This window comes from Notolabrus celidotus, chromosome 8 (genome assembly GCF_009762535.1).
Source record: "Notolabrus celidotus isolate fNotCel1 chromosome 8, fNotCel1.pri, whole genome shotgun sequence".
NCBI classification, from domain to species: domain Eukaryota; kingdom Metazoa; phylum Chordata; class Actinopteri; order Labriformes; family Labridae; genus Notolabrus; species Notolabrus celidotus.
Genome location: NC_048279.1, coordinates 5174282 through 5246370, shown reverse-complemented (window position 1 = coordinate 5246370; position 72089 = coordinate 5174282). Strand labels below are relative to the sequence as shown.

At 41.4% G+C, this 72089-nt stretch overlaps 2 long non-coding RNA genes across 2 annotated transcripts; both read right to left on the bottom strand.

Annotated features, from left to right (window-relative positions):
- Positions 1 to 41180: 41180 nt before the first annotated feature.
- Positions 41181 to 43005, bottom strand: LOC117817811. The gene is made up of 2 exons (XR_004632222.1): positions 42811 to 43005; positions 41181 to 41463 (listed from the first exon to the last, which is right to left on the bottom strand). It is a non-coding gene; the product is annotated as an uncharacterized LOC117817811 (long non-coding RNA).
- Positions 43006 to 43309: 304 nt separating this feature from the next.
- Positions 43310 to 45168, bottom strand: LOC117817826. The gene is made up of 4 exons (XR_004632226.1): positions 44802 to 45168; positions 44338 to 44438; positions 43451 to 43559; positions 43310 to 43348 (listed from the first exon to the last, which is right to left on the bottom strand). It is a non-coding gene; the product is annotated as an uncharacterized LOC117817826 (long non-coding RNA).
- Positions 45169 to 72089: the final 26921 nt, after the last annotated feature.

The following is a 72089-nucleotide window of genomic DNA, read 5'->3' as shown; positions in this document are numbered from 1 at the left end:
TTCCTCAGTTTTCAAAAACACTTAAAGTTAAAGAAGCTATGGGATGTTTTCTTTGTTTTGCACTTTATTGAAATGCATTGCAGGTTTTGTTCATGCACTCCTGAATATTTCTCTATGTTTCCGGTGTGATCCATCTGCACATTAGAACAACAGTGGTGCAGCATTAATCTAAAAGTCAACATCATAAAGTACATCTCATTGGATGTATTTGATACCCAAATAATACTTGTTAAAATTATTAATGTATGGACTTAAAAATTGTTTTGAAATGAAAAATAATGCGTGAAAAAGGTGATAAATCATCATTTGAAAGCTCTGGTGCACGCCGACAAGTTTTGAATGTTTACATTAAATAATCATCAAATTCATACAAAACAGGCTTCAACAATCAACAACAGCCTCTCACATTTATCTCTTTATTTTATGTGGTGCTGTTGCAGATTTAATAATGGTCACATTTGTTAATAACAAGTTATGTTTGACATTTAACAGACCCATTCCAGGGGTCTGAAGGTTTTGCTAATTTATTGATCTTTCTATTCACCTTTATAAAATGTAGACTCATTTGTAAATTATTTACGACTGTCCTCAGACCTTGAACTCAAAAAGAGTGGAGCGCTCACTTTAAGATACAGCCAGCCTCATAAAATATCATGTTGTTTTCAGTAAGCAGAAGATGTCTGCAGAAATATGACTTTATGACTAATGCTATATGATACAGTACATCCAGACAGCTGAGCGAGTGTGTGAGTATAGAGGTGTCTTGCATGTGTGCATGCATGCATAATGTGCCCATATGTTAACCCAGATTTAACCATCTTGTAAATTATTCTTGCACATCTGCTTTCACATAAAGGTGTCAACATGTACGTCGTGATGTGTGTTTTCCAGAGGATTGCGTGTTGTTTTGTGTGTATGTGTGTGTGTGTGTGTGTGTGTGTGTGTGTGTGTGTGTGTGCGTGCATGTGTGCAGACAAGGTGATGGAAGAGAGAGCAGACAGGCAGCAATGTGAATAACCTCCCTGTGTCACTTCAACTCAACAGTCAGAACCCTCTGTGCAGACTTCCAAAGTTAGCTCGGACAGGAGGTGAAGGGAGAAGGAGAGGAGGAGAGGGAACGACTAGAGGAAAACGCAGAAGAGGGGGAGGTCAAAGTAAAACATATCTGCTGAGGAAACTAAAGAAGTTAGGGAAACAGAAGAAAACAGGTATGGACTGAGAAGAAGACAGGAAGGAGGGGTCAGGAGGAGTACAGGGAAGGGAGGGAAGGAGGAAGAAGGAAGTGAGCGAGGCAGACAACAATAAAAGGACAGGGTAGGAGGTGTCACATGCAGCGTTTTGGTTTGTGTCAGGCCAAGTCTGAGCACCGAGTGTGTGTGTGTGTGTGTGTGTGTGTGTGTGTGTGTGTGTGTGTGTGTGTGTGTGTGTGTGTGTGTGTGTGTGTGTGATGAGGGGAAAGGTTGGCAGGCTTATGATGTCATCAGCTGACATTTAGTTGACAGGGGCCATGCAACAGATGGGGATGGGGGTTGAGAAATGAAGGTGTGTGTTTGTGTGTCTGCACCTTTACCTGTGTGTGTTAACGTCCCTCTTCATCAGTGTGTGTGTGTGTGTGTGTGTTGTCCACAGGGACACCTTTGGTTTCAGAAGTGATGTGACGCTAATTGGTGCAAAAGGTTACCCCGGTTCAAGTTCCATGTTCATCATGCGGGCGTCCCGTCTGCATGCAACTGTAGTCAAAGTTTTCAGGCTCCTCTCAGAGCTGTGAACTCTTCGTCTTGTTTCAGGAGTCGGGTCTTCAGATCGTCTTCTTCTGAAGAGTGGCGTACGGAGGGTTCAGAGGACACAGCTGGAAAGACGAGGAGGGCGAGCACCATAAGTAAGAACTCATAGATTCTGTTTCAGGGGTGGAGCCAGGGATGAAACTCCCTCATCTTAATCAAATACATAAAGCTCATGCACTCCTTGTTTTATCTGCTTTCATGTACAATACGTAACAAATCTTTGCATCACTGGTCAAAACAGTTCCTTCATATCTGGGTGTGATATCTTCAACATCTTTGTCATGAGTGGCTTTTGTGTAACTTTGTATTCAGCTTCAATAAAACATCCTGTTTTATTCTGTAATTCTGACCTTGTGTTCCTTGTTGTCTTTTAGAGTCTTTGTGCTCTTCAGGTGTAGTTTCTTGCATTCTTTTGTGAGCTAGCACCCTTGATTCTTTTAGTCCTTAGGTGGATCACAAAGCTCTTAATGCTGATCGAAGGGGCGATGAGAGAGGAAACAGGAGAACAGCCTTCGGTAGGAAGTCTTTTTGCTCACAGACACAACACCGTATCAAATATCACTCACTGATTGGACACTGCATCGGCTCGTTAAGGCTGATCATTAATGAGCAGGGGATTTGAAAAGAGTTGCATGATCTCTATTTCCCATTAACTTAATATATAATTTAATAATGAAGCATTTTACTGGTAAATTGATCTGTAAGGCTTGAGGACAGAATATACAGCAGATTGTCTTCATGTGCAGGTTTGTGAAACAGGTATCATCACGAACTGACATTCATGCGACACTCTCATATCTCCTTGTTCCCTATCTCCTTCTCTTCATTTCCTCACATCTCTCCTTAAATCTCTGGTGGGAGGGACTAAGACGAAAGTGGAGGACGCCAGGATGGAACTTAAGAGCTTTGGGATCCTCCTCTTGTGTCATGTTTCCTGTTCTATTTTGTAGTATTCTCCTTGTGTGTCCCTTCTAGCTTTAAATCCTGTGTTTTTCCCTCTAGTTTGACAGTTTCCATTTGTTACACCTGTGTCTCGTTGTCACACCTGTTTGATTGTGCTGTGTGTATTTAGTTTCTCTGTGTTCACCTCTCTGTGTTGGTTCAGTGCATCACGTCTCGTTCTCTCTGTGGTTCTTCTTCAGCTTTTGTGACCTTCCAGATATTTTGGGGGATTTATGTCATGTTCATGTCAGTAAGACTTTCATAATAAGTTTCATTAACATCCAGCTGCAGACTCTTCTTGTTGTGTGTTGGGTGGTGAGGCTACAGGACCAGGTGGTAGAGTAGGGAGTATTGGTTTTGTCACTACCTGGAGCTTGCATGTACAGAGCCTCTTCACAAAGAGCTAACTCTGATGAACAACAGTAGAACTCTCTCCATGCTGGTTCATTTGAGTTCACAAACTTCAGCACTGTGTCTGTTCCTCTCATTGTCTCATAGACTGTGAATGCAGCTTTCCTTTTCCTGTGGTTTAATGCAAACTTCCATAAGATTCGTCTAAACAATCATAAAGCACTTCCTTTTTATTGTGTTTACGTGAAGGAACTTGAGTTAAAGGAACCCCAGGTGCGCAGACATCCAGCCAGGAAATGAGTAGAGGAGATGTGGAATCGGAATAAAGCTCCATAAAAATACATTTTTAAAAAACTGCATCACAGCAGGGGAAAATCAAACGCACCTCAAGTCATTAGAAAAGTCATAATGCTTTTTTATTGATGAGTACACAGAACCTCAGAGGTTTCCTGCAGTGTAAGACGGATTCTTTAAAGTTTGCTTTAATTGTGTTGTCTCTGAGCTCAGAACCTGAAAAGACCTCAAACCAGTAAAACGATAACTTCATCCAGAGGGATGAAACAGACTCGTAAAAACATGAAGTTCAGGATAGTCTTTTAGCCATCTTCAGAGGAAACTACTGTGAGATGAAGTTTCACAGTTTCATATTCAGATGTCTTGTTCCTGACACAGTTATTTCTAGATATCAGAGGACTAGACGGTTACGTTGTGTAGATATACATCAGCTCAGATTTGTCACTGAAAGGCTTTAGGCAGGGAACACATGGACACTGGGGAAATCTGGAAGGTTGCTAGTGACAACTCTAGCGAAAAATCTGTCCAGTTAGCAGCAGAGTGAGCGAGACCAGGAGGCCTTCAGGAGAGCAGACATCCACTACATGTTGTATTATGCACCAATGTACGCTCCTCCACTGTAATCGCCTCCTTATCACTTTTTTCTGGTTTTAAATCTTGTAGGAAATATTTATTGTTGGAAGAAAATCACTCTGTGGAGTGAGAGAATATGCTACTTATTTCTAGGCTGCATAAAATTTACACAAAAGTGACAACATGGACAAAGGAGACACCAGACAGAGAGTAACATTTATATTTAAATTAAACATTAAGATTTCTATTTCTATTAACATTTAGATTATACTTAAAAATTCTATTTAACATTTCTAATATATTTAACATTTCTATCTTTATTTCACATTTAGATGCAACATTTCACATTAATATTTAAAATTTATATTTATTTTAAACATTAAGATTTATATTCAACGTTTAGATTTATACTCAGCATTTACTTTTAACATTTAAAATGTATACTTAACATTTAGATTTAACATTTAACATTTGGATTTAACAGTGATTTTATCTTAAACATATTTGTCACAACAAAATTAAATTTGAAGATCACAAATGTTCTTCTAAATGTGATAAAAAAGTGACTTTTAAAAATTCCCACTGCAGTTTTAAGACTCTTAAGAGCTAAATGTGGAAATTTGTTGCTGTTATTTTCAGTGTTCATAACTTTACAAACAGTGCCCCATAGGAACGTGTATCTGTCCAAATCACACAAAACCACACGAAGTATCAAACCCAGAAGTTGTTGGGAAATTGTGGTTATTGAGTATTTTCCTCAGACAACTGTTTACTTTAATAAATCTAAACATTTAAGTCACTCCAATAAAAGTTACACATGGTTATTTTTCCACCAGAGTTTGTTTGTCTTGTTTTAATGAAAGAAATGTGTAATCAGGCTAACAGACAGATGGGCTGATTGTTCACAAGCTCACCTTTATAATATTTTTTTGAAACATCCCAATCACACATTTTAAATCTACACACCTCCACATGTGGAACATTTATTTTCTCAAACACCAGAGTAAAGTAACTTAATATAAAAGCTTTTCAACAGAACACACTATACACGTGTAACACACTATACATGTGTAACACACTATACACGTGTAACACACTATACACGTGTAACACACTATACACGTGTAACACACTATACACGTGTAACACACTATTCATGTGTAACACACTATACACGTATAACACACTATTCATGTGTAACACACTATTCATGTGTAACACACTTTACATGTGTAACACACTATACATGTGTAACACACTATTCATGTGTAACACACTATTCATGTGTAACACACTATACATGTGTAACACACTATACATGTGTAACACACTATACATGTGTAACACACTATTCATGTGTAACACACTATACATGTGTAACACACTATTCATGTGTAACACACTATACATGTGTAACACACTATTCATGTGTAACACACTATACATGTGTAACACACTATACATGTGTAACACACTATTCATGTGCAACACTATACATGTGTAACACACTATACATGTGTAACACACTATACATGTGTAACACTATTCATGTGTAACACACTATACATGTGTAACACACTATACATGTGTAACACACTATACATGTGTAACACACTATACATGTGTAACACACTATTCATGTGTAGCACACTATTCATGTGTAACACACTATACATGTGTAACACACTATACATGTGTAACACACTATACATGTGTAAAACAAGCAGAAACAGAGCAGACGTGTCTTTTTGTGAAGGTTTATATCTATCACATTGATATGATGCTGATATTATTTTTCATCTGAGGCCAGGCTTTATGAATCCACAGCACTGTCTACACGTATAAGTGAGAGGACTTAAGACTGTGTCTGAAATCATTCAGTGGCTTTCCTAAAATAAACGTTTGTTTTCCAGCATGCAGGGGCAGGAATTGTTTGAAACATGCTTACACCTACGGCAGAAGACTGTGTGGCAGTGTGACCTCATTGTCTGTCTCCCAGATGCTACCTTCCACACTTCCGTCTTTGGGGTATTTATAAAAAAGAGTCATGTTTCTTTCCTCTGCCCCGGTGTTTCTGCTTGCTGTGAGGAGTTGACAACTCAGTGGTTTGGAAACAGGCTAAAATGATTCCCCAGGGTGATTAGAGGATAAAATACTGGAAAATACTATAATGTACTCTACTGGGGGACACATCTGAAATGCACAGGGCTGCAGTTTTATTAGAATAACTGTAATAAAAGTCTGTCTCAAAATAAATGTGTTTCACAGTTGAACACATTATAATGAAGCCCTCCTCGCTTACATTATGCTTTCTGCCTACAAATAGCACCGGCTGCAGATGCTCTCTTCATTGTGTGTTTCAGAAGATGATTGGTTGTGACAAACACTGAGTGCATCAGTCACAAATGAACCTGCGTTGAGCAAAGGAGAGCATTATTGTGCTAAAGTCGCTCACCAAAACCACATACTAAAAGAGAGGCTGATTCAACAGTGAGAAGTGTTTCCATGAAGGCCTCCATTCTTATATGGTGTGATTTATTTGTTCTGTTGAGTGAAACTATTCTGTTGACTCCAGCTGCACAAATCTACCTGACCAAACATCAGCCAATCAGAAACAACTAGTGATGGGAATTCCGGCTCTTTTTAGAGAGCTGGTTCTTTTGGATCGGCTCACTACAAAGAGCCGGCTCTTTCGGCTCCCAAGCGGCTTCTCAGATTTTTTCTTGTTTGAATGACTGTATGACCTAAAATAATGTTAAATTATATGTCAAATGAATTACTAATGTAAAAAACATACATTATATCAAATGTTTATCATTTAAAATGCTTTATTTATATACTCAACATGGAGCAGAGTTCTACAGAAATTCAATTATAAAGTACAAAAAAAAACCAAGACTCATCTCAGTTAGACAAAAAGGTTCAATCTCTGATGTCTGTATGTTATTCATAAACTTTTAAACACCTTCATTAACAGCAGGATCCCTTCACTGTCTTTATTCTTCATATTGCACTGATGGATAAACAGTTCTAATGTCCATGACCTGGATGACTGAGAACCTTCACAGACACTTCTAATGTGCCTTTGCAGGTTTTTTGTTGAGCCTGGTTGATGACATTTTCACCTTACACAGTCTACACTCCTTTGAACTATCTCTGCCATTGAAATGTGTCCAAAGTTTACTGCATTCCCTGCAGTCACTCGTCTTCTCACCTTTCCAGTGCGTTCTCTCTGTCGCACATGTTCTCCCTCTCGTCTCCCTCCTGTTGCTGCTCACTGTGATGTCTGTGTCTCTGACCCCTCCCCTCCCCGTTCTGCTCAATGTAGACACGTGATTGGTCAAGATGCCACCATGTCTTGACCAATCACGTGAGGCTTTAACAGAAAAGGACGAGAAAAAAAAAAAAAAAAAAAACGGCTCCCAATCAGGAGCCGGCTCCCGTCGTTCACTTCAAAGAAACAGCTCTTAGAGCCGGATCGTTCGCCACCGACCCATCACTAGAAACAACCATTGTCTGCTTCAAGGATGGAGTATTCATGAGGGGCTCTTCTGACTAAGCCATTCTAAACACTGAAATACACATTGAGGGCCTGATCTACTAAATCCGTAGTCTAAACCCCAAATGCAGAAGGTTGTCAGGGTCTTCAAGGATGACCTTTACCTTGTTAGCGGCTTTGACCTGATAGACACATTGAGTTAAATGCAAACAATCTTTTGTCTGACAGCCTGTTTTTTTTTTACAACACTAGTTACCCAACCAACAGATCATCGCAAAGACAACAGTGGACCCAATATAAGATGAATATAATACGTTTGAAAGTGATCGATCAACATTAAAACTCCTCAACTCTCTCAAGAAGAGAAGTCTCTGACTGGACTTCAGTTTCAGCATCAGAGGACAGTTTGACAGTTCTACTGACCTCTACCACTCTGGAGCAACAGTGGACACAATGTTTCTGCTTAGCACCGACACAGACTGTCACTTTGACTTATTTCACTTTGACTTATATCTTTGTAACCCAAATGACATTTAAGGAAGGTTGATTTTGAATGTTGTGTTAGCTTGTCGCTCGTCCTGGTCGGCCACCTTTCTCATCCAAACGTCCACCCTCCAGTGAACAAAGTGATCTGAGGCGGTTTACAGACTTTATATTAATAATGCTACCTTTAAAACTTTATTCTCCTCCTGTTTGTGGGGTCAAGCACGCCAACCACACTGTCTTCGTCGATATTCATGTCCCGCTCAGCAAGGATAGTTTGGCCTCTTCAATGCACCATGTACTAAAAACATTATCTTGTGGTACTGGAAGTGTAAAAGTAATGAAGGTCTTTGCAAAAGTAGACAAACAGGGAAAAATGAGCCACAATAAAGCATGTCCTTTCACTTTGGCTGTAAGAGTTTTTGATGGTTGGATCTGAGCAACCCAGATCACCAGTCAGCTAAATGAACAAAATGACAGAATTCAGCAGCATCTAACTCTAACTAGCATAAGCTAATTAGTAACTCCTCAAAGGTAATGATTCATTCCAGCTTGACCGGGGCCATTCTGTTTTCAAACTCAACGTCCCAAGCCCAAAAATATATGTATAAAACACTGACATGTCAAGGTTTTGGACAGTCCCTGTCCTGGTTTTAGCCAACAGAATTACCAAATCAATGCACCATGCTTGCAGCACTGATTTGTCTGTATACGTGTCAATCAAAGTCAATGCTAAGGCTGTTTGCTGTTTTAACCAACAGAAAAACATCCCCGCTGCTCTGCGAGTCAAAGTTCAGTTCTGATTTGTCTGGACATGTGTCAATCAATCACAGCGTTGCTCAGCTAGCCCAGCTAATCACAGCGACAGGGGTCAGGTAGGCTAGCTGTCACGCTGAAAAGGAAGTCAGCATTCTCCAAAGAGCTCCAGGAGAATTACAGAAAATACCAGACAATGAATATGCAACATTTGCACACTTTGTAAGGGTCCATTGAGAGTCGCTCAGCAGCTCTGAATTCTACAAACCCATCATATGTCCTTCCCCTGTTTTTATTTTCAGTCCAGATTAACATATAAACCGGTAAATCTAACGATGAAGCGACCTCTAGACCTCTAGATATAAAATATCCTGAATCAACTTAGAGGACGTCTGGTCTTCATAATGTTTCCAGCCTTCCTGTAAAACAAATAAACACAGTTTAATGAATTCCTTTAGCTACACAGTTTTTACTCCGCTTGTTTTTCTGGTTTGCTAAAGATAAAAAAGAGACACTCTGACAGTTATTCTCTTGCAGCTACTTTGACAAGAAGTTGAAAACGTCCAGAGATGATTTATTGTGAACACTCCTGAGTGCCTCGTCCGTTTAGGAATCCGAGCGTTTGTTTTCTCTTTCCTGGAACCTCTTCCTCGTGGTGTGGTGAAGATTGGGTTTCAGTGGAGCTGTCTCTGTCTGAGGAAAAGCGAACTGTCTTCTCTGTGTTGTGTCACAGTCATTCACAGAGATAGGGATGTAAGGTGACACACACACACACACTGAATGTAGAAATGTTGGGATGGAAATGTGTCGTGGCATGTAGATCAGCTGAGTTCCCTGACTGCTTTGGCACCTGTCAGTTTCCCTCTTTTTTACCCCTTTCCTTCATTCCTCCCTCCTTACCTATGTTGTCTTCTTCTCTTCACTTCTATTAGAGTCCACTTTCCTCTATTTATTGCTCTCCTCCTTCATTAGACACCTGTCACTATACTGTCCGTAGCCCCTCTTCAGCCTAAGAAGCGTGTCAGCCCTCGTCACCATCACGGCCTGTGCGTACATGTATGTGATTTCAGAGACGTAGCTGGTCCAGAGTGTGTGCCTGGGTGTATTTGTGTGTGTCTGGTTGTGTCAGCTTTCCTGTCAGTTGGAAATCATGTGCGAGTCAGTGACGGCTGGGAAGTAACTTCTGAACCAGGATCTGCAGGCGTCACTTCACTGTGTCTCTCACTCTCTCGCCTTGTAGACACGTCCGTCTAGCATCATTTGATATGTCTCTGGACTCTGACGTCTCTCTTGCTCTTGGTCTGTCTTTGCCTTTCCTTTGCTATCTTTCACAGTAATCTGTGTGATCTGAGGAAGCTTTACATACGTTGCAAAAACAATAACCTGTGTGGTTCCTTGGTTCAATCATTGATGATAGATTTCAGCTAACCCTGATCTTACATCTTGGTCCTGGGACGAACAGATCTGACTTTAAATTTAGTATTGTTGAAACTGATTCCTCTTCAACATGATGGAACCATGTTCAGTAAACTATATGTAATAACTGCAAAGAATCCTTCCTTCCTTTCATATGTCCCTCCTTCCTCCCATCCATCAATACTTTCCCCCTTCCATCCATCCACCCATCAATCATCCATGCATCTGTCATTTATCCATCCCTTAAACGATCGTTCCATCCATCAAATACTTCTCTCCTTCCTCCGATCCATCCACCTATCCTTTCTTCCCTCCTTCCACCCAGTCTCCCTTCCATCAGTCCTCCAATCCACCATCCTTCTTTTTCCTTCCTTCCTTCCTTCCTTCCTTCCTTCCTTCCTTTTATCGACCAATCCATCGTCTTATCCATCCATCCATCCATCCATACATCCATCCATCCATCCATACTTTGCCCCTTCCATCCATCCACCCGTTGGTCTATCAATCATCCATCCATCTGTCATTTATACATCCATTAAACCATCCTTCCATCCATCCAACCATACCTCCTTCCTAACCTTCCATTAATACTTCCTTCCTTCCTTCCATCCCTCTATCCATCAAATACTTCCATTCTTCCTTCCTTTCTTCCATCCATCCACCCATCCATCCAACCACCCATCCATCCAACCATCATCCAACCAACCATCCATCCATCCATCCATCCACCCATCCATCCATCCATCCATCCATCTATCCATCCATCCATCCATCTATCCATCTATCCATCAAATACTTCCCTCCTTTCTCCCATCCATCCACCTATCCTTTCTTCTCTCCTTCCACCCAGTCTCCCTTCCATCAGTCCACCAATCCACCATCCTTCCTTCCTTCCTTCCTTCCTTCCTTCCTTCCTTCCTTCCTTCCTTCCTTCCATCCCTCCTTCCTTTTATCGACCAATCCATCGTCTTATTCATCCATTCATCCATCCGTCTACATACATCCATCTATCCATCCATACTTTGCCCCTTCCATCCATCCACCCGTTGGTCTATCAATCATCCATCCATCTGTCATTTATACATCTATTAAACCATCCTTCCATCCATCCACCCGTTGGTCTATCAATCATCCATCCATCTGTCATTTATACATCTATTAAACCATCCTTCCATCCATCCAACCATACCTCCTCCCTATCTTCCATCAATACTTCCCTCCTTCCTTCCATCCCTCTATCCATCAAATACTTCCCTTCTTCCTTCCTTTCTTCCATCCATCCATCCACCCATCCATCCAACCACCCATCCATCCAACCATCCATCCATCCATCCATCCATCCATCCATCCATCCATCCATCCATCCATCCATCCATCCATCCATCCATCCATCCATCCATCCATCCATCCATCCTTTTATGTGATCTGAGGAAGCTTTTGTTCATTGCAACAACAATAACCTGTGTGGTTCCTTGGTTGAATCTTTGATGATAGATCTCAGCTAACCCTGATCATACGCCTTGCTCAGAGATGTAGTCAGTTAGATCCTGTAAATAGCAACTTGCTAAATGTTGCAAAGTGCTCTGCTCATTGTGGATTAAGATGAGATCAGACTGAGTCCTGTCTGTAAGATGGGACTGGATCTGATCCTGTCTTGATGTTGGGTCTTTGTTAATAATAGAACATAGAGTACGGTCTAGACCTGCTCTGTTTGGAAACAGTCTTCAGATAAAGTTTGTTGTGAATAAAGATTGATTGATTGATCTTGTGTAAGATAGGACCCAGTGTCATTCCTTGTCTTTATATGTCTTTCACCATACCATCATTAAGAAAGGTACTTAAGATGATGCCACTGTAAAGGGACTCAGTACTTGAAGAGGGCCACACAGAACAGCTGACATGTTATCGTCATGTTATGTAACCTATCATAAAGTGTTGCTCTTGTTATTGGGTATCCTTGTTTTGACTCTCACTTTAAATAACAGCTCAGACGTGTTGTATTTGCCTCTCAGGAAGCTTTGTGTCTGATTAGGGGAATTTTAACTACCTTGGAATACTGTGACAACATTTATTTTCAGTACAGGAGGGCCCCTCAGGGAACTGAGACCCTGACCCCAGCTGGGTTTGGGTCTCGCCCTTCCCAGTGATCTATGAAAAACCATCTACTTCCATGAAGTTAATGCAATGTATTTGTTATGGATTGATTGATCGTCTTGACATTTAAGTAAAGTCCCCAGGCAGGTGAGAGCTGCTGAGTTAGAATCTGAGAGAGCAGCATATAGCAAAATTAATTTCTTTTAACCTGGATATGTCTGAGTTAACTTGATTAGAGGTGGACTGTGGCCTCCCTCACTCGCTCTGTCTTCATTGCAGGTGCAGAGGTGTGTGTGTGTGTGTGTCAGTGATGGATGTATTGCAGATGGTCTCAGCTCCATCTAATTATGCTGTGGACACTAGAGGAAGTCCTGCACAGAGGGCACTTAGGACATGCACACACACACACACACACACACACACACACACACACACACACACACACACACACACACACACACACACACACACACACACACACACACACACACACACACACACACACACACACACACACACACACACATAGACAAGATGGGAGAGTGACTGTGCTCGAGGTGGTTTGTTAAATTTAAATTTTCTTAAACAGTCTGCAGTAGTTAGATATATCAATGTGATGTGCATGTACTGTTTCAAGGTTAGTGTACACACACACACACACACACACACACACACACACACACACACACACACACACACAAACACACACACATGTTTTAGTGTAGCTCTGTGCAGTGAATACCCAGGCTTTATGTCTAAGTGAAGCAGGCTGGATTGTAATGACACCATCCATCCTTGAAGAAAGGAGACGTTTTAGAGGATCCTCTGTTAATCCACAGTGAACTCTCTGTTCTGCAGCCTCCAGCTCTGTCTAATTGACTAAATGTTGTTGTACAGTGGAGAGTCCTCGGATGTCCAAGTTAAACGATTGTCAACTAGAACAAGTAATGAGCCTTTATCAACAGAAGATTGCCTGTGGTGCCTTCACTTTGTATTTTATTAAATTTGTTCAATTTATGTAAATCCATGATGCAGCCAGTTGTGTTTATGAATAGACGGATAAACATCGAGTGTATCTCCAGCCTTAAAGGTGACATATCATGCAAAATTGACCTTTTAATGGTTTTTTACCTGAAATATGTGTCCCTGGCATGTCTACAAACCCCCCGAGAATGAAAAAAATCCATTCTGCCCCTGTTTTGATTTCTCCACCTTTCTGTAAATGTGTGTGTGTGTCCGTTTCAGACTTCCGTGTTTTTGTTACGTAACAACAATATCCGGTCTGTCACGGAGTCAGAGCTCGGAGCTTGTTCAGCCCATAGACTGTATAAAATAATACTGAATCCCCCCTCCGTTTTTCATTACCTGCACAAATGTGTGCTAACAAGGAGCTTAGGAGGGAGACATGCTAGTTGTAGGCTGTCTTAATAAACACAAAGGTCGGTTTTACTCCCCACGTCTGCAGATTTGAAGATCTAGTGGATGATTTTTATTTATCATGGATAAGTGCTAGCGCTAATTAGCATAGCCACATAGCTACATGTTCATAGCTGTAGCTGTAGCTGTGTACCAAGACACATGTCGACATACTGACAAATAAAACAAGAAACATTAAATCTGTGACCAATCCTTCAGAAAGTTCCTGCTGCCTTTCTGGTAGAGGTCGGTTTTACTCCCCACGTCTGCAGATTTGAAGATCTAGTGGATGATTTTTATTTATCATGGATAAGTGCTAGCGCTAGTTAGCATAGCCACATAGCTACATGTTCGTAGCTGTGTACCAAGACACACGTCTACATACTGATAAATAAAACAACAAGAAACACTAAATCTATGACCAATCGTTCAGAAAGGTCCTGCTACAGGCGCCTCTCCGTCAGGATCAGATTCTGGATCAGATTCAGAGGGTTGAAGTAACGTGATCTCTGAGCAGCCGTGTATATTCAGCCAACATGTAAACATTAGATCAACGTGCTGGACAGCCGAGGCACATCCCTTTCCTGAGGGGGCGTGGTCAGAGAGAAAACAGAGTGTTCTGAGGAGGGCTGACAAAGAGGGTTTTTCAGGCATGCCAAAATCTGATTTCAAAGTGTTTTTTTGAGCATAAACTTTAAAGACATGTTTTGGGGACCTCTTAGACCAATATATATTGATGAAAAAAGCGTGATATGTCACCTTTAAAGTCTAACCTCTTGATCCCACAGCGGGAGTTTGCACTGTGGTTTTGAGAGCATGGCTCACTTGTCATTTAACGTCTCAGATAAATCCCAGAGTAGATTTGCTGCATCTTTATTCGAAGGAGTTGCAACAGCACAGGTAAAGCCCATCAGAGCAGATTGACCTCAACAGGAAGTCAGACGTGGGAACAACAAAGAGAATTCGGTCATTTCAGACAAAACACCACATCAAATTCTAATTCAGGGCACAATACTGTATTTCAGTTGTAAATAGTGACAAATGTACAATGTGTGTACAAGATTTGTTCCTTCCTTCCTTCCTTCCTTCCTTCCATCCATCCATGTATCTATCCATCCATCCATCCATCCATCCATCCATCCATCCATCCATCCATCCATCCATCCATCCATCCATCTATCCATCCATCCATACTTCCCTCCTTCCTTCCTTCCTTCCTTCCTTTCTTCCTTCCTTCCTTCCTTCCTTCCTTCCTTCCTTCCTTCCTTCCTTCCTTCCTTCCTTCCTTCCTTCCTTCCATATATACTTCCATCCATCCATACTTCCCTCCATCTATCATCCATCCACCCATCCATCCATCCATCCATCCGTCCGTCCATCCATCCATCCATCCATCCATCCATCCATCCATCCATCCATCCATCCATCCATCCATCCATCCATCCATCCATCCATCCATCCATCCATCCAAACTTCTCTCATACCCTCCATCCATAGTGCCTTCCTTCCTTCCTTCCTTCCTTCCTTCCTTCCTTCCTTCCTTCCTTCCTTCCTTCCTTCCTTCCTTCCTTCCTTCCTTCCTTCCTTCCTTCCTTCCTTCCTTTCATCCATCCATCCATCCATCCATCCATCCATCCATCCATCCATCCATCCATCCATCTGTACTTCCCTCCTTCCATGAATCCATCCATACTTCCCTCCTTCTTTCCTTCCTTCCATCCATCCATCCATCCATCCATCCATCCATCCATCCATCCATCCATCCATCAATAACTTTTGTTTTGGGTCTTGACCAATCAGAATGAAGCATTAAACACAGTCATGTGATGGTAATAAAGCAGAGTAATAAGGGTTGTTCATATTCGGGTGTGGTTCATGTTTGTTTGATGATATTTTTGTACTTTCCTCTTTGCTGTTGTCGGGGTGAGATTTCAGAATACTCAGTTTAATGTCAGTGAACATGACTGAATCATCTCACCAGAGACGGGTCACGTAAATTAACCCGACCCTTTTTTCACCCACCAGGCGAGCCGTCACAGGATCGTAAATCAGCACAACAGTGAAAACATCCTGTCCAAGGTGTCATTTCTCCAGGTTTCATCATCATGGTGACCGACTCCTCCACCATACAGCTCCTTTATTATAACACTGATTTCATTAGAAACTAGTGAAGCAGTTGCAACCCTTGAAGACCTCTGCAAATAGAACCAAATGATAATGATTAAGTACAGACAAAATGAGCCTGTACGATAGATGGCTGCATTTACCTGCTTAATTTATCTTTAATAAGGCAGGTATTGCCCCTGTGGCCTCACACTTAGCGCTATTTCCCTCTGCGTGATGGTACTTTGATCTCTATCCAAGTACATTTACAGCTTAAACTCTCCAAGAACATTTGGGATTAGATGGTCATAAGAAATTGTCCAACTTTTGGATTCTAGTTAAGTGATTCTCGAGCGTAGCCAAGAGAGCAATTGCCCTAATTTTTCCAGCGAAGAAAAAGCCAAGCCTTTAATGGCTTAGCACAGATAAGCCCAAACGGTGTTAATAAAAGATTGGATAATGATTTTTAAAGAAGACAGAGGGGACAGCACATAGGGCAGAAATAATTAATCACCTCCAATGGAGTGAGGAAAAAAGATGCAGAGCAGATAGAGGAGAAAACGGCATGAGAGGAGAGGAAATGAGAGGTGAGGAAAATATGTAAATGACAGGTTAGAAGTAAAGGAAGGGGTGAGGGGAAGGGAGCGATGAGGGGGAAGGGGGAGATAATGCTAATTTTATAAAGAGAAACGGACACTGAGCAGCAATAATTCATCACTGAGAGAGGATGGAATGATGAGGATGAGGGGGAAATAAGGAGAGAGAAGATAGTGGAAAGGAGGGAATATGGGAGTTGGGGGAACTTGCAGCCCACAGGGAGAAGAGAAAGTCATTTCCCCAAGAGAACCTAACTCACAGTGTAAGCTGAAAGTTTAACATCACTACAATAACAGGACATCTGGAATAAGAGTCTGGACCTCAGAGCCGGCCTGTGACTGTGTGATGGACGTAATCAGAGAGGAGAGATCCACAGGACACAAGGAGATGTTTCAGGTACTTCAAAACAGAGCTGTCAGAGAGTCTGCTGTCCTGGAGCTGAGACAGGGTATGGATTACAGTCTACAGCACTCGCTCCTAACCTTCAGGGTCAGACAACCCTTCCTCCACATCAAACGTTCACACATTGTTCTTTCTCTTAAAGGGGACAGTTTGATCCTGGAGGTGGCAATGTTTACGCTTTGAGGTTTTTTTTCTACACAACAACAATTCATTCCTTCACAGTTCTCACTTTAGACAGTGTGTCGCCTTGTGTCTGAGCTTTGGGCCCTTCTTAAAAAAGCTATCGTAATAAACATGTCATCTAGAATAAGTTAAAGAATTATTGCCTGAAATGATCTCAAAGTGAAATATACCCATTCTCCTCTACTGTTCCCCCTGCTACTACAACATGCTAACTGTCTCCAACAAAAACAAACTCATACACACCACAAACACTGCCACCAAAATCATCCGCCTCCCCACACCCAACCTGTCTGACCTCAACAACAGAGTCATCATACGCAGAGCACGCACTATAACACTGGACCCCCAACACCCCCTCTACTCAGTCTTCACACTACTCCCCTCCGGTCGCAGGTACAGATCCCCTTACTGTAGGCGAACCCGGTTTGGCAGAAGCTTCGTCCCATTGGCCATAGCACTGCTAAACAGAATGCCACTGTAATGTGTCCGGTGTGTTTATATGTGTTCGGTGTGTTTTATATGTGCCCAGTGTGTGCATATGTGTCTGGTGTGTATATTTGTGGGATGTGGTGCACCATTGCTGTGAGGCTGGGTGGATGTTTATGGTTATTGTGTTCATACATGTATTCCTGTACAGACGGTGGCAACAAATCTCCTTATTAAGGACAAATAAAGATCTATCTATCTATCTATATGTGTGTGAAAGTGACGTGTGCCCCTGTGCATCCTAAAGACCCCTAAGCTGCCCCAAAATGCCTGCGTGAGCCTTACTCGTTTAATCAGAAATAGCCTTCAAAAATATTACATGTTTAGGTTCATGAATACTTAACACATTATCAATTAACAAGATTATATACAAAACAACACAAATAAACATTAGAGTGGGGGTGTCAGTGTCCATGTATACCCTCCACATTATTACGGGTCCCCAAATGATTTTAACGTCCTTTTTTTTTTTTTTCAGTTTTATCATCTAATATTTGCAGAGTAAACAGGTTGTAGCTGTCAGATGATCTTAAATACACATAATTACACCTGATTTACAATAACACTGAAACACAAAAAACACACACACATACAAAACAACATTAGTACAGTTTTTCATTATTATTTTGATTACAATAATCTTACATGGATAAGCCATTCCTACATGTTCAGGGATCTATTGTCCAAGCTTTTCGCTGATTATGATCCATAGGGCATCCGGTTCAGTATGCTCACTGAGATTTGAGACTGCACTCTCTATCGACAGTAAGTCCAAAAAGTCTGCCATCCAGTTCTGTATGTTGTAGCAGTCCGCTTTGTGAATTTTCCAGTTCATAAGTATTGTTCTTTTCACAGACAAGACATCTAAAACAACGATGCGTTTGGTTGCTCTTTGCTGTATAGTGTCCATCGTATTTCTGAGTATGCATACATCTGGGCGTTGAGGGATATGAGCATTCATTAAAACCTGTAAAATCTCTGTGTAGGATTTTCATTTGAATAGTTTTATATCTGACACAGTTAGAGACTGATGTTGAGTGCTTTAGCATTACATCCCACTGATCTGCAGTAAGAGGTGAGCAAAGTCTCGTTCCCATTGTAATTTGGTGGTGACAGTGCTGTCATGGAGGGATAGGATTAGTAACTTGAATAGAGCAGAAACAGTTCCTTGACGAGCACTAGCTTCCTTCAATTTAGTATAGAACACAGTTTTGATTCTAGGTATGATTTCTTGAAATGTAATTTTTTTCAAGACAGATCTCAGTTGTAAGTATTGAAAAAATGAAGACATTTTATTTTTGTTTTAACGTCCTTTAAAATTGATCTGAGAATTTAAAATGATCCCCAGAAACTTTACCTCTGTGACTTGGTCAGTAAATTCCCCTTTGGTCCTGATGTGCTTATGGTTCTGTTGATTGTAAAAAAACAGACTGACTTTGTGAGAACTGTGCAAACTTCTTATCATCTGCCAGCACTTTGTGTTCTTTCAGGATATGAAAAGAGGTAGCAGCACATTGAAAAACAACTTCAAGGTGATTCTGCCCAGCAACTTGTGACTTACTGTTGTGCAAACCAATTAAATATTATCACGCCCTTTGTAATACGATCACGCCTATGGTTTCAATAAAACAGCTGAGCAACAGAGGAGACTTTGAAGATGATCGACCACACTTTGTGGTGAACATGGATCAGTCTTCCCTTTTGCAAAAGCGAGCTAGCTGAAAAAGTTGTCCGTGTGTTCCTTGACTCTGCTGTGACGATTCCTGGACCTGACAGACTTAGTTTCCTTAATGAAACAAGAGACTCGTGACTGATGTGTTGATTGATCTGCTGGAGTGTTTTGTGAACAACCTTGGATTACACTCAGTTAAGAGGGACCGGCCTGCTTCAGTCTGACTTTGTACCTTGTTTAATATTTACTTTTTCTCTTTTAGTGAAGCCAACAAGAGATGAGAGCCTCCCCTGAGCTGCCTCACTGAGGTGAGTTTCTTTCATCATGGAGTTTGCAGTATGGCTGGTTTTGCTTATTAGTATCTTTCTCTACATTATTTTAAAGGTGATGCAATGAAGCCATTAACTAAATCGATATTTCAGAGTACAGCTGTGATCTTAGCATCCATCATGATGCTATTTCAATATGGAATAAGGGCAAAAAGTACTTGTTTGTTCAGTGCACAGGGCTTTCTGCTGTCTTATTGATGTGTATGAGTGTGCATGTTGTTTCCATCCAGAGTCCCACTGAGGCAAAAACAAACAAGTTATTACTCCTGCTGCTTTCCTGCTCGCTACCACATCTTCAGAAAAAAACAAATGGAAAATTAGGTTTCATGTAGCAATCTTTTATTTACACAAACACACACACACACACACACACACACACACACACACACACACACACACACACACACACATACACACACACACACACACACGCACACACGCACACACTCTGATTCAGAGGAAGTAGAAATCTTTGCCGGTAATTCAGGTGATAAATGTTCCTGGGACTCTAAGTTCTCTGCTTGTCTTGGATGTCCTCAGTTGTGTCTAAAAGCACAGAGGCAGCGTGATGACCTGCAGTGATTAGACTGTCAGACCTATAACTGGGAGGTTAAAGGTTCAGCCCTCCATGACCTCGAAGTCTGCAGAAATACTCCTGGGTCTCTAACAAACATAACACCAGCAGCATCCAAACGGCTAAAGGAGGTGACGCTCTACGGGCTTTTTTTTTTGTCTTTTATCTTTGCAGGGACGGTCATGAAGCACACACTGCTAATGGACAAATAAAAACCAGAGCAATAGACTGATCAGAGTAAAAATGCTGATGTTTGATAATCAGATCTTTAGACATGTAAACAGGAGTTTACACAGCTGTTGAAACACAGAAGGAGTTCCTGGCAATGCAAACTAGTTTAGTTTTTATTAAGATTTGAAAATATCCTCATTAGATATTTAATGATCGTCTAAAGACGTTTATGAGGGATGGATCCGGCTGAAAGTCTCCAGTTAACAGGGTCGCTGTTTAAACCAAAACACCGTCCGATCTCTGCCACGGCTTTTTGAGTTCAAAAGGATTTGAAAGTCATGTTGAAACGTCTTTGCTACTCGCGCTTATCTCCTCTCACGTGTTGATTCAGTGAATCCATCTGTGATGAAATATAGCACCATCTAAAACAGCGCCAGCTGAGTCTCTTCATGCTAACAGGCTAACTGTTGTGTTGCTCATAATGATGACTGCCTGTCCGTCTGCTTCTATGGTGTCATCTGTGATGAATGGCATTCCTCTTTGTTTTACTGCCCTCTACTGGTCTGGTGGTGTAGTGCATTTACTTTTTTTTTCCTCCATACGTCACTGGCCTGATTTACACAATCTACCCGAGACTTCAGCCCACGGTTGAAACGCAGACAACAATGGGGGCACAGGAACCTTTTAGTTCAGGGGAAAGTAGTTCTGGGGTCTTTTAGCCCCCAGAACTCTCGGTCGAAATGCTCCTCTATAAAACACCACTTTGCCGTGTGTTAGGACATAACAATATTAACAGAGTTCAAATTATCGCTCACCTTCGCAAGTCAAAAGTCTGAAACAGCAGAGGTCTGTGAATGGAAACAACACTGTCTACATCCTGCTGTGAGGTTCAGATGAAGAGGGAGGGAGTTAAAGTGGATGAACATTTGGGAAGACAACCTCTTAAGCAGACCTGATGTCAGAAGGGGGATCAGGTGACAGAGACCTGAAATGAAGAACACCATCCACTTCAGGGCTGGATTCCTCCAATGGTTTCTCCAACAGGAAGTTTTTCCTTGACACAGTCACCGCAGCTGCTGCACATAAGAGCAAATCTAGCTCATGTAATCAGCAGTGACACCAAGCACGGAGCTGAATTTCAGATTGAACTCTAATTGCCCTGCTGGAGAGACGGCTCCATTTTAGCGTGCTCTCTCTGGAGCACTTTAAGAGCTCCAAGAAAAACACAGTAAACCCCTTTAAATGGAGGACTGAGCTCCTGGTGTGGTATGCATGTCAGGGTGCTCTCACACCTGTAGCTCTTCAGATTCAGGTGGTAAAATGTTGCATTGACTTATTTTTCCCTCTGGTAGTTTTGTCTTCTGCAGTATTGTAAAGCAGGCCAAAGCACACACCATCGCAGGGCATCATTACCTCATGGTCTCCTTTCCCCAACAAAGACCTTGTGTACTGGACACACTTCCTATCAGCAAAATGAGCCTGTGTTGACTTTCAGCAGCGAGGAGGTCAATGCCTCATGGAAATTTGGGCAGATGAGACATCGCATGCAAAAATACTCAAGGTTACAAACTTATGAGTCAGTGCATGAACTAGAAGAGCTTTCACCACTCTGCTCTTCCTTCTGTCACACAAAGGCCAAGATACTCCGACTGCAGTATGTTAAGATACAGCTTGCTAAAAGGGGAGGTTCCAGCGTGGAGAAGGACACAACACTTGGAACTAAACCAATTGTTGAACCCGTAGATGTTTCCGAGTCCTGTGATGGTGCTCCAGCTTTTCTGCTCATGTTAAATTGGTTGGAGAAACTGAGTAATTTTAGCTTATCACTCTTTTCATGCTAATTACCTCAGAGTGATGAGTGAAGCAGCTATTTGGTTTCTTGTTGATTGCGTTCTCACTCCAGGGTTTGATTGGAGGCAAGCACAGCTTTCATACACGCACCTTTTAAGGATTTATAACAGTCTTTGAATGTTGGCTGCGACTAGATGTGATTTTTGTTTGGAATTTAGCTCAAATCAATCAATCTTTATTTATATAGCGCCAAATCACAACAAACATTATTCTCAGACTCTTTCCAAACAGAGCAGGTCTAGACCGTACTCTATGTTCCATTATTAACAAAGACCCAACATCAAGACAGGATAAGATCCAGTCCCATCTTACAGACAGGACTCAGTCTGATCTCTGTCAATTCCACGACAATCTCATCTTAATCCACCATGAGCAGAGCACTTTGCAGCATTTAGCAAGTTACAGTGGCAAGGACAAACTTCCTTTAACAGGCAGAAACCTCCAGCAGGACCAGACTCATGTTAGACACACATCTGCTGAGACCGTGTTGGAGAGAGGGATAGAGGGAGATGAAGAGAGAGAGAGAGAGATGATAGTGGTGAGACGGATAGTAGTAGTTGTAGCAGCTGGAGTCTGGAACATCCACAGCAGCAGAGATCCAGAGGGACCAACAAGACAAGGGAGCTCAGGGACTCCAGAAAGGTCTATGGTTAGTAACTTTCAATGGGACAGGGAGAGCTAAAGAAAGTGGTGGTGGGGTTGAGACAGGATCCCAATGTGTCGGTGCGCCAGCTCCCCCGGAAGTCTAAGCCTGTAGCAGTATAACTAAGAGCTGGTCCAAGCCTGATCCAGCTCTAACTATAAGCTTTATCAAAAAGGAAAGTTTGAAGCCTACTCTTAAAAGTAGAGAGGGTGTCTGCCTCGCAGACCCTGACTGGTAGATGATTCCAAAGGAGAGGTGTCTGATAACTGAAGGTTCTACCTCCCATACTACTTTTAGAGACTTTAGGTACGATGAGCAGGCCTGGGATAAAGTTCTGCTGCTGTCTCTGTTATTTCACCTTTTTGTTTAATTATGCTGGAAAAGAGCAACTTCCCTGCTGTGAGTCTAAACAGTTTGATTTAACAGGAGAGAGGATGTTATGTTACGCTCAGTGTAACAAGATAACTACAGGTTTGAGCCTTGTTTTTTTCTGTTTCCTTGTCTTTGTTTTTTCCTGTTTGATACCTCTAGTGTTGACATTTGGAGACAAATGAATTGACTGAGAGATAGGCATTACATTCAGTTACAATTTACAATATTTTAGAATCTAAATCTGGTTTGTTTCCATTCACCAACCAGGAATGTGTCCTGGTGTTTTGATGAAAAAACAAAAAGAACTGGAAAGAAAAAAAGAATGCCAGTAATCAGCAGTGATCCTCAAGGAACTATAAGATAAAAATAAAAATAAATAATTCAATATGAAAGCTTTACAGCAATGTACCACAAAACAAACTCTTTTCAACACACGTAAAGAAACTGTTTTGTTTTCTTACAATCAAGAGCAGCAAAACTATAAAGTATCCTTATCTGTTGCTTATTGTTTATTTAAAGAAGTACAGTGAATCCTTCACACTGTGGAGTGCTTATACAACTATAAATCATCCTGCAAACTGCAGTTTTTACCCTCATGTCATGTACCTGTATACTTCCAGAGACACCTAGCAGTACTCAACTCAACTCTTTTTTATTTATATAGCACCTTCCATACATTCAAGTGTGCAGCCCAAAGTGCTTCACAAAACAACAGCAATAGGTAAAAGGATACAAAGCTAGAACAAGATAGAGGAATGTAATATGAAATACTTAAAAATAAAATACAGCACAATTAAATACAAATTAAATCAATCAATTTAAAAATAAGAAGATAGAATAAGATAGAACAAAAATAAAATAATTGATGCTAAAATGGTCATTAAAGTAAAGTAATAATGCAGCAAGGGCGAAAAGAAAATTAGACCAAGTTAAAGCCAGATTAAGTACAAGTTGTCACAATTTTTCATTTCATGCATCAGTTAGTGTTGAGACAGTTCTAGAGCTCTAAAGTCGCCCCTATGACTCCCAGGACATCAAGATTGCCTCATCAAGGGATTAAATTCAACATGAACAAAATAATGATCTGCTTTGTTGACTTTGTACAGTGAGAGTCAGCTGATCAGGCATCAAGCTTCACTACATGTTATTTAAAAAAGAGAATTTGGGTCTCACTTTCTGATTTTCTTGATAGCGGGTGGCAGGAGGGACAGGAGGTGGGAGTCATGAGTCAGCTTTAGTGCATGTTATGAGCTGAAATATGAGTGAACACTGCATGCTGGTTTATTCCACAGCAACATAGAATCACTGAAATAACACTTCTCACATCAGTGGAGAAAACATAATAATAATAATAATAATCTTTATTTATAGAGCACTTTTCAAAATCTATGTAAGTTACAAAGTGCTTTACAATGCCTTCAAAGATGTGCCAAATAAAGAACATATAATCATAAAAATACAAACAAAATGAAGACAGGACTCTGTGTGAGACATTTTGATCCAATAAAATCAGGAAATGCTCTCCGATAAAAGTACGTTTTGAGCAATGACTTAAAAGAGAGCACAGAGACCGCCAAGCTAACATCCTCACGCAGTTCATTCCACAGCTGTGGGGCCTGGACTGAAAACGCCTTGTCCCCCTTTGTTTTCAGACCCGTTTTTGTCAGGTTTTGTAGTTCTAGGACCCAAAAACAGACTGATGGCAATTCAATAGATTTATTGTTAAAAATGAGGTTGGATATGGAGTGTGTAGCTGGGGAAGGAACAGATGATCTGGCAGCTGGACATGTTGAGGCAAGCAGTTGAAAAATCCTGGGTCCTGAAGAAAAGAGGGACTGAGAATTACTTGAGGTCGTGAAAAAACAGCAAAGTCTTTAGGCTTTAGTTTGGTCGTTGAACAGTACCACGTGAAGAAACTGAACGCTCTGGGGAAGATTGGTTGTGGATCTGAGGTACTGTGACAAAACATACTCATCAAACAATGTAGTGAGCAGCAGATGGGTCCACCTTAGTCTCTGCAGAGACCTCAGGGCCGTCCTGGCCTTCAGAGAGGGCCTGACCATTTGAAGTAGGCTATTTCTTTAAAGGTGACATATCATGCAAAATAAACTTTTTAATGGTTCTCTACCTGAAATATGTTTCCCTGGCATGTCTACAAACCCCCTGGAAATGAAAAAAAAAATCCATTCTGCCCCTGTTCTGATTTCTCCACCTTTCTGTAAATGTGTGCTGAAACCAGCTGTTTCAGACTTCCGTGTTTTTGTTACGTCACAACGACATCCAGTCTGTAACAGAACTCAGAGCTCGGAGCTTGTTCAGCCCATAGACTGTATAAGATACAACTCAACCCCTCCTCTGTTCGTTACCTGCACACATGTGTGCTAACAAGGAGCTTAGGAGGGAGGCATGCTAGTTGTAGGCTGTCTTAATAAACACAGAGGTCGGTTTTACTCCCCACGTCTGCAGATTTGAAGATCTAGTGGATGATTTTTATTTTTCATGGAAAAGTGCTAGCGCTAATTAGCATAGCTTCGTAGCTGTGTACCAAGACACACGTCGACATACTGATAAATAAAACAACAAGAAACACAGAATCTGTGACCAATCCTTCAGAAAGGTCCTGCTGCAGGTGCCTCTCCGTCAGGATCAGATTCTGGATCAGATTCAGAGGGTTAAAGTGACGCGGTCTGTGAGCAGCCGTGTATATTCAGCCAACATGTAAACATTAGATCGACGTGCTGGAGAGCCGAGGCCGCATCCACTTCCTGAGGGGGCGTGGTCAGAGAGCTCATTCTCATTTAAAGGCACAGACACAGAAAACAGCCTGTTCTGAGCAGGGCTGAAAAAGAGGGGTTTACAGGCATAACAAAATCTGATTTCAAAGTGTTTTTTTGAGCATAAACTTTAAAGACATGTTTTGGGGACCTCTTAGACCAATATGTTTTGATGAAAAAGAGCGTAATATGTCACCTTTAAAGCTCAATTGTTCTAATTTCATAATTTATTAATCAACATGTAAACACGTTTTTTTCTGAAAGTACTATGAAAAGCAACCCTGCATAATAATCACCGCACTTAATTTGTGTTGTTTTGTGTGCTTGTTGTGTGTTGTAACCTGTTTTGTGCTGCCGTCTTGGCCAGGTCACTCTTGAAAAAGAAGTTTTAAATCTCAATGAGTCTTTTACATGGTTGAATAAATAAAGAAGAATACATGTTGGGCTTCCAATTCCAATTGTTGACAATGTGAGGACAACCGGGGGTATGATGAGGAGGCAAGAGTGGGGCTGAATCGACGGTGTCTTTGCAGCAGCTGCTCTTCAATGCCAACCGAGAGAGAAAGGGTTTGCTGCTCAAATCTTGTCTTTCTGTCAGCAGCAGTTCATGGTCAGGCCTTTCCAGAAGATACAGAGTTCTGGTCCTTTTAGTGTTAAATATACATGGATAGTTTGACCCATGCACCACCATCGCTAGTTCTACTACAGGTCATGACTGTTTGCGACTTGTCTGTCCCATAGACTGTAAATAAAAATGGACAGCGTTGCTCCGCCTCTTCCCGTGTACAGTTCTGAAGCCAAAAAATCCCTCTCCTGGGCGCAGCCATTGTGCAGCCAGAGCCTGTGAAGCCTTTGTAATAAGCTCCGCCCTACAGCGTGACGTCACAAGACGCTGTGTGTCCTTTGAAGTTTCCCTCTACGGCGGCTGTGAATCAAAGGAAACCCGGAAGTAAAACCCCGTTTTTTAAGCTCTAATAACTAACGAAAAAGAAACTTTTCAGAAAAAAGAGGCCTTGAACACAAAACAGTCAAATACTAACTACATATCACCACAGCATACGGATGTGAGAAACATTCGTACGACGTGTATTTATTTTTTTAAGTTTGACTGAGACAGATTTTTTGACCTATACTGCAGCCAGCCACCAGGGGGCAGACACACTGCTGAAAGCCTCACCACCAGGGCCGTATCCGGCACGCTTTGTCTGTCCTCACTGTATACTCCCTGTGTGTCCTGTGTCTTAAGCTGTCCTATCCAATGAAGTCAACATGCTCCCAAAAAATAAAACAGAGGGTAAAACGAATTTAATGAAAGAACAATCTAAAATGAAAATGGACTAATCTCATCTCTCCTCTAAGCAGGGGGGCTTTCTCATCATTAACTTTATGATACGCTCTGCCCGCTGTGCACATGATTCAACAGCACCTGAAACACCAACAAACTAGCTAGAAGTCTTCTACTGGAAGCTGCAAGCAACTGTACTGCTAATCAGGAGGACAGAGTTATGAATTTATCCAGGCAGTTGATGCACTTTGGTGCAGATAATAGAAGGTTTTGGAAACATTCAACAAGTGATGCCCGTGGATGAACGGTTCAACCATGAGGGTAAGTTACAGACTGCATGTTGGTTGCATGCATGAAGGCCACGGCTTGTGCTGTATTCATATTTCCTCCATCTGTTGGCTTTATGTTGACTTCAGGATTGATTCAACACAGGGAGAAGTAAAGAGGTGTGTGATTTACTGTACATTATATTAATATACACTAAAATAATGTGTATATTAATAGCTCTTCAGTGTTTGTCATACTATACAGCTGTGGTTTAATGTGCTTTACATATTTGTGAGGTTGGGCTTTCAGAGAATGATCACATTTACATAAGAATGGGTCCCACATTTACATGACACAAACAGCTGTGTGCCAAAGAGATAGAGGAGGAGGACAGAGGGATAAAGAGGAGGAGAGAATATACTTGAAGATATAGCATAACAAGATTTTATTCCACATGATGGGATGCTGGGCTTGGTCTTATCAGAGAACAGTCAGAAAAAACAGGAGCTTCATTTACACTGATGCCAAAACAGCTGAGCAGAGAGGTGGAAGCATCAAAGGGAGATTGCACAAGATGAAATGTTTCCTGTAACCTAATGTTATTTATTGATCAGCAAAGCTTACCAGCAGCCTGTGTGATGCTTTTTGTCATTTCAGCAGAGACTTTAATGAAGAGCTTTGCAAGTGACGTCTGTCTACACTGCAAAAACTCAAAATCTTACCAAGTTAAATTGTCTCCTTTTTAGTCAAAAAGTCTTGATTTAAGATACATTAACTTAACAAGTAACATTTGAGCAAGATAGAGGGACTTGTTTTAAGACATCTTTAATATCTTGTTAAGTCAAACAATCTTGAAATGATCTTGTTTTGAGTTGTAATTTAGAAGAAACAAGGTTTATTTAACATTTTTCAAGCTGAGATCTTATTTGTAGAAGACAGATCATCTTGATTTAATACAAACACTTCACTTGATTTAAGTAAATGCATGTTATTGGAGAATCTATCAGAAAACAGCTCCATTGATGAAAGAAAGAAAGAAAGAAAGAAAGAAAGAAAGAAAGAAAGAAAGAAAGAAAGAAAGAAAGAAAGAGAAGTTGTTGTTTTTAAGGGTGGGTTTCAGTTTTCAGGCACTGTTTCTTCTAAATCAGATAGAAATATACGTCCTCAAACTACATGCACACAATGAAACACCTACTTTAGAGCATAGCTGGCTTATCCTAAAAAACAACATGACTGAATATTAGTATATCCAGCTCACTATGAGAAGACATTATATCTCAAAATGCTCAAATTAAACTTTGTCATCTTATTTCAAGGACAAGATGGTCTGAAACCTTGAGAAGTGCTGCTATAATACAACTCACGAAATTAAGGTGAAATTATCTCAAATGAAGAAGTTGACATGAAATGTATTAGTGCAGAAATCTTTTTTTGAGCGAAAAAATACTAATCGTTATCACTCCTGTTTTATTTTGAGACACTAAGCTTTAAAATACTGGTACAATATTGCTTAAAATAAGTTTTCCCTGCTAATTTTTAAGATCAAAGTTTTCTAAATATTACGTCTTATTTTACAAAATCTTACCAAGCAAATTTTAACTTGTTCTATTGGCAGATTTTTTTTGCTTATTTCAAGGTAAAAGTACCTTGAAAGGAGTTTTTTTTCTTATTTTTCGAGGGGCATTTTTCCCAGTGCAACTGTTCTGGGCAAAACTTCAAAATGAAAGTGTTGTATGAAAATGGCAGAAGTCTCTCTACAAAAATGAACAGATCAAGCTTTTGCTCTGAAATGTGTGGAAGTGTTACCATGAAGTGTTCCCAGATTGTATTTTTCATGACTGTATCATCAATACAGCTGTTACAAAGCAATACAACCTTGAACTTATCATTTTACTGTCTATGTAATGTTTTTATCATCTTAGAAACATTTCAAACATCAACAATCTTTTTAGTTTTTAAGACACAGAGATTATTTTACATGTTTTTATATCAACACGGCTGGATTACTGCAACCTGAACAAAAAAATCCCTCCACAGACTGCAGATGATCCAGAACTCAGCTGCCAGGCTTCAAGAACCAAGACATATGACCCCGACACGCCTGTTTTGGCTTCTCTACATTAGCTGCCAGTACGTTTTAGTATTGATTTTAAGATTTTAGTGGTTACTTTTAAAGCACTCAATGGTCTCTGCCCCAGTTAAATATCTGACCTTTTAAAACCTTACACACCAGACCTCAATCTGCGATCCTCAAGCAGAGACCTGCTTTCAGTCTCAAAAACTGTCATGGCTCCTTCCTCTTTCCTTGTGTTTTAGTTGTTTCCCTCCCTAGTGTGTGTTGTTGTGTTTTTTTTTTCTCCCCTGTTCTGTGTGTGTCTGTCAGGGTGTGGCTCTCCACTGCACTCCTCCTTCCAATCAACCTGCACACCTGAGATCCATCCACTAATCAGTCCTGCAGTATATTTAAAGTTGGTGCAGAAAGCATTCAGACCCCTTCACTTGTTTTACCTTTTGTTATGTTATAGCCTTATTCCAAAACGGATTCAATTCATTTTTTCCCCTCAATATTCCATAACAACAAAATGAAAAATGTTTTGTAGAATTTTTTGCTAATTAATTAAAAATAAAACACTCAAATATCACATGTGCATAAGTATTCAGACCCTTTACTCAATACTTAGTTGAAGCACCTTTGGCAGTGATTACAGCCTCCAGTCTTCTCAGGTATGATGATACAAGCTTAGCACACCTGGGTTTGAGGAGTTTCTCCCATTCTTCTTTGCACATCCTCTCAAGATGATGAGGTTGGATGGGGAGCGCACAGCTATTTTCAGGTCTTTCCAGAGATGTTCAATCAGGTTCAGGTCTGGGCTCTGGCTGGACCACTCAAGGACATTCAGAGACTTGTCCTGAAACCACTCCTTTGTTATCTTGGCTGTGTCCTTAGGATCTGCAGTCTGAGGTCCAGAGCGCTCTGGAGCAGGTTTTCTCAAGAATCTCTCTGTACTTTGCTGAGCTCATCCTTCCCTTGATCCTGAATAGTCTCCCAGTTCCTCTCACTGAAAAACATCCCTACAGCATGATGCTGCCACCACCATGCTTCACTGTAGGGACGGTATTGTCCAGATGATGAGCGGTGCCTGGTTTCCTCCAGACTTGATGCTTGGCATTCAGGCCAAAGAGTTCAAATTTGGTTTGATCAGACCAGAGAATGTTGTTTCTCATGGTCTGAGAGTCCTTTAGGTCCCTATTGGTAAACTTTCATGTGCTTTGTACAGAGGAGAGGCTTCCGTCTGGCCACTCTACCATAAAGGCATGATCTGTGAAGTGCTGCAGAGATGGTTGTCCTTCTGGAAGGTTCTCCCATCTCAACAGAGGAATGCTTTCTCATCATTAACTTTATGATACGCTCTGCCCTCTGCGCACATGATTCAAAAGCACCTGAAACACCAACAAACTAGCTAGAAGTCTTCTACTGGAAGCTGCAAGCAACTGTACTACTAATCAGGAGGACAGAGTTATGAATTTATCCAGGCAGTTGATGCACTTCGGTGCAGACAATAGAAGGTTTTGGAAACATTCAACAAGTGATGCCCGTGGATGAACGGTTCAACCATGAGGGTAAGTTAAATACTGCATGCTGGTTGCATGCATGAAGGCCACGGCTTGTGCTGTATTCATATTTCCTCCATCTGTTGGCTTTATGTTGACTTCAGGATTGATTCAACACAGGGAGAAGTAAAGAGGTGTGTGATTTACTGTACATTATATTAATATACACTAAAATAATGTGTATATTAATAGCTCTTCAGTGTTTGTCATACTATACAGCTGTGGTTTAAGGTGCTTTACATATTTGTCCTTGAAATGCTCTGAGCTCTGTCAGAGTGACCATTGGGTTCTTGGTCACCTCCCTGAACAAGGCCCTTCTCCCCCAATCGTTCATTTTGGCCAGGCGGCCAGCTCTAGGGAGAGTCCTGGCGATTTCAACTTCTTTCATTTACGTATGATGAAGACCACTGCGCTCTTTGGGACCTTCAATGCAGCAGAAATTTTGTCTGTGCCCTTCCCCAGATCTGTGTCTCCATACAATCCTGTCTCGGAGGTCTACAGACAATTCCTTTGACTTCATGGCTTGGTTTGTGCTCTGACATGCACTGTCAACTGTGAGATCTTATATAGACAGGTGTGTGCCTTTCCAAATCAAGTCTAACCAATTGAATTTACCACAGGTTGACTCCAATCAAGTTGTAGAAACATTTCAAGGATGGTCAGAGGTAACAGGATGCACCTGAGCTCAATTTAGAGTTTCAAAAGCAAAGGGTCTGAATACTTGTGTCCATGCAATATTTGAGTGTTTTATTTTTAATTCATTTGCAAAAAATTCTACAAAACATTTTTCACTTTGTCATTATGGGGTATTGTGTGTAGAATGTTGAGGGAAAAAATGAATTCAATCCATTTTGGAATAAGGCTGTAACATAACAAAATGTATAAAAAGTGAAGGGGTCTGAATACTTTCCGTACCCACTGTATGCTATCCTAAATTTTCTGTTTTCTTGATTTAGTTGCATTTATCTCTTCTCCTACAGTTGCCTTAAAGGTTTACAGTTGTACCCAAAAGTTGAATTCACAAGTATCTGGAAACTAAAGCTCACACAAACTTCAGCCGTTTCTTCAGTGGGCGGAAGTCACAGAAAAATAAAGTTTAATTGGTGAACTGAACACAGGCAGTAACCTCTATGTGTGACCCTCTGTGCCGGTAGAGACACGAGCATAAAATTAGTCTCAAGTGTCCTAGCTGTGACATTAAGGGGAATGCTCTGTAACCACTCCATAGTTTCACTTTTCTTCAGCGAAGAGCCGACATGGAAGGACAAGCTCAAACCCCACCAGCTGGCTGTCACCATAAAAATACACCTTTGACGTCTCCCCTGTCAAGACCCGCCCACAGGACAGCCTGGAACTGTCACAGTATATGGCTGCAGTCTATGATCTGTGTTACCATCTGATTTCACTGTAGCTATGTCGTGTGGGGAGAGACGAGACTTAACGAGACCTGTGGAAAAGTTTCAAGACAACAGCTCTCTGCAAATCAAACCTCGTCACGCTGCACGGAAAAGACAATAACATAACATAATATAGGATCAAATGATCACGTTTGAGCTTCACGTACTGAGCTTCTTTAACGACACTATAATGGACATGTACAAGAGTTACAAATCATAGAACACATTTGAGTTATTGAACTGTATGTGACTGAAAAAACAGACAACATCTCTGTTTTTAGTCAAAATAAAAATAAAAGGAAAACCAACTTATCCTCTGGCACGGATAGCAAAACTCACACACACACACACACACACTCACACACACACACACACACACACACACACACACGCACACACACACACACACAGAGTGCTCACAGATGCATAAACCCACATGCAGTACATAAATGTAAATAGATTACTTTATAAGCTGTAGCCTACTGTTAGCTGCATTTTACAATCCATTCACTGTGAGGAAATGAGAGTCATCTATAATATTTATTGGGCTCTTCCACTTTGTGAGTGTGTGTTTGTGTGTGTGTGTGTGTGTGTGTGTGTGTGTGTGTGTGTGTGTGTGTGTTCTGCGTGAGCATCTCGTCTCATATTGATTCAGACTGCAGGCTACAAACCAGTCAGCTAACATGCTTCTGAATAAAATAAATCTGGCCTTGGAGCCAAAAGCTCCTGACACAGAGCTGTCATATCCCCTTACTCTCCGTCTCTCGCCCCCTCTCTCTCTGTCTCTTGCCCTCTCTCTCTCTCTCTCTCTCTCTCTCTCACTCTTACACACACACACACACAAATACAGTGACGTTCATCTACCCACTGCTGCGAATGCACCAATGAATGATTAATCACACCTGAGTTGAGGTGTGTGTATGTGTGTGTAAAGACGCAGAAAGAGAGCAAGACCAGATGAGATTAGATGAGGGAGAAAGATGTGCGTTCTGTCCTAACCCGCTCAGCCCTACTGACAGAGAGACATCGGACAACGCACACACACTCACTCACACACACACACACACACACACACACACACACACACACACACACACACACACACACACACACACACACACACACACACACTCACATTCCTCCGTCCTCTCAGCTAACATGAGCGGGTGATGAAAAAGCTCGGGGCCAGGTTGTGCTTCAGGCTCTGTGTTGCTTCTTTTTTTGAAGGCAGTGATGTGCAACAGTTTCAGACAAGATGTTGCTGACGGTCAACATTAGTGCATGATGTCGTCTCAGTGTTGTTGTTTTACTGACATGAGACCCCCCAGAAAACATCTGAGCAGACATCATCCTTGGTTACAAAACATCAGGTTGTTGAAAAACGTAATGCCGGTGCTCCTTTCATCACAACCCAGCAACATTAAACTGAGTGAATACCTTAATACAGTGATTTAAATCCACACTATTACCTCCTTACCTTTTCACCGTCAACCTAATGGTATTAATATTGTATGAATAGAGCTTAAACAAGGTAAATCACTTAAACACTAATGCATTTTCACTGTACCTAAAGCCTTACGCAGACATAACGCACCTCATTAAAAGACAGAGATACAAGCAAAGATAAAGCCCGGCTCTTGATCCCATTACTCTACAACAAAAGTGTCAATGCTGCACTTAAACATTAACATTAAACATTATCTACAAATGCAAACGGACCACCAGTGCCCTTCCTCTGCAGTGTAGGATGTAACCACTGCCTGACGCATTCACAGCCTGGATGCACCACCATGGTAGAAGTACTTCTTTGATTCTGCGTCACGTTTACGTGATAACATAGCACAGCTGCTGCAATTTCTTTGTTGTGCATTCATGCTGCAAATACCTGATTCTTCTACACGCCTGACACTGGACTTCCACCAGACCCATGTCTGGTCTGTATCTGATCCGCTGCGACTCGGCTCTGTGCTCTCTCGTCCGTCAGCACCCACCGGTTGCTTTTTCGAAACGCAGCACGGAGCAGGACCGCCAGAGAGCTGGAGTCATGTGACCCAGGTTTTCCCGCAGTAATCACTGAATCAAGGATTCTCCTCCTCCTCTCCTCATCCATGTTGTCTTTCTGGTCCTCTGAAAACCTCTGACCTGTTGACTCCAGGCCTGGCTCCGCTCATCATGACGGTTTGTTGTTGTAGTTAAGTGAAATACGATCTGGTGATAACACAGAGTGTTTTATTCTGAAAATTAACCGGATGTTTTCATTTTGTTTTGGTGCCTGACTTCCTGTCCCGCTCCATCTGCTCTGTTGAGATTGATGCGTCTTGCTCCGGCATTTGGCAAAAATAGAAGTCTTGTGTATCTGATCTTGAGGGTTCCGGCCTGCCGGATCACAGACGCAGAAGCTAGAACACAACTGAGCGGATCCAGAGGAAGTTAACACATTGACTAGAATAGAAACCTATCAGCTGAGACAGATCAGAGACGGACAAGACACGAATCTGGTGGAATTTGGCCGTAAGTGTTCTGTTTGGTGAGGATCAAGTGACTGTTCTGACTGCTTCATGTGAGAGTCAAGGCTGCCCGCTTACAGTAAACTCTAAACCAGTCATACCCGCAAAATGTCAGCAGGGTGCCATAGACTTCTGCACATCATTTAACTAAACCATCATCTCATTTGGTTCATTTACAAATCCTTACTCTGAATGTTTAAACCATCTGCCGTGCAACAAACCGAGCAAACAGCAGAGAGCCAATGTTAGCGACAAGCTGGCAAACACAGAGGAGTATTCAGCTGATGAGCCAGATAATTCCCTCACACGTTGGTAAGGACCCAAACTGAGAAAATGTGTAAAATGAACACATTTACAAAAGCTTTAACACACTCTGACATTACACTGAGACAGACAGTCATCCGTTCCCTCAACAGTGTACAGTCTTAAAACAGTCCAAAATGGACGAGTTGTTTCAAATCATAGGATAATTTAAAGAGGAGGTATCATGCTTCTTTTTCATCTTTTCATGTATATTAAATGTTGGATTTCAAGACTAAATGTGGGCAAACTTTCAGATTGTGAGGTGAATTTGTGTCGGATGAGACTGCATGCTGCTGTGAACAGCTTGATCAAATTAAATCACGTGAGAATTAAACAGGAGGGACACGAGATTTGCTCAACTAATGACATCACAGATTGGTGAATCTCCTTAAAAGAGCAGAATAAAGGTAAATGAACAGAAACTTCCTGCTCTGCTCTTTGCAGCTGGGGATTGTTTTTGGTCCCTTTGCAAAATTTTCAGATGAGATTTGAGGTCCAGAACATATGGCCATGTTTCCAAATTTGTCATTTTTAATAGAGAAACACAGGAAGAGAGAGAGATGGAAAAAACGCCGTTCAAAACCACATGTTATTTGTGTGAAATATTGTCAATAGTTTGATATAATCTAATTTTGACTTGACACACCTGTGTCTACATAGTCAACATTTAAATTGCTTAATTGAACATGTTTGTATTTTTTGTTTAATAATTATACAGTTTTTCAAATCAGAATCTATGTATGTATTGTGTGTTTGTTGGCCTAGCATGCTGAAATAGTAGGTCAAAATTAACGATGTCAATTTTAAGTATTCTCTGTGATCGATCTTTTGAAATGTTAATGATCAATTATTGATTACTCAATTTAAAAAAAATAGTTTTCTTATGTCAAAAACAATGCCAAATACGATGTTTTGTCCCTAAATTATATTTCCCACAGCAACAAAGCGCATATAACTGACAGTATTGAATATGGGTAACATGTTTAACATGCTGAAAACCAACGATCGGGCTCATAAAAATATTCTCAGCAGACATGGTCTTATAAAGTGAAGGCTCATACTACTAATTGTGTGTTTGCTGCAAAAATAGAACTGAACAGACAAATATTTCATACTCAGTGTCCAGTTTTCTGTCTACTCGTTCTTATGGATAATAATGAGCATGTGTCAGGTGTCAGCTGGAAGCGCAACAGGGTCATAATCAGTCCAGCTGCAGAAAATGTGCTGAAAAAATGATCCCAAACATGATCATAAATTCTATTGTATACAAGGCCACATTAAAAATGACTCAAAAATGGTCAACATGGTTAACTCATGGTGATGACTATGCAGCATGGCAACAGTGGAGGATGCTTTCGGAGTGCTCTGTCTTGGAATGCTGGGTTGAAGGGGTCAGAGTAAAACAGAGGCTTTTAAAAGAGACCACAATGAGCTATCAGCTGTGACAGAGCTATCAGAGGACAATATGAAGCCTGGAAATGAATAAACGCTCTTTAAAGCTGGGGTTGGTAGTCAGATTTAGATACACTTTTTGTTATACTGTTTAAAATGATCTCTATGTTCTGATGGCAATCAATACATAATGTGTTCTTAAAAAAGAAGGAAGAAAAGCTGCTATCTACAGCCGGAGTAAACCTGGGAAAACACCAACCAATCACCGTTTTTGGGTGCCAAAATTTTAAACCATTCAAATCCCGTCCTGCCGTTCTGCCCGCCTCCTGCGCGTACATTTCCTCGTCCCCGTCTCCTGCCTCTGCTTCCCCTGCCTCTACTGACTGCCCCTCTCGCTCGACCTTGGGCCTGTCCCCTCTGACCAGATGAGGTGCTTTGCTCAGGACTGTAGTCCGGATCAGAGTCTAAAAAGCTCTCACCACGGGGGCTCTGACAAGCAGAAGAATAAATGATATTTAGTAAGTCCTACAGAAATGTAGATGTATTGTAACGTCCGTCTGATGCTGTAGTGATGACGAGCCGATTCGTGAACATGTTGATCTTTAATAACCGGTCACTGTCGGCCGTGATCCCGACAACCAACAAAACAACAATCAATGTTTGAATGAATGAAGAACTTCTCCTCTTGTCTCTCCTCTCTCCTGCTCACACACTCTACACCTCTCCTGATGCCTTCACTGACCGTCAACACTGTAGGAATTAAGAACATCTACACTGAACAGGTTTAACAAACAGTAGAGTTGTTACAGTATTATATATGTGTTATAATTTTTCTCCTGATATTGTGTCACCAGTACAACTGGATAATGCTAGAATGACAGTTGTGAGTACTAACAGCAGCCATGTTTGTTTGTGTTTTTAACTTTCACTATGAGAATGTTTTGGTGAGGACCGGTTTTGAATCAGTCACCATCATATGGTCGCAAGTCAGCGGCGCTCGTGCATTTGAGCGGGGGGCGCGTTTTGGAGGCGCTCTGAGGGAGGAGGGGAGGGGTTAGACGGAGTCATGAGGAAATGCTACATTCAAATTCATGCTAGTTTTCCGAGACTGCCAACCCCAGCTTTAAGCTGCACCTTAGAAAACTCCTAAATACTCCAGTCCTGTTTGTGGTACAACCTCAGCATTCTGAAAAGTCTGTGGGATGTTAACCTCTTGTAAAGGTGTTTGTGCACTCTGTATAAATGATTCAAATTTACAAATCATTGTATTCAGCAGCAGTAGAAAAGAAACCCTTTTAAAGACATTTAAACCTAACTCGTCCTCGGGTCAACACCTTGCCCGTGTTTCCTCTGCTCGGCGTGTTGGACTCTGCTGTTTGATTCAGTATTAATGTGAGCTGAAGTGGACTTATAATGCAGCACTGGTATTCTGGGATGTGAAAGTTCACAGACAAGAGGACACAGCAATTAAAAAAGGGAGTTCCAGATGCTGCACACACTGCTGTGGGCTACACACACACGCGTCCACACACACACAAACTTACACAGTTCTAGTGATGTTAATGGGTCAGGATGAATCAAATGAAGAAATTTTCTCCTCTCATCCTCAGTGACTGGATAAAGAACACCCTTCAGTTTAATGGATGTGTCTGTGATGATGATTATTACTCTGTGTCGAGTGTCTCAGGATGACCACAGAAGTTAACTCACTACAAAAAGCTGTTCTATGATAGTCATTATGTACATAATGTTACGTTTCAGTCGTTGATGTCTTTGAAGATTATGTACTCTTATGAACTTGTATTTTGGTTTCAGCAGAACAAACCATTTGGATGTTTTAAAATGTATTTCTTGATTTTGTATCATTATGTTTCTTTATTTCCATCGATCACATCCTTACGATCTTTCCTTCTGGATCACTCTCAGGCCAGGTATTGCATTTATAAGCAGCTAACACAGCAGGAGCAGGGGAAGATGGGGGGGATTTTGTTGACCGGACAGGCAGTGATGTGACTTCACAGAACACATATGTAGAGGGACTGGGAGATTACATTTTGGCCGGTTGCCATTATCTGCAAACTGAAAGTCAGTTCCTGATCAAACGTGTTAAATCAAAAAACATATAAGTGGTATGAAAGGAGCGCATTTGAAGACGACTCAGTTCAGAGGTCTGTCTCATTATGAAGCATCCCTATGTTTCAGTTAACCCAGAAAACATGACACACTTGTCTTTCACAAGAGTATCAGTGTTTGAACTCTGGACAGACCACTTTAACTCTGAGTGAGTGAAACAGTCTTTATTATGACAGCTGTTTATAAAATGATTATTTCAGGGCTCTGAGTGAAGACACTTCCTCACCACTGGAAGATAGTTCAGACTGTCTGAAGCTGGATCAGGAGTCCCATAAAGAACATGCTTTTTTGTTAACGTTTTTTGTACGTAATACAGCTGAAAGCCTAAAGTGGCTAAGAAATATGTCAGTATCAGGGAGCATATTTTAATGCTCAAGTAGCGCTAGTTGTGCAATACTGTGATGGAATTAGAACAAGGATCAGTAGCTTCATGCTACAACATCAGAATCTGTTGACCAAGATGTTTCTCAGACTGAACTCTGTGCTAACACGAATCCCACGTGACATCTGAAGGAGTGCCTGAGTGTGAACTGAGCAGGTTAAATGTCCAAGTCAAGTCAAGTCAAGTCAACTTTATTTATATAGCACATTTAAAAACAACCAGTGTTGGCCAAAGTGCTTTACAAGGTAAAAAGTAAAAATTACATGAAGACAACAATAAACAACAACATAACAGGATATTAATGTCCTCTTCACGGGTAGAAGGCCAAAGAGAAGAGATGGGTCTTCAACAAAGATTTAAAACATTCAACAGTTGGGGCCGATCTTAATTGGAGTGGCAAGCCATTCCAGAGCTCCGGGGCCGCTGCTGCAAAGGCTCGGTCTCCCCGGGTTTTAAGGCGACTTTTAGGCACATCCAGGAGCAGCTGGTTTGTTGACCTCAGTGCTCGGGTTGGGTTGTGAGCATGGAGAAGATCAGCCAAGTAGGATGGTGCCAATCCATTTAGGGCCTTGTATGTTAAAAGTGCAACTTTAAAATCAATCCTGTGACGGACTGGGAGCCAGTGGAGAGCACACAGCACAGGTGTGATGTGCTCCCTCTTTTTCCTGCCTGTCAGGAGGCGAGCTGCCGCATTCTGTACAAGCTGCAGGCACTGAATAGACGCCATGTCTAAGCCGACATACAAAGAATGCTCAAAGCAAGTTCAATGTTCCTTCTTTTACCTTAGACTTCTGTTACTGTTCACAGGATATATTCTGATGCATGTTGTTGTGATTTCAGCGCAAAACCATCACTGATGAGTCCTGTTCCACTTACATGGCCATTACCCCTCACTCAGAAAAAGCAACATGGGTGTCTGTTTTATCAACACAAGTATAACATGTAGCTTCTATTATATTAATTCCTGTTTAGTGGTTAAACACTTTTAAATAATGTAGTTTTAAAACAAAATGCAAAATCCTTAAAACTACAAGTTTCCTTTATGTCAACACAACCTAAAGGGTTTAGGTAGGAATCCCATCTGCAATACCTCTCCAGAACAGAGGGGGCAGTAACGTACAACATCTATGGTGGAGAAATGTATTAATCAGTAAGCACTTATTTTAAAGGTTACCAAGTCAAGATCCATACTTTGTGTTTGTCATTGTTTGCCTTCTCTGGGGAATAGAGTTCTATTCCAACAAACCCAGTCTGTTTTGTGGTCTTCTTCCAAACTTGACACCCACTGGGCTAAACTAAGTCGGCACATTTAAACTGCTAAATGTAAACATTCTTGATATGTCAAAAATGTCTTATTTTCTCAATAATTACTATTTTAGAGTTTATTTTCACATGATACAAAGGTTTGTCTCACAGTTTGAATCATTTCTGATGATTGAACATGCGGACTGCAGTGCAGAGGGTAGCGCTGTTGCCTCAAAGTCAGAAGGTTCCAGGTTCAAGTCAGGTGCCTTTCTGTGTTGAGTTTGCGTGTTCTCCTTGTGCATGCGTGGGTTCTCTCCAGGCACTCCGGCTTCCTTGCAGTCTAAAAACATGCTCACCAGGTTAACTGGTCTCTTTAAATTGCCCGTAGGTGTGTGTGTGTGTAAATAGTTGTCTGCCTTCCACCCAAAGTCAGCTCCCTGTAACCCTGAAGGTGATAAGTGGTCAAGATGATGGATGGATTGAACTTACTTTAGTTTAGTTCAGTCAGCATGATTAATCAGTGTTATTGTACCATTCAAAATTAAGTTGAACCCAAACATTGCCAATAAGTAATGGTAGCTTCAATACTGTATGTTCACTCAACATATTTACAGTTAGTTTGTTCAACAAAATTGTGTCTCACTAAATGAAAGCATTTTATTTAGGTGGAAATTCTTTCTATAATTTTATTACGTTCACCCAACAAATGATTTCTTTGAGTGCTGTGCCTCCTCCACCTCATCTCAACAGAGTATTTCTAATAGTTAATAATGTGTCTTACATGGATGGTGTCCCGCTGTGTGCAGCATGTGGAAAGCCTCTTTTTGCCCTCCAGGGGGTGCGTTCCATAAGTGTGTGACGTCACGTGAAGACTATGAATAAATGACACAGCTTAGTTCATCCTTTATTGTTTCATTTAAACGGGTCATAGAGTTTAAACTTCTTGGTCCACATTGTAAGGTATTTCATCGACTTTGAACACAGTCACTTTGATGTAACACAAAGCTACAGTTATTCAGAGCTTTTCATTGGTCATTTATTTAAAGGAGGTGTGGTTATACAAACTGAGCTGGTTGGGTTGTGGTGTGTGATATTCTGTCATTCATGGGGCCCAGGATTCGAGGCTCTGTTCTGGTTGTCAGGAGACTGCCTGAGGGTCATTTGGGTAACTGTTTCTGTTGAGAGTAATAATCAGTGAGAAGTCACAGTTAATTGTGATTAAAACCAAACATGTCCTTCACTATTTGAACTAACAGAACACAGAGATAAAAGCGGCTGCAGTACTGTGTTTTCTCCCTGCAGAGAGCAGGTTCTCAGAAAGACAAACAAGCTCTCTCTGGGTGCTGTCTTTTGTTCTTTGCTCGGTGGAGGTCCGTGTGTTTTCTGTTCGTCAGAAGATTGGGAAGAAAAAAACGAAGCATCACATAGTACGGGATCAAAGTCACTGCCGCTGTGCTGCCGATTGATGTAGACGAGGAAAAAATCTGAATTATCTTTTAACAGAAACAACCTTAAATTCTGACTCCACACTACCCCGGTCATGTGACAGGGTATGAAATGTTTGCAGGCACATTTCTTGACTCAATTGCAATCAAATAATAAAGCAAGCGAATGAGTTCTGCCAAGATTTTTGTATTTCAGATGATTCACTGGGTGACTCACCCACAGGCTTAGCAGGCCTGAACACGGAGCTGCACCAGAGGGCCTATACTGTGACTCACTGAGCCCCACTAGGTATACCCTCGGAGCAGCATGACAGGGCTGATTGTCGTGCGTCACCAGCTGTTCTTTGAAATAATGATAGTAATCACAGAAGTTCACAAAAGCCAGGTCTGTGTTTAAAGCCTGGAAAGGTAGGATGAAACTTGATGTTATTACTAAAAGGTTTTGAAACATATGTTTAACTCAGAGAAGCTCAAACTCTTCTTTGGGTTGGTATGACTCTCCCTCTGCTTCATGACTCTTTGGTGTGGGTGGACTTAACTAAATCTTAAGAGTCCCATCTTGACATCAGAGCTTTGTTCACTACAGAAAACATTTCTGTACTCATTTGTGCCTGTGTGGATGTCAAACAGAGGATGGAGTAATGTACGTAAATCTTCAGGCTATGGGGTTCAAACATTCACTGATAGAATCAACTCAGGAGAGTTCTTCATTCTGATAACACTATCGAGACATTACAGATAGTTTTAGAGATACAGTTAAATGGAGCTACCAACTAAACAAGGAGACCAGCACAGAAATCAACAACACTAACCGTCAAAGAGTAACTTTAGAGGGCACACAAAGCATGAATTATTATCTTTAGAGACAAATATTGATCCCAAACCAGAAGCAAACTCAATCGCCTCTTCCTGTTTTGTTTTAGTAGATGTTAGCTACATCATCTGCATCCATGTGACAGCATCCCTTCACCAGCTGTGTTGGTTTTTATTTGCAGAGCCATGTTCACTTACCTACACAATGTGAACAAATGACATATCATTGTTTCTGTCAGTTTTGGGGGGAATGAGTATCCTTACCTCCTCAGCAATAACATTGTTACGCTGTTTGGACACTCTTTAACTGGACCCAAAGGCACTGGTAGGACTGGGAGGGGAGCTGATTGGCTTAGGTGCTGAGAGGCAGGTTGGATCAGATACACAAGACTTCTCTTCTTGCTCGATGCCGGAGCATGACGCATCAATCTCCACAGAGCAGATGGAGTGGGACAGGAAGTCAGGCACCAAAACAAAATGAAAACATCTGGTTAATTTTCAGAATAAAACACTCTGTGTTATCACCAGATCGTATTTCACTTAACTACAACAACAAACCGTCATGATGAGCGGAGCCAGGCCTGGAGTCAACAGGTCAGAGGTTTTCAGAGGACCAGAAAGACAACATGGATGAGGAGAGGAGGAGGAGAATCCTTGATTCAGTGATTACTGCGGGAAAACCTCAGTCACATGACTCCATCTGTCCGGCGGTCCTGCTCGGAGAGAGCATGGAGCCGGACCACAGCGGATCGGAGACAGACTGGCTAGGATCTGGTGGAAGTCCGATGTAATGCTGGATGTACTGGAAGTAGATAGAAACACAAAAGGGTAAGTCACAGGGAGAAAACAAGTACAAAATCAAAAGCACTAACTTGAAAGGCTTCAAATAGAAGACAACTCTAACGCATTGTTGGCGGAAATCAGCAACTAGGAGAAGAGTCAGGGTTTAGGTATTGCAGCAGGTGATTGTTGATGAGAACCAAGTGTCACTGTTGGGAGCTCCAGCCCAGCATCTGGAAGAAAAAAACACAGAGGAAACCAAAACAAAGGTGCACAGAGAGAACAAAAGATGGATGAAAAAAATACTGATTCACCACAGACATCTGTTTTTAGAAAGATAAGGACATTGGTCTTAACCTTAGAGTGCATAAGAAGTTGGACGACACAACCCCTCCCTGAAAGAGAAGCCTAAACATTTAGAGCTCCCCCTGGTGACTGACTGCAGTATGGGTCAAACTAAAAAAGTAAACTTTTCTTGTGCTGGTTTATGGACAAGCTTTAATCTTTTAGAAAACTTTACTTCACACTTATTATTTGATGCTAAAAACAGGGGATATGATGTCAACACTGACAGCTCTGTTGACACATGAAGCTCCTGCAGCTTCCTTTAGCAGATTCTCAGACAGAAGAGGAACAGTAAAAGAAACACTAACACATGACGTCTCTATGATCCGATCTGTGACATTATTTTGGCCCGTTAAGTGTCCACCAGCACGATCACATGCCTCGGCTCCAAAAAAAATCATCAGTGAAATATATCACGGCCTGACATGACCATATTTTGGCTTTATGTTCTACGATGGGAGGAGAGGGAAAGAACAACATCCGTATTTGAACACAGTCACGGTCCACCGCCATTTAAAGTTTGTTTTTTTCTTACAAATTTGAAGAGGAGATAAAAAGCTGTGTAATCCATGAAAAACAATGAAAAATAATAGGAACACCGAGTGATAAAAAATAATATGTTCAGTAGCACTGTGGCAAAAATTAATGAGGGGCACTTCTTCTCACCTGTACTTTATTTAGCCTCCAGTCCAGAGCGTTCTTGTTGAGCGGTCTGTTGAACACCTTGTGCAAATTGCTGCTTGGCCCGTTAAAATGTTTCTTTTGTTCTTCAAAGAATCAGAGACAGAAATATATCAGCAGGGGATTCTGGGTTAAACATGCAATGAATATGTGAACAAAAAATTAAAAACCGTCTATGGGGTTTTAATTTGTTGTTAAATTAAAAAGTGTCTATGAAGATTAACAATGAAATAGGGGACTTGACCAGGACACTAAAATGTAGCTGAAATTGAAACCACTCTTGCATTTGCTCAGTTATTATACATAACTAAAATAAATGTCCAGTCATCCATTCTTCAACTCATACATTCATCCAAAGATGAGTAGCAATGACAGATTGTCCAGACATCTCTCTCCTCAATAGTGTGTCCATCTCCCCCTGGAGGATCAAAAAGTGTAAGTTGACATACCGTATGTGATCCATCCAGCAGCTTCTGGATCTGCCCAGGGGTCTCTTACCAAGGCTGAGCTCATCCAGCCATCAGGGGTTACTTACAGCTAATGGAATCTGCTCCTCATTCATTCTTGGCCACTAAGCGAAGCTGAGCAGGTCAGATTGAACACAGATTATGTGGTAAAAAGTGAGCTCTGCTGTCTGGCACCCTGGTCACCACTATAGTTCAGTAGATTCCCTGTGTTGATCCTAACTGTCTGCTGATCCCAGGATCCGTTTTGACCCCGGAGATGCTAGAACTCCTTCACTGTATCTCCCAAAGCAAAGACTCCAACATCTTCCAGAAAACAACCCTGGCCTCAGACACGACTGGGATTACTCTCCTCCCGATTTCACACTTGGTTGCAAACTGTGCTGGCTGGAGGTCACAGTTTAATGAATCCAAGAGACAACCTCCACAGAATCAGGGCTGCTATTCTCAGGTCCCCAAAATGACTGATTTCCTTCCCCCAGGTCGCGCCTGGAGTTCCTGTCCCCGAATATTACAAACAGATTCATGACAAGGGAGAACCCTGGCAGAGACCAGCACTGGTTGCAAAAGTGTTTGACTTTGTGCCAAGACTGAGGACCCAGCTTTCATCCTGGTTATATTGGGACCTGCTGGCTCAAGGCAGTTACCACAGTACCTCATACTGGCAGACCCCTGTGGCCCTACATGGCCCAAGATTTACCAAGAAACTGTGAACCGCTCTTGGTCATATTCAGAGACGGCCTTGTTAAGATGGTGATTCCTGGAGGGGACAACTAACAGAACCATGAGAAATGTTGAAAAATTAAGTCTTAACATGGATTCTTAGAGTTATTGCAGGTTTATTTAATAGAAAGGTTCATACTCCTTCTAACTCAAACTACAGCAGGATAACTGTACCATCATTCTCAATAAAAACCCCTGAAGGCATCATCATCCCTAGATATTTGGATTGTTTTTATGAACCATTCAAACCTCAGCTTATCTGTCTAATGAGAAGGATGTGCATGTGATTTCATCAGGTTTGAAAAGCCTTTATCAGACAGCCCTCCAGTTTCTTCAGACTGAGATAGATGTCAATACATTGTTTCTCTTTCATTACATAGAGTGATTGAAAATGGAGCAGGGTGCTCGAAATCAAAGGGCAGAAAATGATCAGTGTGTATTCTCTGCTGCCTTCTTTGGAAAGTCAATCTTATATTGGTACCTCTGTCCTGAGTTATCCAGTTCAGTTTGTATTTCCCTTTTTTTCTTCTTCTGTTGTCATCTCTTGTTTTGTTGTGTAAGCATTTTGTCCCTGTCCATATCGAGTTCTACTTCCTGTGTGTGATTCTTTAAGTTAGATTGACCTAATCATTTTCACCTGGGTCTCGTAACAGCGAAATTCCACCAGATCCATGTCCAGTTCGTCTCCGATCCGTCACGGCACCGGATCTGATAGGTTTCTATTCTAGTCAATGTGTTAACTTCCACTGGATCCGCTCCGTTGTGTTCTGGCTGCATCTCTGATCCAGCATGATGAGCACAGCCAGTGTTTTCATGGGTGCACACATGAGGATGCAGCCACAGGACTCCAGCAGTTGAATATTGTTAGGCTGAGTTGAGGGATCAGGGCAGAGAGGGGAGAGAGGGTAGAGGGTAGAGGGGATATTTTGTTAAGTTTAGCTTATGGGATATTTCTTCAGTTTATTAGGTATTTGCTTTAATCTGTATTAGTATTTCAATCATTTGCATTGTGTTTGTTAATTGTAAATATTGTTTAATTGTAAATATATGTTTTAAAGTCAGGGGGAAGTGTCACTGTGATTACACTGGTGTGGGAGGAGACTGAGGGTTAGAAAAGGCCAAGTGAGCTTCAGCAGTGTGCGTGGGTGCTTCTCAAAGCTCTAAACGTCCATTCTCGCGTCGCTCCCTCGCGTCTCTTCCTCGCGTCTTAATCCCGCCCACCAGAGATGTGAGGAAATGAAACCAGAGGAGAGAGGAGATTTGTATTTAGAGAAATGAGACGTCCTCTCCTCCGGAGCGTCTCGTGAAGCGACGTCGGTTTGTGATGACGGCTTTAACAGCTGTTTATGTCTGCACACATGTTCACTGTAATAACACTGATCAATATAAACAGTAACAGAGCTCTGTCTCTGTGTTTACCTGTTTAACACACACCTGAAGATAAAGAGAATCTGCTCTCTGTTTATTCTGTCCTGAAGCATCACGGATCGATTCACTTTTAAAATGCCTCATTATTAAATTATTTATTACTTTATGTGAAAATATAAACCATGCAATTCTTGCAAAACCCCGTGCTCATTAATGATCAGCCTCATGAAACTTTATTAACCTGGCAGGAAATATAACAAGTGTTTTTACTAACAGACAAACTTTACTGTCAGACTTCTCTTCATGAAGAAAACGAGAACAAATGGGGAAACTAACAGGAGGAATAACTGACCATGAATATCTATTCTATCAATGATATTAGACTCTATTACTCTATTTCATTAGACAGTGAATCTGACAAAAACAATCAGATATAACATAATCCATCCTCTGTTATATTGAATTTATGATTTTGCGATCAGAATATTGTTTTTAAAACTCACATCAAACACTTTTTAATCTCAGCTCATCACACACAGACTGTTTAGAAACCAACGTATGTTTATGATCTGTTTCAGGGCACCCTTAGTGACTGTTTTAAGGTCCGTCTTTTCTCTGTTATTAAACTCAGCTGATGTTAAGTTTCGGTTAAGTCCCAGCCGCTGCAGCGTCCAATCAGTGAGTGATATTCGATAAGGGGGCGTGTCTGTCAGAGAAAATACTTCCGCAAAGTCTGCTCTCGTGTTTCCTCAATTATTCCTCCTCGGATCAGTCTCCTCGCTCCTCTCTCCTCCAGCAGCATTTAGAGCTTCGGGACGAAAGTTAAAATGGCGCGTCAGTAAGTACTTCCGGTTCGGCCGAGGAGCGAGGAGCGAGGAGTGAGGAGACTGAAGTTTAAAGCTTTAAGATGCACCCCGTGTGTGTGTGAGAAGGTGGGGTCAGGTTGCGTCTCCTCTGCTTGGCTGCTGCTGTAATTATGTCATCAGCTACACCTGTGGACCTCCTTTGTCTCCCAGGGATCTGCTTCATGTTGTGTGAGACTCTTTGTACTCGTGGTGGACTTCAGTAAAAAGAAATACTCAAGCTCTGGAACCTGTTGTCTCATTTCACCATCCGGCTCTACACTCTTCTGCCATCAGTTTCCATCTAGTTGGTAGGGGCACCCAAAACCCTACAGTACCTCAGTGTGTTTATTATTAAAGTTTATGAAGTAAAAGGTTGGTTGCTTGTCTTGGCTTTCATTATTAATAATAATAATAATAATAATAATAATAATAATAATAATAATAACAATAAAAATAATAATACATTTTATTTAAAGGCGCCTTTCTCGGCACTCAAGGACACTGCACACACATATATATATATATACATACACAAATTTACATTAAAGGAAACAAAATGAAAATGAAAATGAAAACAATATAAACTAACAAAGTGGTAAGAAAAAATAGAATCAATAACAAAATGACAGTGCAATTGGAGTCAGACGGAGTAAGCGGTTTTGAACAGATATGTTTTGAGTTGTGATTTGAAATGGGGGAAAGAATCTGTGTTTCTGAGTTGAGGTGGTAATGAGTTCCAGAGACGAGGAGCAGAGCGGCTGAATGCTCGGCTCCCCATAGTGGTGAGCCGGGCGGAGGGGACAGACAGGTGTAATATGACTGATAATGTTTTTTCTTTGTTTTCCATGGTGCTTTTTTTTGGCTCAAGTAATTGTGAGGTGAAATATGATATTGCGACAGCCCTACTCATGATTTAAAACAGGGGTGTCCAAACTTTTTTCAAAGAGGGCCACATATGATGTTGTCAGAATACCTCAGGGCCGGTGGCTCCTACTGAGACTTAGGAATCCTAAAAGTTATATATGAAATATTTATTTAATAACAATTATTTTAAATGTTTTCTCAATAAAACAGTAACTAGGAAGTACCATGTAAAGATTATCAAGATTAGCTTCTTGTGGAAAATGTTTTTCATTAGGGTCGGGTAATGTGGGAAAAAATATTGTCTCATTATTTTCCTATGGCAGGATCACAATCTGGATTTCATCACACTTCTTTTTCATGTTGTTTTTAAAGACTGTTCTGACCAGCAGACAACATTTTCAGAACAAAATAATTATTTTCCTGAGTTCTGAACATTTTTTATGCACCTAATTTTTGCCTTTTCTGTACACTTTCATAATTTTGATCTTGTCTTGTGTCCTCTTTTGTGTCTTCTGAACTTTTAGTGTTCATCAAGAACATTTTCTCATCATGATAAAAACAATCATTTGAAAACCTGTCAGCTTTAAGAGTTCTTGTGTTTCTTCTTTATTGCCGTCTTGAAGAATTCCCAGTGCTTCGGCTTTAGACAGGTAGTCCATATGAAGCTTTTTGAGATGTTTCTGGATGTACTTTAGTTTTGTTTGTGCGCTTGAAAGAAACTGCAAATGTACAGATGATTCAGATGGCGATTCATTTCTTTGCTATAAATAACACAATTTAGGATGGAAGCTTGGGGCCATAAATAAAGGGACCTCGGGCCGCAATTGGCCCCTGGGCCGTACTTTGGACATGCCTGATCTAAAAGCTGCTGAGACTGGGGGCGCTGGTGGCCTAGCAGTCTGGGTGCCCCACATGCAGAGGCTGCAGTCCTTGGCTGTTTTCGAAACGGCCTTATACATACTACCTACTAATGTAGTACCTACTGCCTACTACAAACTGCGTTTGAATTTAGTTTGTAGTCAGTCTGTTCTGTTGGATCTGTTATGTAGCATGCTGAGCTGGACGTCACTGAATTTCCGGTTTCGGAAAGCGGAAGTAAACAACGGCCAAGCTGATGGAGAAAGTGCTTCTTTAACATCACTCATTATTTAAAAAGTTAAGAAGTGGTTTATATGGAATTTAATAATTATCACAGCACCTAAAAACTGAGTTCCTCTTGTCAAAAAAGAATAAAAAGAAAAAGCAGAACGAGCGCTGTGCATTGTGGGAAACAGTACTCGAGGCAGACTGGTCTGATGCATACTGTGAAATTGTCCTGAATCAGTAGACGTCCAGGGAGTTTTGGCTTACTGCAGATTTTGCTCTTTTTCACATACTACTTACTACTAAATGAATTTTGGCCAAATCAGTACGTACTGCTAGTCTAGTAGGCGTTTTCGAAAACAGCCCTTGTTGCAGGGGTCGCCGGTTCGATTCCCAGCCGCGACTGTTCTTGCATGTCTTCCCCCGCTCTCTGCCCGCATTTTCTGTCTCTCTTCAGCTGTCCTATCGAAATAGGACAAGCACAAAAGTCTAACTTAAAAAAAAAGAAGAGCTACTGAGACTGCATCTGTCAAAAACAACTAGACCAAAAGTCCAAGATATAAAAGTGACCGATTAATCAAATCAAAAACAGATGGAACGATATACCGCACTTATGGATTTATAAACTACAGCAACACAAAGATAACTGAACATGTTTAGCCCTGTTTTTGGAGGAGTTGAGGTCGGGGTTATGTAATGCAATGTTTCATTTGCACACCAGATAAAGCATAGCACAGACTTACAGCTCCACATGAGAACACATTAAACACAGTGTGTGAAGAGAGAGAGAGAGAGAGAGAGAGAGAGAGAGAGAGAGAGAGAGAGAGAGAGAGAGAGAGAGAGAGAGAGAGAGAGAGAGAGAGTGTTTCAGGTGGGTTGACCTCATTTCACTGAGTACAAAGGTTCAAGGGGTGTCAAACGATTGGTCACCCCATGCCTCCACCTCCAAGGCAGGCTCACAGACAGCACATTCACACAGACAGGTCTCAGGTGTCACGGTAAGATACAGTAGTAGAAACTCAACCACACACTGACTGCACTCTTTCTGCCCGCTGACCTGTCTCTCCCTGTTTTACATCACATGCTGTTGTTTAAGTCTCTGTAAGGGGAGGAGGAAAAAGAGTTCAGCATCTTTAAGCCTGTTCAAATCCAACACAGCACCAAGGCATGTGCAGAGTCTCCCTGCAGTCCCAGACCACAGCTGGCCTCTTTACAGTTCTGGGCTAAACTGCAGGGGATCAATAAGCAGCAGGAAAGCCCCGAGTGGAGCTGTAAAAGCCCAGCAGTGTCCGTCTAACTCAGAGCCATCTGTGGGCTGGGATGAAGATGCTGAAATGGAAATAGAGCCAACACTGTTCGGCAAGACTTTTATCTTACATTGACCATGCAAGTGTCTGCTTAGAAGGATTCAAGCAGCACACAGGGAGGACTAAAGTTTATGTCAAGGAAAATAAAATAGGTGTTCTTCTTTCATGGGAAATGTTTCTATCATTGTTGCACACTCACTGTCTGCAGCTTTTATTTAAACACCATGACAAGAATACAAAATCACTGTAATAACAACCTGAAGTTTAAACACCCAGAATATACTGCAGGAGCTCTGAGCTTTAGCCTGAGTGTATTTATGTGATAATAACAGAGGGACTGTATACTGAATGTTTTTCCAAGAGTCCAAAAATGTTTTTTTGCTGAAATTTTTGCTACAAGATAAGACGAGCATCCGAGTTTATGTCCTTTAAAGCAGCACGGCACAAAAAGCTCACATTTTGTCTGCCAGAGATAGGGATTGGACTTTTCTCTTCAGTGACTGTTTAAATGAGATCAGCCAACATCTGGTACTCTTTAAACATTCACATGTTTGAAACACACAGAAAATATCTCTCTCTGATCCAGAGGATGTCTCATCCACACCTTCTCTGGCTTCAGACCAACTTATAATAAAAGATGACTTAGTCTGCTTTGTTTAGACTGGAGTGTTGTTCCAGTTCATATGGGGAAAAGAGCCGTCCGGGTTTCCATAGGTGTTGAGGGCAACCTTTGAGTTCATAAGGGATCAATATTTGTTAACTTCAGGTGATTTCTATCAGCTTGTGCTGTTTAGTTATTACGTAAACGATGTTTCTTTGATTTTGTAAATACCATGGGAGTGAGGTCGACATATTGATGTGTTGCTGCTCCAAAACATGATATCCATCATCAACTAAAGCAATAGAAACAACAGGAAATCGTTAATCCTTGACATATTTTTATGTTGTTAGTTTTATACTCAAAATAAAAAGCCTCAGTGGATCTTCAGAGCATGGAGCATAGAGGCTGCGTGGTGTTTAACCTTTGTTTGTGTTGGTGTCATATGAATTTTACAATAAACTAGTGGGAAGTATTAAAACAGAACAACTCTCAGGATGGTTTGTAAATGATTTTAAAGTCTATGTTGTGTAAAAAGGTTTGATTTAACAGTATTATCCTGAACAAGGTGCAATCAGATGAGAACGAACATCTTCACATTTATCGCTGTTACTTTGCCCACTGCTCCATGACCAAGTTGTGGTTTAAACCTCTACTTAAAGTCCTAGATCAAATTTAAAGTTTCATTATTTCCACAAAGTACTTGTTAACTTAATTTCCTTCGTTGAGTTACAAGTCGTATAAATCAAACTGGTACTAAAGACAGTCTGTAAAAAGGTTTGTGTTCCGAATACTGCCTTTGCATTAAGCAATGTGCAGTTTCTATAGAGTTAACGGCCAAATTCCAACAGATGTCTGGTCTGTCTCTGATCAATTACAGCACCGGATCTGATAGGTTTCTCTTCCAGTCAATGTGTTAACTTCCACTGGATCCGCTCCGTTGCGTTCTGGCTACGTCTCTGTTCCGGCAGGTCGGAGTCCTCCGGATCAGAGACAAATGACATCTATTTTTGACAGAAAAACTGCATCTTTTACACCAAATTTGTAAGTTTCTTTGGATTGAAATGAGACTCTATGAAACTGAATGAAGATAAGAGGCTACAGTCATGAAGCTCTGTGAGGTTGTACTCAGTCACAGCTCATGCTGCATGATCACAATCCTAAGGCCCTGTGTCAGTGTGTGTTTAACCCTGGTAAGACCATTGATGGACCTGCTGCAGTTCGTCTACCAACCTGGCACCGGGGTGGATGACGCTGTCATCTACCTCCTACAGAGAGCCCTCTCTCACCTGGACACAGCTGAGGCCACTGTGAGAATCATGTTTTTTGATTTCTCCAGTGCCTTCAACCCCATACAGCCGTTGCTTCTGAGGGACAAGTTTGAGCACTTTGGAGTGGATCACCTCCTCACGGCCTGGATTCTGGACTACCTCACCAAACGTCCGCGGTATGTGAAGGCCCAGAGGTGTCAGTCTGACACCATCGTCTGCAGCACGGGGGCCCCCCAGGGAACGGTTCTGGCTCCGTTCCTGTTCACCCTCCACACTACAGACTTCATCCACAACACAGCGAGCTGCTACCTGCAAAAGTTATCTGACGATTCAGCCATTGTTGGCCTAATCACCAATGGGGACGACAGGGAGTACAGGGAGTACAGAGAGCTGACGCAGGATTTTGCAGTCTGGTGCCAGAGAAACCACCTCCAGTTCAACGCAGGAAAGACCAAAGAGCTGGTGGTGGATTTCAGAAGACCCAAGCCCCCTCCTCCCACACCAGTGAACATCCAGGGAACGGACATTGAGATTGTGAAATCTTACAAGTACCTGGGTGTTCACCTGAACAATAAACTGGACTGGTCAGACAACTGCAACACACTCTACAAGAAGGGACAAAGCAGACTCTTTCTGCTCAGGAGACTCAGGTCTTTTGGTGTGGAGTGGGCTCTTCTGAAGTCCTTCTTTGACTCTGTGGTGGCATCAGCCATCTTCTTTGGAGTGGTCTGCTGGGGAAGTAGCATCTCTGCTGCTGACAGGAAGAAGCTGATCAGACTGGTGAAGAAGGCCAGCTCTGTCCTGGGCTGCCTGCTGGACCCTGTGGAGGTGGTGGCTGACAGGAGGATGATAGCAAAGCTATCTTCTCTGATGGACAACATGTCACACCCCCTCCAGGAGAACATAACAACACTAAGTAGCTCGTTCAGTGACAGACTTCCTCACCCGCGGTGTCTCACAGAGAGATATCGCAGGTCTTTTCTTCCTGCAGTGGTCAGACTATATAACCAATAATATATATATATATGTTGTAAGATATGCTTATTTTTTACCTCTTTAATTTAATTGCTAATAACTTTTTAATAATTGATATTTTATAGGCTCTTGTTTGCTTTATACTCTTGCACTGTCTAATTTGCTGCTGTGGCACTTAAATTTCCCTGTATGTGGGAGGAATAAAGGACTATCTTATCTTATCTTACCTTAAAACATCTTACATTTGGGTCCATCGACTTAGGGGTCTAAGAAAGAGAACCTGAACAGTGATGCCCCTGCTTTGAGGTCTGGCTGGTGTTACTTTCCAAGTCTTTCTCTTCTACTCTGCTGTTGTATAGAAATATCCTGAACAGAAACAATCAGACACACACATGCTGTATCTTAAGCCTAATGTGGTTTGTTTGTGTGAAAGGCTTTCAAACCCAAATAATACTTTACTGATCACAAACGATGTAAACAAGCCAATACATTCTGGCAGGATGCGGTTGTATGTACAACCCACATAGCACATTAGCCCCTCACCGCCAGCTTTTACTGATAAAAATGCTTTGTTGTGTGTCAACAAATGTTTGCTTTGGTGATAACATTTAAAGCTATACTTAAACTATCTGCAAATCTGACAGCTCAGTGATAGCGCAGCGTGGAGAGCTGCCAATGCTCTCAGTGATTGGTAGTGTTTGTTTACAGTCAATATTCTAATGTCCCAACATTTATGTAATTTATTGGTGTTAAAGTGCTACTCATAGCGCCTTTTAGTTCCGTCTAAAGCCAAGTGTTTGGTTCTTGGCAGAGGTTGGGCGGAGGCACAATAGCTGAATAAAGGCAAATGACTGGATGACGCCTCTCACCGGCTCATTAAATCACAGCGGCAGGCCGGTGTCATGTTGAGCTCCGCCATCGAACAACCCTTCAGATCATTCCAGATATTGACCAGTGTTTGTGAAAAGCTCGCCTGCTGAACCCTCTCCTCCACTTAGCTGCTGCCGCGCTCAACTTATTTTGTGTCTCTCATCTCCTTTTGATGTTTTCCTTCAGCAGTGCATCAAGCACTCAATAAAACACCTCACTCTGAGCATACGTGTGGATTTATTTGTCCACACGGCCGTCTGAAGGAGGGAGGTTGAAATAGGAGACCTCTGAATGTCAACTCACACAAAGCTCCACCTTCTCTATCCCTCAAATATCGTAATAAAAAAGCGTCTGCTAAATGACATTGTAAATATCCACACATACTTTTCCCTTCTGTTTCCTGTTCTTCGCTTATCACTAGCATATGGGCGCGCGCACACACACACACACACACACACACACACACACACACACACACACACACACACAAATTGGCACTGTATCTCAGGCAGTTAAAAGGTGTCTGCACTTACATTCTAATCTTTGTTCAAACACCAGCGGCAATTTACCCCTAATGTCACCAGCAACATTTTCCTTGCTGGGTGCTGAGACACATTGTACATGAATGACATAAGTGAATAAAGGGCCTCATTGTGTGCTCGTGCCCTTTGCAGTAATCCATTCTCCAATGCAGAGTATTTTTAATTAGTTGGGAGAGCCCAGGGAGAAACTTCGGGGTTTGAAGGGGGGCGATCTCTGAGTGTTTGTCAATTTACAGCAGAGACAGTGACATTAAACAAAGACTCAACCTCACACGCACGCTCCAAGAAACTCATACACGCATGCACACACACAACATTCATTCACTGCTGCTAGAAAAAGCTGCGGTAATACATATGCTCTGTGGTTTCTGTGTAGGTGTGTGGAGCTGTGTGTGTTGTAGTCGTCGGGTGTGTCTGTGACGGTCTATAGTGAGTTCTTGACACGATAACCATCTCTTGTTCGTCATTTGGGAGCTGGAGGCTCTCATCTCAAACAGATTCATCCACCTCTTCTTTTTTTATCTTGTAAGCACCTAAATATGTTTACAATGTCTGGTTGTAAATAGGGATGCACGATAATGATCGATGTCGATAATTATCGGTTCGATATTGGGAAAAATGACGTCACACTGATAAGTCCGATATTGAAAAAAATTGCAGATAACAAGAGCCGACTCAAATAAACCAAGATTGCTCTGATTACGGTCCCTCTCGTCTGGCCTTTGCTGCATGCACAGACTGTATAAATACGGCTGCATGCTGTTGTAGCGATCATGACGTTATACTACTGCGCCTGCAGGTAAACATGGCGCCTCCATCACCAGTGTGGGCTTTCATTACTACCTACGACAAAGACAACGCGATTGAAATTTGCAATAAATGTTCAGCCGAAGTTCCGGAGGGAAAAGGAGCGCCAGCCACCAGCCGCAAGCAAGAAGTTGTCTGGGGCCCGACTTGTACCTATCAACGAGGCATTTAAAAGGACAAATAAGTTAGGCAGAGATGTCTACATCCAAATGAGAAGTAACAGAAAGGGTGAGGCCAGGAGGACCATGGCTCAAAGGGTAAGAGAATTTAAATATTTTTTTCTGTCTGAAAAGTTGGGGGCATCTGCAAGATTTGATGGGGGCTGTACAAAAGTCTAATTCTAATAATGCTGCTGTTTGAAATGTGAAATGAGAGTCTAGCTGCTTATTATCTGTCAGTAATAGAAAATGGAAATGAATTGGCTGAATAAAGTGAATGACAATAAAAGAGAACTAATCTTGGGGTAAAGTTTTAATCCTCAATCACAGTTGTTATGGATATTCTGGGATTTATATCTCGTGGCATTTAAAAAAAGTTAAAAACCTTTGCTCCTCACTCAGGTACCACAGACGAGCCGCAGGCAAAGAGGACCAGGATAGATGGGAATAACGTTTTTTGCTGCTGCACATGTGATGCACTTTTCAGGACTTTATTGCACTGAGGGCCCGATCTACTAAAGGTTTGCGTGTATAAAAACACGTGCAAACTTGATAGCGCGCGCAAAGCTGACGTACTAACCGGGAGCACCAAGGATTGCGTCTGTCAAATGAGCAAAATAGCACTCGCAAATCATTTAGCGTGTTTGCCTTCATGAATATGCAGAATACATGTAGATCATCAGAACGCGCAAAATACTGGGAGGAGGAGATGCAAATGTAATCATTTAGCACACGCAATGTGATCTATCAAACCTGAAGCAGATAGCGAGCGCTGTATTTGCGTCTATATTTAGCACGTTTGAAAGGCAGGTGCAAACTGGCACAGCGTTACGCACACTTGGCTGCGCTCACTGTAAAGCTCATCATAACATCGCTTTACAACATGCCCACAACAGCGGGGCTTACAAGCATTACTAAATGTTTTAGTCAATCAAACCAAGATAACAAAATAATAATAATAAAACAATACCAATTCAAAGCAGTTCAGCACCACGGATAGCGACCGCATCATTCTGACACCCACTTTTTTAACTAATGAGAGCACAGTAGGTCACTGTATCAACAGCTATACAGTTTAGTAAAATTGGCACAGCGGCCCACATGTTCACATACAAACAAAAAATCAATATGAAGTACTCGGCCTATATACTCACCACTGTTTGGACGAGCCTTAAGCTCCGCGGACTTGTCCACGATGCACTGTATGTCCATTTTCTTTGATCTGTCATTCTCAATAGATAACATGACATGTCTCTCCTGTCCCATCGTGCTCATCAAGGGGTTTTTAGTTAGTTTTAACTTGGAGAATGAGCGCTTACTGAGCTGCGCCAGGCAGCTCTGCGTAACTCCTCATCTCGTGCTTGCAGCAGTGTGTTGGGGGGAATTGACTCAAACAGGTTCCCAGTTCCATTTAAGCTGGTGAATCTTTGGGACAGTTGCTGGATGATGATATCAGGCATTAAAAACGTTCACCCGAAAGTTGCTCTCTGCATCAGTGAGGCGACTGTCTTCATCAAAGTGACGCCTAACTTTTCTAGAGCATGAGTGGCAGACTAAGCCTCATCAAATCACTCTCTAAACTCCATCAAAACACTGATTGCGTTTTGGAGAAGAGTAGATGCGTTTATTTCATCGGCAGATCTTCTGTTTTTTCTCACATCATTCACCTTTTCACAGATGACCTCCCAAATCGCGTTTCTAACGCTGAGATGTCTCTGCTGGAGTTCACCGATGTGTTTATTTCCCTCCTCCACAAAGACCTCCAACTCCATGGCTTCAAACTTCATTTATCACTTAAGACCACTCTGTTCTCTCAAACTCTCCATGGTGACAGCCGATAGCACACGCAAAATCCTCATTAAAATAGGGCGGTCAGCACCACTTTTGCACTCGTTATCATTTGCGCACGCAGTCATAGTAGATCACCCGCAACACGCCCAGAAATAACACGTGCAAAATTATTATTTGTACATGCAAATTAGCGCTCGTTATTTGGGATCTTAGTAGATCAGGCCCTGAGACTGTTGTTTTGTAAAAAAACTTAGAATTTTGAATTGACTAAAGCACTTTATTTTTTTGTATTGACTGATGCATTCGTATTTTTTTGTATTGACTGATGCATTTGTATTTTTTAAACTGTAATAAATGTTTATTTTTTGAGAGACTGAACTGTTGTTGTGATTACAGCTATAGTAATATCGGATACATCACTTGTTTAGTTCAAAGGCAGAGCCATGATGTTCATGTCTTTTTTTAATGCAGTGACTTCCACTACAGAGTCATGTCTGTTTTTAATGCAGTGACTTCCACTACAGAGTCATGTCTGTTTTTAATGCAGTGACTTCCACTACAGAGTCATGTCTGTTTTTAATGCAGTGACTTCCACTACAGAGTCATGTCTGTTTTTAATGCAGTGACTTCCACTACAGAGTCATGTCTGTTTTAAATGCAGTGACTTCCACTACAGAGTCATGTCTGTTTTAAATGCAGTGACTTCCACTACAGAGTCATGTCTGTGTTTAATGTGTCTGTATTATATGTGTTATAACTTTTCTCCTGATATCGTGTCACCGGTACAACTGGATAATGCTAGCATGACAGTTGTGAGTACTAACAGCAGCCATGTTTGTTTGTGTTTTTAACTTTCACTATGAGAATGTTTTGGTGAGGACCGGTTTTGAATCAGTCACCATCATATGGTCGCAAGTCAGCGGCGCTCGTGCATGTGAGCGGGGGGGGCGTCGTTTTGGAGGAGCTCTGAGGGAGGAGGGGAGGGGTTAGACGGAGTCCTGAGGAAATGCTACATTCAAATTCATGCTAGTTTTCCGAGACTGCCAACCCTAGCTTTAATAAATGTTAAGTAAATAAAAAAATGAAAGTCTATGCAGTCTCTCACAGAGTTGTGATCCTCTTCCCATTTTTCCTCCTGAGAGACTCAGCCTCTCTGTAGTGTTCTTTTTATACTCAGTCATGTGACCAACCTGTTGATCATTAACATCATTAGTTGGGAGATTTTCCTCCACGCATTTTTTTTTTTAACAATGAACAACTTTTTCCCTGTTTTGTTTTCCCTGTCCGAACCTTTATTAAATATCAAAATGAACATACATTTTTATATAATATCAAAATGTATCAGTCTCAACCTCTGATTTGTTGTCTTTGAAGTATTTTTCTATTGATTTTAGAGTTTGTTTTTTGCAAAACATCAGAATCTGTTTTTTTATCAACATTTAACTCAGCGTCTCAACTTTTTGGGATTTGGGGTTGTAGAGCACTGTTGCTAGGAAACTAAAGTGGATGCTGCTGTGTTTCTTCCAGTATTAGTTTGGCTTTTATCCAGATTGTGCAACACAATGCAGATAAAACATTTACCCTGGAATCCCCTGCTAGGCCAAATCTCAAAATTGGTCTAAGTGGCTTAAATGTGGAGCGGTATACTTGGAAATAAATGACATAAATTCCTTCCTGCAGTCTTTGACCTCTGACCTAATAAACAAATGTGTTCAGAAATTCCTGGAGCGCTGGATCCTCCTGTACATTGATTTCATAAGGTTGCTTTATCTGGGTTTCCCTTTGAAAACCACGTTTAATATATTTGAACCTTTTTAAATCAGGAATTATCTTCCGGGCACAGTGACTGTGCTTCACACTCAAAATGTCACAGCTCCACAAATCTGGTGTTGGACTGAGATCTCCAGATTTAAGGTATTACTTAGGGGCAGCTCAGCTTGAATAAAAGATGGCATGATAAGTGAACCTACAGGAACATGGGGAACATGGTGGCTGAACATTACTGAAGAAGTACTTATGCCAAGAGACGCTCTAAAACCCGCTATTCTTGGATGTTTCAGCAAAAAGAAAATTATACTCTACTCTTACCTTAGCAGAATATCAGGGAGAGTGCTGACCAAGATTAACCCTCAGTATTATCATGTCCCTTCCCGCTTGTATTCTTCAGGCTCCTTAAACTAAATCAGAGGACAACTTTTCAAACCCTCAACATGAAGCACAGCAGTGGTCTCAGAAATGTGTTGAGCCCTCTCAAAGCCAAAACATGCTACATCTCTCTGTATCATAAACAGAAAGCAGCCTGCTCATTGTTCAGCTTCCTCTCCTCTCAGCCCTCTTTGGAGATCTCTGCAGCCAGAACCTGCTGTATTAAGAGTGTACCACCACCGGAGAGGTGACTGACCCTGCCAGTAGGAGTGGGCTCTGAAACTGCAAGTGATCACCATGAGTCATGGTGAAAACCCTCCATGGGTCAGATGGTTTAACAAAGTCTCTCAGTGCAAGTTCCTCTACATCAGGAGCAGGGTTTTGAAAAAGCAGCACTACAAGCCTCCCTTATTTTACGTATCAGTGCATGGCAATCACAGATGAGTGTGTTTAAGCCTATTTAGCTACACCATGTAGGGTCAGTCAGTTTATGGACTAAGTCTCAATACAACAAGGAACACTGTGTTACTCCTACAGCCTTTTGTTTTTACTTTAAATCGCCTGAAATATAGACTCATAGTCATAATGACCCTCCTAAATAAAAGTTGCAACTTTAGTTAACAGAAACTTTATAGATCCAGCTGTGTGTGTGTGTGTGTGTGTGTGTGTGTGTGTGTGCGCGCGCGCGCGTGCGTGTGTGCGTGCGTGTGTGTGTGTTTGTATGTGTGTGTGTGCGCTCACTGCTCCTTGCTTTGCCTCCTATCCTGTGACTTCAGAGGCCATTAAGGAAATTTGGGACTACTTTCAGACATGCATGGTTTTGCACACACACACACACACACACACACACACACACACACACACACACACACACACACACACAAACACACACACACACACACACACACACACACACACACACACACACACACACACAGAGACACAGACACAAACACACACACATATCTGCACACAAGTTCACATGCTAAGTAGGAACAAAACGTTGCATAATTGCATCCTGTAGCTGTAGTCCTCTGCTTGCTGATTATCCTCTTTCCTGTGACTGGAAGGAGACCACTGAGTCTCACCTCTGCAATCGTCACCTTCCCCCATGACACATTCAGGAAGTCTATGAATAAGACAACCCTAAAACTAGAATGAAATCATTCGAGAGTGTCCTTAATATGGTCATTCATATCCTTGTTAGTTAAACCTAAACATAAGTTAGCATAGAAACAAATGATCAATGCTTTTGTTCAAACAACAGTCGTCTCCTCATCAAAAGTTTCTGTAAGAAGACCCTAACAGGCAGTGATATGCTGTATGCTGCCCTCTTGGATTCCACTGTAGTAGATTAAACATAAAGGTCATTCTTGTAGATGCCCTTCCAGTAGATAACACAAAAAGCACCCTCTGGGTTCCTCTTCATTGGGTTGAATGCCCAAAAGTGCCCTTTAATGTCCCTCCAGTGAATTAAATGTTTTTTAAAAAGTGCTCTCTGCATGACTTTTTTCAGTAAATAACACGTAAAGTGCCCTGTTAATTAACTTCACTATAAAAAGGGGGATTTGGATATCCTTGTAGTTAGCTTCAGATAAAAAGGCGCTCCATAGTTGGTGCTATAAGGTGCATTTCAACCAAGATTTCCGGGGTCTTTTAGGCCCTAGAACTACTTTCCCCTGAACTAAAAGGTTCCTGTGCTCCATTGTTGTCTGCGTTTGGACCGCGGACTGAAGTCCCGGGTAGATTGGGCAAATCAGGCCAGTGATGTATGGAGAAAAAATAAAGTATATGCGCTACACCACCAGACCAGTAGAGGGCAGTAAAACAAAGAGGAATGCCATTCATCACAGATGACACCATAGAAGCAGATGGACAGGCAGGTATCATTATGAGCAACACAACAGTTAGCCTGTTAGCATGAAGAGACTCAGCTGGTCTGTTTTAGATGGTGCTATATTTCATCACAGATGGATTCACTGAATCAACACGTTAGAGGAGATAAGCGCGAGTAGCAAAGACGTTTCAACATGGCTTTAAAATCCTTTTGAACTCAAAAAGCCGTGGCAGAGATCGGCCGGTGTTTTGGTTTAAACAGCAACCCTGTTAACTGGAGACTCTCAGCCGGATGCATCCCTCATAAACGTCTTTAGACGATCATTAAATATCTGATGAGGATATTGAATCTTAAAACTCCCTCTGTGTTTCAACAGCTGTGTAAACTCCACAAACACTGACACGTTCAGCTGAAGGTCTCCAGTTTACAGGGTCACTTTTAAAACCGTAACACCGGGAGAGACGCATTCACGGTGGGCTGAGAGAAGACTACTGTTACAAGCTGCTAAATCAAGAGAATCACAGCTTCTTCTTTTGAAAAGTACACACACATACAAAAAAGATAGAACAAATAAAAACTAATGAAAGAAAGAGAAATCAAGTGAATCACAGATGTGTGTGATGTTATTGTGGACGGCGGGCGGAATAAAAACTCTGCTGTTAATCTACCAATCAGACACATTCAGCATTAAATTCAAAACCTTTATTTATTCTCGAAAAGACATTGAGGTTTCCCTCATTTCCAATGTCGTCAAGATCACAGGCACATTAGAAACAACAAACATACACACAATCATTCACAAAATAATAGATTAATTAAAACAGATACAGTTTGAGACACAGTGGTCAAAGATGCATTGCAGGCCCTTCCCCCCAAAAGTCCCGAGACCTTTGAAAAGTACTACCCCGCTAGCAGGGGCTTTTTCAGGGGGAGATAATCTACCCCTGAACTAAATTAAGGCCCTGGGTCCCCCGGTCAAAACGCATGTAGTTCAGGGGTAAAGTTCCTCCGGTCGAAAAACGCCTATAGTGAGAAAATGCAAAAAGTGCCCTCTGGATGCCCTTGTACTTAATTATAATGTTCCGTTACTTATGTAATATAATAAATAATATAGAATACATCAATAATTTTTTGTTTTCCCCTTTTTCAGAATTACATTTCCATCACAACTGGTCACAAAATCATTCACCATAATGAAGGAGTTAGGTGTTAGATGCTCAAATGTCCTGGAGGAGGACCCAGAGATCCCTCTTTGTTACCTCTGCATTAATACATTTAAATCAACCCTTAAATCTGAGTACCAGAGGTTTGAAAAGAGCTGCTCTTTTTTCGGGGCCCCCTGTCCCTCAAACAGTCTGAGTATGCCACTGCTAGCATGATTTTCTTAAGTGTGCAGCAGCAGGAAGTGATTGTATGATTAGTTGCAAAAACACTGTGAGAACTAGAGGACATGGACGAAGCTGCATAAAAGTGTGAGAGTGTGAAACAACCAGGAGAAGGATGAGAATATTAAAGTCAGGCTGGTCTCCCGTGATGTTTCTCCTCATATTGCACAGGTTGGGTTTACGGATCAGGAGGGCACCGGTCAACCTGCCGTTAGTTATTCAGGTCAAAAGCCAGCAAGAAACAGGACTGCAATTTGAACAGGTAATCACAGTATTTTCCACCCTGGTTGAATGTTTCCAGCCTCCCCTCTCTCTCTGACTTTCCTTTTTCTGTGTCAGTGATTTTCAGGAACTATTTGAGCAGGGTCAAAGGCCACTAACTGCCCCGAAACAGCTCTGTTTCTTTCTGGAAGACACTTTCCTCTCCTTTTTTACTCCCATTTTCACTGGACTGGATGTTTCTGTGCAGCACTTTGGACTAAAAAAAGGAAAGTAATAGAACTCACTGACATAGAGTCTGTGGCAGCTGATCAAAATACACTCAGAGTGGATTTTATGTTTGGAAATGCCAACTTGACAATTCATGTCTCACCATGTAAAGTGTGGAGATGTTAATGAGTTATAGAAAACTGATGAAGGTGTGCAGTTGCAGAGACATAATCCAGTTGAATGTTAGCCTCTTAGCCCCACCCTCTCATGTCTGCCACCCTGCTCCTCAAGGTCTGATATGTTAAAAGACCCAAATACACAAGCTCACATTCTACACCCTTCAGATTTTCAATGACCGGGTAACTTAGGGGTCACTAAAACACAATGAGCTGATTGTTGATTTTATTTCCCATCCTACCTTTAGAATAACAGGAAAGATGAGTGATGGAACAAACCCGTCGTTCGGTCATTGATGCAGAGAGTCTGCTCGTGTTCGTATCTACTGTGACGGCGTTTGATGAGTCAGCGTTTGGAGCTAACAGGCCATGAGGAAGGTTTCCTGCAACCGTCCAAAAAACAACAAACATGCAAATTAATAAGGACTTAAACATTTGACAGCAGGAAAAGACGTCACACAATTATGGAACTGTGGAAAGGCTTTGTACTATTACATGTTGAGGTTGAGTTTAACGTGAGTCAGTTTAAGTCTGATTCTCCAGAGCTCACCTGTGCTGCAGCTCCAGAGAGTCTGAGGGAACATTTCTTTAAGGGTAGAAATCTCTTCCTTGTGAATCAATTAAAACATTTCAGGTCAGATTACTGTTTCAACTCTTTGTTTTCTTTTTTAAGTTGCAACGTGAAATCAGGACGATGTAGTGAAGTGAGTAGGTTTTTATGGCAAAGGAATCCCTTCAGCATGAGACAAGACCCTCCTCTTTATGTCCTGCCCCACCCTGTCATCACCCTGAGTGTCTCTCAGCCTCACCCAGGAATTCCACCAGATCCATGTTTGGTCCGTCTCCAAGCCGCTGCAGGACTGCCGGACGGACAGCTGGAGTCATGTGATTGAGGTTTTTTCACGGTAATTACTGGATCAAGGATTCTCCTCCTCCTCTCCTCATCCATGTTGTCTTTCTGGTCCTCTGAAAACCTCTGACCTGTTGACTCCAGGCCTGGATCCACTCATCATCACGGTTTGTTGTTGTAGTTAAGTGAAATACGATCTGGTGATAACACAGAGTGTTTTATTCTGAAAATTAACCGGATGTTTCCATCTGCTCTGTTGAGATTGATGCGTCGTGCTCCGGCATCTGGCAAAAATAGAAGTCTTGTGTATCTGATCCGGCAGGTCGGAGCCCCCCGGATCAGATACGCAGCCGGAACACAACGGAGCGGATCCAGTGGAAGTTAACACATTGACTAGAATAGAAACCTATCAGATGAGGTGCCGTGACAGATCGGACACGGATCAGGTGGAATTTGGCCGATAGTGTTGAGACTTGACAGTGAACTTTAGAAAGAGGGAGAGATGGTGCTTGTCTGTACTCTTGCAAGCTTTCATCCCAGCGTTGTTGTAAAGGGAAAGATCCTTGTTCAGATAGTCAGTATGTAGACATCACCAACATGAAGTTCTGGGGAGGACTCAGCTGTTTTGAACGACTGAAATTGTATAGCAGATGCTTTTCAAGAGTCACGAGTGCCCAAAACTTAAATTTTATCTTCATGTCTCTGTTTTTCTGTGGTTGTCAGGTGATCTAATCACACCTCATTATGAAGAGATGAACAATTAACAAGCCTGTGCAGCACAGTGTGTTCAATGGAAGCCATCATTTGACTACACTCTTCTTTGTTGGCCATGTGACTGAAAGCTATGAGTACAGTTGTGTCATATGCATTAGCATGAAGAGAGAGGTTATAATACTGAGATCTGAGTGGAAGGCAGATTGAGAGAGGCTAAAGAATCGATCCTCAGGAAACAGAATCAACATTTTTTTTTTCTACACTCAAGAAGTAGTCAGTGAGTAGTAACTGTGTGTGTGTGTGTGTGTGTGTGTGTGTGTGTGTGTGTGTGTGTGTGTGTGTGTGTGTGTGTGTGTGTGTGTGTGTGTGAATTACATCTTTATCTTGTCCTAATAACAACCATGTCTCCAGTAAGACCTCTCACTACCCACTGTAGGGAAAAAGGATTAGTGTACACATACTATCTATCACAGAGGTCAAAAAGCACACACACACACACACACACACACACACACACACACACACACACACACACACACACACACACACACACACACACACACACACACACACACACACACACACACACACAGGGCAGCCTGGGGATAAGATTGCTTAGCTAAGAGTTTACAGTGGGGTGATGTGGGTATTAACTCCTTTTATTTTTCTCTTGTTCTACACGCCGGCTGATCGCTCGTTGCTCTGAGATCAATAGATTGGTGCAGCCATTTAACCTCTGGACGTGCAGAGTCTTACATATCAGATATCTGCTGGCGTACCCCTGCAGTGAGCTGTTTCTCCTCAAGATGCAAACAAGAGTGATAAAAATACAAATAATAATAGCACATGATGCAATAGTTTGTGTAGGTGTGATCTGGATCACAAACCACTGATTATTTCCAGCTCTGCATTTGCACATCACAGAGGAAAATGAATCTCCTGACAGCTGCTTTAAATATGTGAGCAGCAGACTGAGGCAGCAGGAGCGTGACATGAGGAGAGCAGGCATGTGACCTGAAGAGTTGAAATGTTGGACTTAATAGGAAAATGTGGGAGGGCAGAGGGAATGGTAATGGAGTTTCCTCTTATAACCGGTGCTGCTGGAGGGCCCTTGTATACCATAAACGTAATTTACTACCAGATGTGCCATTTGAGCTGCTCCATGGCTGAGAGTGTCCCTGGATGAATAAAAGATATGCAGGGTAAACAGTTTAAGATAGATGTGTGACTATTTCCTCAAATATATCTCAGGATGTGTTGTGAGCTCGTTGGTCAATTTAAGGGCCACAGTTAGAAAGATGTTGTCATGAGTCGATCTTTAGTTTTGTTTTCGTCTCAAAATATGAAGCCCATGCGAAAGTGCTATGAACAGCAATTCATAGAGAATCCGCTTGAGGCTGACTGCAGAAACACAGGAAACCACAGACACACCAATTCAAAGAAGACAATCTTTACAGCAGAAATAAACATGTTTACAGCCTGGTACGAAAAATGGCTTGGCCCAACGTAGCTAATTTGTCTATCAGCACACACTGTACAGGGGGATGAATTTTTTTTTTCTAATGCAACGGTTCAGAAGATATTAAGATTATTAAGATTACGAGTTTTTGCCCAAATAAGGACATGACTGACTGGACTGACAGACAGGAACACATAGCCGTTGACTAGGTGGCTCAAACCCCGCCTCTTTAAATCACACTAAAGGCTGATTTATACTTCTGCGTCGATGTGTCCGTGTCACGAAGCAACAGTGTGGTCTCTCTGATAGCCTGTCCCCTCCTTCCGGCCCCGCTACGATCTCAGTTTACTTTTCCACAGAGATTCAGAGCGTGTTCTGTTAATCTACAGCTGATACATGTTGCTGTTTATCATACAGACATGATTACATGAAGAATAGAGAGGAGGAGAGGAAATACACGGACGATGTGCAGCGGGTGTCAGGGATCAGGGATTACATTTTGGAGGAGGTGCACATCAGCTACGTGCGTAGGCCTCTGCGTAGGTATGGGAGCTACGCGGACCCCCGGCGAAGGCTACGCCGTTGATTCGACACATACATATAAATCAGGCTTAAGTTTGGTTGAGTTCAGCATTACTAATATGGCTCCCGCCGACGATTGGTTTCCAAACAGCGCTTAGGAACGGATGGGTGACGTCACGGACTCTATGTCCATCATTTATACAGCCTATGGTTTCCTGTTTACTTTTACTTCCTGTCCTTGTGTGTTTCCCTCTTTTTTGATTACCCTCATTAGTTTCACCTGTGTCCTGTGTTCACACCTGTGTTGATTACTCTGTGTATTTAGTTTCTGTTTCCCTGTCCTGTGCTGGATCACTGTCTGTCGTGTGTTTCTCTATTATAGTGTTTACTTTTGGGCTTAGTTGTTGGCCGTTTTGTTTGTATGAAGTTAAGGTGTTAACTTAGATTCGGGAGCAGGACCACGCCTAAACCACACCCTCAATCACCTGACAAGCCTTCTTAAACGTAGCCAGCCTACTCCAACTGCTTGTCCGTGATTCTTCAACCCACCCTCCCTCACCTTACTCTACTGCACTTAACCTATTTCCTTGTCCTCTCCTACTCAACTCGTGCTCGCTCCTTCTATGCCCTGTCTACTTCCAGGTACAACCTGGGTCAAGATCAGCTCCGGCAGGATAACGCTGAGACGGAACCCCCATCCTGAGTCTCCTTCTGCTGGGCACATCACGCACAACTAATTCATTAAATGTTCAACTTATATCCTTGTGTGGCGTGGTCCTTGCTAGTGAATCTTTTATTATTAACATTTGTATTTTCCTGCACATGTTTCCTCCTCAGTTTTTCCCATTGTGACTGATACTATCCTGTCATCCGATCAGATCTTAGTTTAATTTAAAGTGGTGAAGACTTTGTGGCTGTAATGTGGGTCTGGTGTGGAACCTCACAACCCAAATTAAAAAATCACAGGTCTGTAAAAACTATAACGCTAAGCGTATCATATTTGATACATCAGTTTTTGAGACCTCTACATGAGGGGCTCCCAAACTTTTTAGCCCGCGACTCCCAAAATACAGGTGCCAAAGACATGCGACCCCACTGTCCTTCAAAGTGATTTCATGTGGTTTCATTTAGCTGGTCTGGAGAAAATCCGCCTGCCAACATGAGCATGTGTCTGTTTCCTGTGCTGTTATGAATGAACCTGCTGCTACTGATGCTTTTGATAATTCACTGTTCACTAACCCTGAACTTAGGAGTCATCTAGCAACAAAAAAAGGCAGAAAACTCATTACATTTTCTATTTTTAAGGCTTTTTTTCAAGTTTAGCTACTACTTTTGTCGCTATTTTGTACTTCAATGGGTAAAATGTATTAATTCCAGATAACTTAAAAAAACAAAAACATTCTGGAACACGTCACGACCCCCCATTTTTGTCTTGCGACCCCCCAGGGGGTCCCGACCCACACTTTGGGAACCGCTGCTCTACATCATCTGAAAAAATCTGATGTATACAATCAGATACAAGCAGTGCACCGATAATCCACCAGGTGTGAGTAATTCATGCACCAGAAGGACGTCACATGAGACATCCACAATGCCAGCTGTGGATCAGAGAACCACTAGTGGAAAACTTTCAAATTGTTCCTGAGACTTCAAGATGAATAGTTACTGGATTGGTGCAATGTAAAACTAATTAATATCTAATTACTTAATTTATGGTCTAATCATGTTAAAAAATGTGTGTATCAAAATTGATGCAGCAGGTATATAAGGTCATTTATTTGCAGACCTGTCAATCATAATTTTATTAAATGTCATACTTTATTCATTCCATAAAGCAACATGCAGTCTTTTTATTATTTAAGAATATGTTTAATGACATAATGAGGCATATTTAGAGTATACATTGAGATATTTATAACGTATATTGTATTTTCATATATGAAACCTGCTGTATCATGATGATTGATGACTGGTTGAATGTTACGATAGCTCCTTAGTAAATAATAATCTTCTCTCATTTAACTGCACTAAAAATGTAACAATTCAAAGAAGAAATGCACAATAAATAAGTATTTTTTTGTTGTGTAGCAGATACAAAATATGTATGACTTTGTTGTGCAATTTTGAAAAAAATATTTCTGTTTGAAATTACTAGAGAAGTATTTTGGGGAAAAATGTGAAGGAAACTCAAAATTAAAAAGTTAAAAATTTTGTTTTTATATGTTTTTGTTTGTTGAAAAAAGAAGAAACTTGGAGCAAATTGCATCAAAATGCCTAATGTATCAATGAAAATTGTTACATATATATTTATTTTTTTCAGAAGGTCCAATAAACACTCCATTTTCAAATAATTAGACTTTTCTGGCAATTATTTGATGGTTCAGCTTTATAGAGTCAAATACTGATGGATACAGGTTCTCACTGGAGCCACAAACCACCAGAGAAGAAGTCTTTTAATCAATGTCAGGTATATTTTTCCAATATGGTGTTAGTATTGATTTTGATGATTACCATGCTTCTAGATAAAGAAACATGGTAAATTATCTCATACAAACAAATGTGAAAAGAAAACTTTGAATCACATCAAACATTAACAAATTATATTAGCATACATTATTAAAATAACATTTATCAAAGTAGGAATTAACATGTTCTCTGTAATAATATTATCCAACAAATGAACTCAGCCTCAGGTGACTAAAGCAAACAATAATTCAAATGTATAAAGGAACTGTACTCACATTGAACATGAATCAAAAGACTGTCAAATGTTGAGAAAAGGGAAGAGGCTCTCATCCCTGTATGGCCTCTCTTGAGAAGGTGGGAGGAAGTAGTGTTGGAGGTATCACACCTGAACCAATGACAGTGTCTCTAATGGTGGTAAGAGCAACAAACCAGCAGATTCTCACAAATACAAGCACATCTCTAACCAGTGTATTATTTGTAGATTTCAAGTTCAGGCAACAAAATTAAAAGTCAGCTGGACAGCAGCCCGCTCTGCCAACATTTCTTTGTATGATCAATCAGCACTGCGGTCTGTTCCTCTCTATTTCCGTCCTCAAATGTGACTCTTGTAGAATTATCCGGTGAGTTTGATCCTGTGTGCTCCACGCTGAACTCTCCTTTCTGCCGCACGCTGTTTTTTGTGATGCGTTGTGATTGTAGGCGTCGGTGGCTCACTGGGTGGTCCAAGCTACATGCTGTGCAGCCTTCAGAGTATTCCCAGCTTTCATAATGTCCTCAGATGCATTACCTAATGATGGACTGTCTATCTGAGTGAAATCATCAGAGATGTTTTCTCAAGCTTTGTTTTAAACGTTGGGTTCCATCACAGTGACATGTAAATGAGCCTTTTCTCTGAATACACAGAGAAGAAAATAATGACGCGATGTTTTAAACATAGAATGTATAATAAATAGACGTAGTATCCGTGACGTCACCCATCTGTGCCTGAGCCATATTTTGAAGCCAATCTTAAGTTGGTGCCACATTGGAAATGTTGAACTTGACATAACTTCTGTCGAGCTAGCAAACACCATAAAACCAATTCGTTACAATATGTTCAGCGCGCCTGTATGTAAGGAGACGTTTGTTTTGACCACAACAACCACAAGGATCCACTACATAGGACATCTTGTTGGAAGCAAACAGTAAGCGTTGATATTTTATCACATATTAACTCATTGCCAAGTAGGATTTATCTTATCTGTATAATCTCTCCTCTAGAGAAGAGACCTGGTGAGTAGAGATATCATCTCAGCTCTATGAGAAGAAATGTCAACTCTTCTATCCTCTAGAAGAGAGAGAAAGAGACATCCTCTCCTTCCTCTGTTCTCCTCTTCAGATATAAAAAGTAGAGCAACAAATGTGACTGCATCTGTTGTTTATGTATAATAATATCTTTCCTGTTTATTTCAGGTTCAGGAGGCTGTATAAAAAGAATACCAGACGATACATCCTCTATGATCTCATGACAGAGAAGACGTATTCATCTTAGATCTACAGACTCAGAGCCCGATCTACTAAAGGTTTGCGTGTATAAAAACATGTACTAACCGGGAGCACCGAGGATTGCATCTGTGAAATGAGCAAAATAGCAATCACTATCCATTTAGCGTGTTTCCCTTCATGAATATGGGGAATACATGTAGATCATCAGGACGCGCAAAACACTGGGAGGAGGAGATGCAAATGTAATCATTTAGCACACGCAATGTGATTTATCAAACCTGAAACAGATAGAGAGCGCTGTTTTTGCGTCTGTATTTAGCACGTTTGAAAGGCAGGTGCAAACTGGCACATCGTTTCGCACACATGGCTGCGGTCACTGTAAAGCTCATCATAACTTTGCAACATGCCCGCAACAGCGGGGCTTACAAGCATTACTACAGTTTTTACACACAGTTATGTCATTTTGAAGTCAATCAAACGGACATGAAGTCTAACAAACCAAGAGAACAACACAAATAAATAAATAAAACAACACAAATTCAAAGCAGTTCAGCACCACGGATAGCGACCGCATCATTCTGACACCCACTTCAACTTTTTCAA